The sequence below is a fragment of the Scyliorhinus torazame genome, chromosome 19 (assembly GCF_047496885.1).
Source record: "Scyliorhinus torazame isolate Kashiwa2021f chromosome 19, sScyTor2.1, whole genome shotgun sequence".
Taxonomy (NCBI): domain Eukaryota; kingdom Metazoa; phylum Chordata; class Chondrichthyes; order Carcharhiniformes; family Scyliorhinidae; genus Scyliorhinus; species Scyliorhinus torazame.
In genome coordinates, this window is record NC_092725.1 from 13,567,546 (window position 1) to 13,639,634 (window position 72,089).

At 52.2% G+C, this 72,089-nt stretch overlaps 2 long non-coding RNA genes across 2 annotated transcripts; one reads left to right on the forward strand and one right to left on the reverse strand.

Annotated features, from left to right (window-relative positions):
* Positions 1-2,461: 2,461 nt before the first annotated feature.
* LOC140395856 (uncharacterized) lies at positions 2,462-54,761 on the reverse strand. The gene is made up of 3 exons (XR_011936337.1): positions 54,676-54,761; positions 33,451-33,548; positions 2,462-3,237 (listed from the first exon to the last, which is right to left on the reverse strand). It is a non-coding gene; the product is annotated as an uncharacterized lncRNA (long non-coding RNA).
* On the forward strand, positions 9,677-10,845 carry LOC140395855 (uncharacterized). The gene is made up of 3 exons (XR_011936336.1): positions 9,677-9,749; positions 10,613-10,648; positions 10,757-10,845. It is a non-coding gene; the product is annotated as an uncharacterized lncRNA (long non-coding RNA).
* Positions 54,762-72,089: the final 17,328 nt, after the last annotated feature.

Sequence of the window (72,089 nt, forward strand, 5' to 3'; positions counted from 1 at the left end):
CTTCTCCGGTGGTGATATCTCGCCTGTAGGCAGTGCCTTTTCTGGTGGTGATATTTCACCTGTAGTCAGTGTCTGTTCTAGTGTTGATATCTCACCTGTAGTCAGTCTCTGTTCTATTAGTGATATCTCACCAGTAGTCAGTGTCTGTTCTGGTGGTGATATCTCGCCTGTAGTCAGTGTCTGTTCTCTTGCTGATATCTCACCGTTAGTCAGTGTCTGTTCTGGTGGTGATATCTCACCTGTAGTCAGTGTTTGTTCTGTTGGTGATATCTCGCCTGTAGTCAGTGTCTGTTCTATTTGTGATATCTCACCTGTAGTCAGTCCCTTTTCTGTTGGTAATATCTCGCCTGTAGTCAGCGCCTGTTCTATTGGCGATATCTCGCCTGTAGTCTGTGTCTTTTCTGTTGGTGACATCCCACCTGTAGTCAATGTCTTATCCGGTGGTAATATCTCACCAGTAGTCAGTGCCTTTTCTGTTGGTAATATCTCGCCTGTAGTCAATGTCTTCTCCGATGGTGATATCTTGCCTGTAGTCAGTGCCTTTTCTGGTGGTGATGTTTCACCTGCAGTCAGTGTCTGTTCTACTGTTGATATCTCACCTGTAGTCAGTGCCTGCTCTGTTGGTGATATCTCGCCTATAGTCAGTGCCTGTTCCATTCGTGATATCTCACCTGTAGTCAGTGTCTTTTCTGGTGGTGATATCTCGCCTGTAGTCAGTGTCTGTTCTATTGGCGATACCTTGCCTGTAGTCAGTGTCTGTTCTCTTGGTGATATCTCACCTGTAGTCAGTGCCTGTTCTGGTGGTGATATCTCACCTGTAGTCAATGTCTGTTCTGTTGATATCTCACCAGCAGTCAGTGTCTGTTCTTGTGGTGATATTTCACCTGTAGTCAGTCCCTTTTCTGGTGGTGATATCTCGCCTGTAGTCAGTGTCTGTTCTCTTGGTGATATCTCGCCTGTAGTCAGTGTCTGTTCTCTTGGTGATATCTCGCCTGTAGTCAGTGTCTGGTCTGCTCGGATGTTGAATGCAGTCTCCGCCTCGTGCCTGGCTGGTATTTGTTCCTCTGTGAGCATGGGCGCCGACTTTGAGACCTCGGCCGTCGGTTCCAGCTGCTGTTCCGCCGGCCCGTCCCTCGTCATCAGAAAGAGCTTGGGCAGAGACAGGTCCCGCGGGGCCAGCAGCGCCGTTTCGGAGGAGCTGAACTGCTCGCCCTGGAGGGCCTGGTCTGAGGTGGAGAGCGCCTCGATGGTGAGGGCCTCGTCTGAGGGCGACAGCGCAGCCGGGCTGGAGGGCCCCTCCGAGGCAGCCATGATCATCGCCGCCAGGTCTGCGTCGGAGGCTGTCACCCCCTCTATCGTCAGGGCCTGGTCGGAGGGCGGCAGGATTTCCGTTGGCAGGGTCTTGTCCGAAGCAGCGAGCTCGTCGAGGTGCCAGTTCGGTGTGGGCGATCCGTGCTGAGCCGTGGTGCTCTTGCCCGGGTCCCTTCGCTCACCCGGCTTCTCTTTCCGCAGGTGGGCCGCCACCGGGATGGGCGCGGTCCCCAGCCGCCAGTCGTCCGCGTCACGGATTTCCCAGGCGGGGTTCTCCTCGTCTCGGCGCCGGGCCCAGTCCTCCGGGGCCGAGCGCGGACCGTACAGAAGATGCGCATCCCAGGGGCCGGGTTCGTACTCGTGCTCCTGCGCCCTCGCACCCGGGGGGGCACCGCCAGGCGTCAGGCCGCCCCCCGCCGCCACGTCCCCCCACTCCTTCTCTTCCTTCTCGGGGGGCAGGGGCAGGAGTCCTGCAAATATCGCAGAGCCTCCCCAGCCATCCAGCAATAGGCCCTCGCGCCAGGCGCTCTTCTCCTCCGCCGAGGATGAGCCAGGGGGCCGCCCGAATGGGGGGGTCTCGTCCCAGTTGTCCACGGTCAGCACCCGACCCCAGACAGAGCGTTCGTCCGCCGAGGACTCCATGGGCACCTGACCCGCGGACTTTTCCTCCCGGGTATAGATGGTCAGGATCTCGCCCCAGGCCGACTTCTCATCGGACGAGGCCGGGGCGCTCAGCTCGCCCCCAAAGAATCCTTCCTCCCAGCCGCCGCCGGAGCCTGGCTTCCAAGGGAATTCCCCCTCCACCGAACTGGGCAGCTGCTCGTAGGGGGTGCCGTCCGGGCGGGGCACAATCGCCTTCACCTGCCCCCAGGGCCCGGCCATCTCGTCCTCAGCCGGCAGGGGGGGGGCCGCCGGGGGGGACGCCGCCTCGTCCTGGCTGTAGATGGTCAGGATCTGCTCCCAGGCCGCGCTCTGGTCCTCCGCCGGGTCGGGGGGCCGCCCGGGGGCCGAGGCCGGGCCTGATTCTTCCGGGGCCGGAGGCTCGTCGGGGGTCGGCCGGCCCCTGGACCGCGGCGGCGCCGGCCCGTCGGCGTTGGCAAGGGCTGGGGCCTGGCGGGCGGGCAGCTCGGGCAGGGCGCCGATGGTCAGGCGCCTGGGCCGCGGCGGCGCCGCCTCGGCGGCCCGCAGCGGGGGGCCCTCGCTCGGTCTCGGCTGTTCCGCCAACCAGGCAAGGATTTCGGGAGCCCCCCCATCCGCCGCCCGCGGGCCGTCCAAGGAGAGCGGGTCCTCCGAGTGGGATCTCCCCGCGGCTTCTTTGTCTGCCTCGGTCCGGAAGGGGCGGCGCTCCTTGAGGTCTTCGGGCGCAGGCATGCGCGCTGAGGTGCCCTGTGGTTCGGGGCCTGGGAGCCACCCGGCTTGCGTGGCGTGTTCATCAGTGGCTGGGCTGGGACGGGGACGGGCCATTGTCTCGGGGCCGTACTGGGTAGGTTTGGGTAGATGCGGGGAGGCCAGTTGTGCTCCTCGCCCCGTGGCTGCCGCCGTCTGCTTCTCCGCATCCAACATGGTGGCAGTGGGCCCGTGAGGTGGGGAGGGCAGCGAGGACGGGATGGACGCCCCCTTGGATAAGGCGGAAGGGGCATCACGCATCTCCCTGTCGGGCTCCACGTGTCCAGCTGCATCTTCTCCGCTCAGGGGCTCCGGCGATGCGCCCAAGTCCGGCACCCCCTCGAGGCCAGGAACGGCCAGGTCGTCGGACCCGATGGTCGATTCTTCCTCCGTCCTGGCATCCTTTGACTCCTCGCTGATCGCTATCTGCTTCCGGATGTAATAGTAACTTTCGATGAGCGAATTGGTCCTCAGGGGATCATGAGGGGGCTGGGCGGCGGGCGTCGCACCATCGTCACGTTTAGGACGGTGAGTTGAATCCTGCAAAAGACAGAGAGGGGTTAAGTAGTCTGGCTCTTAGACGTTACTCCGCTCACAAGATATTTGTCCATCACTTTGTTCTGCGTTTCGGGGATTAATTAACTGGAACGCAACATGCCTGGCAGGTGGTGGGGAGATGAATGGGGTTGGGGGAGCATCTCAGCAGTAGTGATCACAGCGCAGCTCCATTTGGAAAGGGATTTGGGTAACGGTAACTCAAAAACAAAGATCAATTTGGGTTAAGGCCAAAGTGAAGAATGTTCAGACGTAGGGACTGGACAGTCAAAGATAAGGGGCTGGAAACTCTGACCCTGAGGCTAGGTGTTGACGCCGTCGTAAACACTGACGACAGGCAAGATATCACCACTAGGACAGACACTGACTACAGGCGCGATATTAGCACCTGAGCAGACACTGGCTACAAGCAAGATATCACCACTAGAACAGACACTGACTACAGGTCAGCTATCAGCACCAGAACAGACACTGGCTACAGGCGAGTTATCACGACTAAAACAGACACTGACTACAGGTGAGATATCACCAATAGAATAGACACTGACTACAGGTGAGATATCATCACCAGAACAGACACTGGCTACAGGTGAGATATCATCACCAGAACAAACACTGACTACAGGTGAGATATCACCACCAGAACAGACACTGACTACAGGTGAGATATCACCAATAGAACAGACACTGACTACAGGTGAGATATCACCATCAGAACCGATACTGACTACAGGTGAGATATTACCACCAGAACAGACACTGACTACAGGTGAGATATCACCATCAGAACAGACACTGACTACAGGTGAGATATCACCACCAGAACAGACACTGACTACAGGTGAGATATCACCAATAGAACAGACGCTGACTACAGGTGAGATATCACCAATAGAACAGACACTGACTACAGGTGAGATATCATCAATAGAACAGACACTGACTACAGGTGAGATATCACCACCAGAACAGACACTGACTACAGGTGAGATATCACCAGAACAGACATTGACTACAGGTGAGATATCACCAATAGAACAGACACTGACTACAGGTGAGATATCACCAGAACAGACATTGACTACAGGTGAGATATCACCAATAGAACAGATACGGACTACAGGTGAGATATCATCACCAGAACAGACACTGACTACAGGTGAGATATCATCACCAGAACAGACACTGACTACAGGTGAGATATCACCATCAGAACCGACACTGACTCCAGGTGAGATATCACCATCAGAACAGACACTGACTACATGTGAGAAATCACCAATAGAACAGACACTGACTACAGGTGAGATATCACCATCAGAACAGACACTGACTACAGGTGAGATATCACCAATAGAACAGATACTGACTACAGGTGAGATATCACCATCAGAACCGATACAGACTACAGGTGAGATATCACCATCAGAACAGACACTGACTACAGGGGAGATATCACCAATAGAACAGACACTGACTCCAGGTGAGATATCACCATCAGAACCGATATTGACTACAGATGAGAAATCACCAATAAACACACACTGACTACAGTCGAGATATCACCAATAGAACAGACACGGACTACAGGTGAGATATCATCACCAGAACAGACACTGACTACAGGTGAGATATCACCATCAGAACAGACACTGGCTACAGATGAGATATCATCAATAGAACAGACACTGACTACAGGTGAGATATCATCAATAGAACAGACACTGACTACAGGTGAGATATCACCGTCAGAACAGACACTAACTACAGGTGAGATATCACCATCAGAACCGACACTGACTACAGGTGAGATATCACCAATAGAACAGACACTGACTACAGGTGAGATATCACCAATAGAACAGACACTGACTACAGGTGAGATATCATCACCAGAACAGACACTGGCTACAGGTGAGATATCACCACCAGAACAGACACTGACTACAGGTGAGATATCACCAATAGAATAGACACTGGCTACAAATGAGATATCATCACCAGAACAGACACTGACTACAGGTGAGATATCACCATCAGAACAGACACTGACTACAGGTGAGATATCACCATCAGAACAGACACTGACTACAGGTGAGATATCATCACCAGAACAGACACTGACTACAGGTGAGATATCACCACCAAAACAGACACTGACTACAGGTGAGATATCACCAGAACAGACATTGACTACAGGTGAGATATCACCAATAGAACAGACACGGACTACAGGTGAGATATCATCACCAGAACAGAAACTGACTACAGGTGAGATATCACCAATAGAACAGACACTGCCTACAGGTGAGATATCACCAATAGAACAGACACTGACTACAGGTGAGAAATCACCAATAGAACAGATACTGACTACAGGTGATAAATCACCAATAGAACAGATACTGACTACAGGTGAGATATCGCCATCAGAACCGATACTGACTACAGGTGAGAAATCACAAATAAACAGACACTGACTACAGGTGAGATATCATCAATAGAACAGACACTGACTACAGGCGAGATATCACCAATAGAACAGATACTGACTACAGGTGAGATTTCGCCATCAGAACCGATACTGACTACAGGTGAGAAATCACCAATAAACAGACACTGACTACAGGTGAGATATCACCATCAGAACAGACACTGGCTACAGATGAGATATCATCAATAGAACAGACACTGACTACAGGTGAGATATCACCATCAGAACAGACACTGACTACAGGTGAGATATCACCAATAGAACAGACACTGACTACAGGTGAGATATCATCACCAGAACAGGCACTGGCTACAGGTGAGATATCACCAATAGAACAGACACTGACTACAGGTGAGATATCATCACCAGAACAGACACTGACTACAGGTGAGATATCTCCAATAGAACAGACACTGACTACAGGTGCGATATCATCAATAGAACAGACACTGACCACAGGTGAGATATCACCACCAGAACAGACACTGACTACAGGTGAGATATCACCAGAACAGACATTGTCTACAGGTGAGATATCACCAGTAGAACAGACACGGACTACAGGTGAGATATCATCACCAGAACAGACACTGACTACAGGTGAGATATCACCAATAGAACAGACACGGACTACAGGTGAGATATCATCACCAGAACAGACACTGACTACAGGTGAGATATCACCAATAGAACAGACACTGACTACAGGTGAGATATCATCAATAGAACAGACACTGACTACAGGTGAGATATCACCATCAGAACCGACATCGACTACATGTGAGAAATCACCAATAGAACAGACACTGACTACAGGCGAGATATCACCAATAGAACAGATACTGACTACAGGTGAGATATCACCATCAGAACCGATACTGACTACAGGTGAGAAATCACCAATAAACAGACACTGACTACAGGTGAGATATCACCATCAGAACAGACACTGGCTACAGGTGAGATATCACCAATAGAACAGACACTGACTACAGGTGAGATATCACCAATAGAACAGACACTGACTACAGGTGAGATATCATCACCAGAACAGACACTGGCTACAGGTGAGATATCACCACCAGAACAGACACTGACTACAGGTGAGATATCACCAATAGAATAGACACTGGCTACAAATGAGATATCATCAATAGAACAGACACTGACTACAGGTGAGATATCACCATCAGAACAGACACTGACTACAGGTGAGATATCATCAACAGAACAGACACTGACTACAGGTGAGATATCATCACCAGAACAGACACTGACTACAGGTGAGATATCACCACCAAAACAGACACTGACTACAGGTGAGATATCACCAGAACAGACATTGACTACAGGTGAGATATCACCAATAGAACAGACACGGACTACAGGTGAGATATCATCACCAGAACAGACACTGACTACAGGTGAGATATCACCAATAGAACAGACACTGCCTACAGGTGAGATATCACCAATAGAACAGACACGGACTACAGGTGAGATATCATCACCAGAACAGACACTGACTACAGGTGAGAAATCACCAATAGAACAGATACTGACTACAGGTGAGATATCGCCATCAGAACCGATACTGACTACAGGTGAGAAATCACCAATAAACAGACACTGACTACAGGTGAGATATCATCAATAGAACAGACACTGACTACAGGCGAGATATCACCAATAGAACAGATACTGACTACAGGTGAGATTTCGCCATCAGAACCGATACTGACTACAGGTGAGAAATCACCAATAAACAGACACTGACTACAGGTGAGATATCACCATCAGAACAGACACTGGCTACAGATGAGATAACATCAATAGAACAGACACTGACTACAGGTGAGATATCACCATCAGAACAGACACTGACTACAGGTGAGATATCACCAATAGAACAGACACTGACTACAGGTGAGATATCATCACCAGAACAGACACTGACTACAGGTGAGATATCTCCAATAGAACAGACACTGACTACAGGTGCGATATCATCAATAGAACAGACACTGACCACAGGTGAGATATCACCACCAGAACAGACACTGACTACAGGTGAGATATCCCCAGAACAGACATTGTCTACAGGTGAGATATCACCAGTAGAACAGACACAGACTACAGGTGAGATATCATCACCAGAACAGACACTGACTACAGGTGAGATATCACCAATAGAACAGACACGGACTACAGGTGAGATATCATCACCAGAACAGACACTGACTACAGGTGAGATATCACCAATAGAACAGACACTGACTACAGGTGAGATATCATCAATAGAACAGACACTGACTACAGGTGAGATATCACCATCAGAACCGACATCGACTACATGTGAGAAATCACAAATAGAACAGACACTGACTACAGGCGAGATATCACCAATAGAACAGATACTGACTACAGGTGAGATATCACCATCAGAACCGATACTGACTACAGGTGAGAAATCACCAATAAACAGACACTGACTACAGGTGAGATATCACCATCAGAACAGACACTGGCTACAGGTGAGATATCATCAATAGAACAGACACTGACTACAGGTGAGATATCATCAATAGAACAGACACGGACTACAGGTCAGATATCACCGAGAGAACAGAAACTGACTACAGGTGAGATATCACCAATAGAATAGACACTGACTACAGGTGAGATTTCATCAATAGAACTGACACTGACTACAGGTGAGATATCATCACCAGAACAGACACTGACTACAGGTGAGATATCATCAATAGAACAGACACTGACTACAGGTGCGATATCATCACCAGAACAGACACTGACTACAGGTGAGATATCATCAACAGAACAGACACTGACTGCAGGTGAGATATCACCATCAGAACAGACACTGGCTACAGGTGAGGAATCACCACCTGAACAGACACTGACTACAGGTGAGATATCACCATCAGAACAGACACTGACTACAGGTGAGATATCACCATCAGAACCGACACTGACTCCAGGTGAGATATCACCAATAGAACAGACACTGACTACAGGTGAGATATCACCATCAGAACAGACACTGACTACAGGTGAGATATCACCAATAGAACAGACACTGACTACAGATGAGATATCATCAATAGAACAGACACTGACTACAGGTGAGATATCACCACCAAAACAGACACTGACTACAGGTGAGATATCACCAGAACAGACATTGACTACAGGTGAGATATCACCAATAGAACAGACACGGACTACAGGTGAGATATCATCACCAGAACAGACACTGACTACAGGTGAGATATCACCAATAGAACAGACACTGCCTACAGGTGAGATATCACCAATAGAACAGACACGGACTACAGGTGAGATATCATCACCAGAACAGACACTGACTACAGGTGAGATATCACCATCAGAACCGACACTGACTACAGGTGAGAAATCACCAATAGAACAGATACTGACTACAGGTGAGATATCGCCATCAGAACCGATACTGACTACAGGTGAGAAATCTCCAATAAACAGACACTGAGTACAGGCGAGATATCACCAATAGAACAGATACTGACTACAGGTGAGATTTCGCCATCAGAACCGATACTGACTACAGGTGAGATATCACCAATAGAACAGACACTGACTACAGGTGAGATATCATCACCAGAACAGGCACTGGCTTAAGGTGAGATATCACCAATAGAACAGACACTGACTACAGGTGAGATATCATCACCAGAACAGACACTGACTACAGGGGAGATATCTCCAATAGAACAGACACTGACAACAGGTGCGATATCATCAATAGAACAGACACTGGCCACAGGTGAGATATCACCACCAGAACAGACACTGACTACAGGTGAGTTATCACCAGAACAGACATTGTCTACAGGTGAGATATCACCAGTAGAACAGACACGGACTACAGGTGAGATATCATCACCAGAACAGACACTGACTACAGGTGAGATATCACCAATAGAACAGACACTGACTACAGGTGAGATATCATCAATAGTACAGACACTGACTACAGGTGAGATATCACCATCAGAACCGACATCGACTACATGTGAGAAATCACCAATAGAACAGACACTGACTACAGGCGAGATATCACCAATAGAACAGATACTGACTACAGGTGAGATATCACCATCAGAACCGATACTGACTACAGGTGAGAAATCACCAATAAACAGACACTGACTACAGGTGAGATATCACCATCAGAACAGACACTGGCTACAGGTGAGATATCATCAATAGAACAGACACTGACTACAGGTGAGATATCATCAATAGAACAGACACGGACTACAGGTCAGATATCACCGAGAGAACAGAAACTGACTACAGGTGAGATTTCATCAATAGAACAGACACTGACTACAGGTGAGATATCATCACCAGAACAGACACTGACTACAGGTGAGATATCATCAATAGAACAGACACTGACTACAGGTGAGATATCATCACCAGAACAGACACTGACTACAGGTGACATATCATCAACAGAACAGACACTGACTACAGGTGAGATATCACCATCAGAACAGACACTGGCTACAGGTGAGGAATCACCACCTGAACAGACACTGACTACAGGGGAGATATCACCATCAGAACAGACACTGACTACAGGTGAGATATCACCATCAGAACCGACACTGACTCCAGGTGAGATATCACCAATAGAACAGACACTGACTACAGCTGAGATATCACCATCAGAACAGACACTGACTACAGGTGAGATATCACCAATAGAACAGACACTGACTACAGATGAGATATCATCAATAGAACAGACACTGACTACAGGTGAGATATCATCACCAGAACAGACACTGGCTACAGGTGAGATATCACCACCAGAACAGACACTGACTACAGGTGAGATATCACCTATAGAACAGACACTGACTACAGATGAGATATCATCAATAGAACAGGCACTGACTACAGGTGAGATATCATCACCAGAACAGACACTGGCTACAGGTGAGATATCACCACCAGAACAGACACTGACTACAGGTGAGATATCACCAATAGTACAGACACTGACTACAGGTGAGATATCACCAATAGAACAGATACTGACTACAGGTGAGATATCGCCATCAGAACCGATACTGACTACAGGTGAGATATCACCAATAGAACAGACACTGACTACAGGTGAGATATCACCACCAGAACAGACACTGACTACAGGTGAGATATCACCAATAGAACAGACACTGACTACAGGTGAGATATCACCAATAGAACAGACACTGACTACAGGTGAGATATCACCAATAGAACAGACACTGGCTACAGGTGAGATATCATCAATAGAACAGACACTGACTACAGGTGAGATATCACCATCAGAACAGACACTGGCTACAGGTGAGAAATCACCAATAGAACAGACACTGACTACAGGTGAGATATCACCATGAGAACAGGCACTAACTACAGGTGAGATATCTCCAACAGAACAGACACTGACTACAGGTGAGATATCACCATCAGAACAGACACTGACTACAGGTGAGATATCACCATCAGAACAGACACTGACTACAGGTGAGATATCACCATCAGAACCGACACTGACTGCAGGTGAGATATTACCACCAGAACAGACACTGACTACAGGTGAGAAATCACCAATAGAATAGACACTGGCTACAGATGAGATATCATCAATAGAACAGACACTGACTACAGGTGAGGTATCACCAATAGAACAGATACTGACTGCAGGTGAGATATCACCATCAGAACCAATACTGACTACAGGTGAGAAATCAACAATAAACAGACACTGACTACAGGTGAGATATCACCATCAGAACAGACACTGACTGCAGGTGAGATATCACCATCAGAACAGACACTGACTACAGGTGAGATATCACCATCAGAACCTACACTGACTGCAGGTGAGATATTACCACCAGAACAGACACTGACTACAGGTGAGAAATCACCAATAGAATAGACACTGGCTACAGATGAGATATCATCAATAGAACAGACACTGACTACAGGTGAGATATCATCAATAGAACAGACACTGACTACAGGTGAGATATCACCATCAGAACAGACACTGGCTACAGGTGAGAAATCACCACCAGAACAGACACTGACTACAGGTGAGATATCACCATCAGAACAGACACTGACTACAGGTGAGATATCACCATCAGAACAGACACTGACTACAGGTGAGATATCACCAGTAAAATAGACACTGTCTCCAGGTGAGATCTCAGCAATAGAACAGACACTGACTACAGGTGAGATATCACCATCAGAACCGATACTGACTACAGGTGAGATATCATCAATAGAACAGACACTGGCTACAGGTGAGATATCATCAATAGAACAGACACTGACTACAGGTGAGATATCACCAATAAAATAGACACTGACTACAGGTGAGATATCACCATCAGAACAGACACTGACTACAGGTGAGATATCACCAATAAAATAGACACTGACTACAGGTGAGATATCACCATCAGAACAGACACTGACTACAGGTGAGATATCACCATCAGAACCGACACTGACTACAGGTGAGATATTACCACCAGAACAGACACTGACTACAGGTGAGAAATCACCAATAGAATAGACACTGGCTACAGATGAGATATCATCAAAAGAACAGACACTGGCTACAGGTGAGAAATCACCACCAGAACAGACACTGACTACAGGTGAGATATCACCATCAGAACAGACACTTACTACAGGTGAGATATCACCATCAGAACAGACACTGACTACAGGTGAGATATCACCATCAGAACAGACACTTGCTACAGATGAGATATCATCAATAGAACAGACACTGACTACAGGTGAGATATCATCAATAGAACAGACACTGACTACAGGTGAGATATCACCATCAGAACAGACACTGGCTACAGGTGAGAAATCACCACCAGAACAGACACTGACTACAGGTGAGATATCACCATCAGAACAGACACTGACTACAGGTGAGATATCACCATCAGAACAGACACTGACTACAGGTGAGATATCACCATCAGAACCGATACTGACTACAGGTGAGAAATCACCAATAGAACAGACACTGACTACAGGTGAGATATCACCTTCAGAACAGACACTGACTACAGGTGAGATATTACCACCAGACCAGACACTGACTACAGGTGAGAAATCACCAATAGAATAGACACTGGATACAGATGAGATATCATCAATAGAACAGACACTGACTACAGATGAGATATCACCAATAGAACAGATACTGACTACAGGTGAGATATCACCATCAGAACCGATACTGACTACAGGTGAGAAATCACCAATAAACAGACACTGACTACAGGTGAGATATCACCATCAGAACAGACACTGGCTACAGGTGAGAAATCACCACCAGAACAGACACTGACTACAGGTGAGATATCACCATCAGAACAGACACTGACTACAGGTGAGAAATCACCAATAGAACAGACACTGACTACAGGTGAGATATCACCTTCAGAACAGACACTGACTACAGGTGAGATATTACCACCAGAACAGACACTGACTACAGGTGAGAAATCACCAATAGAATAGACACTGGATACAGATGAGATATCATCAATAGAACAGACACTGACTACAGGTGAGAAATCACCAAGAGAATAGACACTGGCTACAGATGAGATATCATCAATAGAACAGACACTGGCTACAGGTGAGAAATCACCACCAGAACAGACACTGACTACAGGTGAGATATCACCATCAGAACAGACACTTACTACAGGTGAGATATCACCATCAGAACAGACACTGACTACAGGTGAGATATCACCATCAGAACAGACACTGGCTACAGGTGAGAAATCACCACCAGAACAGACACTGACTACAGGTGAGATATCACCATCAGAACAGACACTGACTACAGGTGAGATATCACCATTGGAACAGACACTGACTACAGGTGAGATATCACCATCAGAACCGATACTGACTACAGGTGAGAAATCACCAATAGAACAGACACTGACTACAGGTGAGATATCACCATCAGAACAGACACTGACTAAAGGTGAGATATCACCATCAGAACAGACACTGACTGCAGGTGAGATATCACCATCAGAACCGATACTGACTACAGGTGAGATATCATCAATAGAACAGACACTGGCTACAGGTGAGATATCATCAATAGAACAGACACTGACTACAGGTGAGATATCACCATCAGAACAGACACTGGCTACAGGTGAGAAATCACCACCAGAACAGACACTGACTACAGGTGAGATATCATCATCAGAACAGACACTGACGACAGATGAGATATCACCATCAGAACAGACACTGACTACAGGTGAGATATCATCAATAGAACAGACACTGACTACAGGTGAGATATCATCAATAGAACAGACACTGACTACCGGTGAGATATCACCATCAGAACAGACACTGGCTACAGGTGAGAAATCACCACCAGAACAGACACTGGCTACAGATGAGATATCATCAATAGAACAGACACTGGCTACAGGTGAGAAATCACCACCAGAACAGACACTGACTACAGGTGAGATATCACCATCAGAACAGACACTGACTACAGGTGAGATATCACCATCAGAACAGACACTTACTACAGGTGAGATATCACCATCAGAACAGACACTGGCTACAGATGAGATATCATCAATAGAACAGACACTAACTACAGGTGAGATATCATCAATAGAACAGACACTGACTACAGGTGAGATATCACCATCAGAACAGACACTGGCTACAGGTGAGAAATCACCACCAGAACAGACACTGACTACAGGTGAGATATCACCATCAGAACAGACACTGACTACAGGTGAGATATCACCATCAGAACAGACACTGAATACAGGTGAGATATCACCATCAGAACCGATACTGACTACAGGTGAGAAATCACCAATAGAATAGACACTGGCTCCAGATGAGATATCATCAATAGAACAGACACTGGCTACAGGTGAGAAATCACCACCAGAACAGACACTGGCTACAGGTGAGAAATCACCATCAGAACAGACACTGACTACAGGTGAGATATCACCATCAGAACAGACACTGACTACAGGTGAGATATCACCATCAGAACAGACACTGGCTACAGATGAGATATCATCAATAGAACAGACACTGACTACAGGTGAGATATCATCAATAGAACAGACACTGACTACAGGTGAGATATCACCATCAGAACAGACACTGGCTACAGGTGAGAAATCACCACCAGAACAGACACTGACTACAGGTGAGATATCACCATCAGAACAGACACTGATTACAGGTGAGATATCACCATCAGAACAGACACTAACTACAAGTGAGATATCACCATCAGAACCGATACTGACTACAGGTGAGAAATCACCAATAGAACAGACACTGACTACAGGTGAGATATCACCATCAGAACAGACACTGACTACAGGTGAGATATCACCATCAGAACAGACACTGACTACAGGTGAGATATCACCATCAGAACCGATACTGACTACAGGTGAGATATCATCAATAGAACAGACACTGGCTACAGGTGAGATATCATCAATAGAACAGACACTGACTACAGGTGAGATATCACCATCAGAACAGACACTGGCTACAGGTGAGAAATCACCACCAGAACAGACACTGACTACAGGTGAGATATCATCATCAGAACAGACACTGACGACAGATGAGATATCACCATCAGAACAGACACTGACTACAGGTGAGATATCATCAATAGAACAGACACTGACTACAGGTGAGATATCATCAATAGAACAGACACTGACTACCGGTGAGATATCACCATCAGAACAGACACTGGCTACAGGTGAGAAATCACCACCAGAACAGACACTGACTACAGGTGAGATATCACCATCAGAACAGACACTGACTACAGGTGAGATATCACCATCAGAACAGACACTGACTACAGGTGAGATATCACCATCAGAACCGACACTGACTACAGGAGAGATATTACCACCAGAACAGACACTGACTACAGGTGAGAAATCACCAATAGAATAGGCACTGGCTACAGATGAGATATCATCAATAGAACAGACACTGGCTACAGGTGAGAAATCACCACCAGAACAGACACTGACTACAGGTGAGATATCACCATCAGAACAGACACTGACTACAGGTGAGATATCACCATCAGAACAGACACTGACTACAGGTGAGATATCACCATCAGAACAGACACTGGCTACAGATGAGATATCATCAATAGAACAGACACTAACTACAGGTGAGATATCATCAATAGAACAGACACTGACTACAGGTGAGATATCACCATCAGAACAGACACTGGCTACAGGTGAGAAATCACCACCAGAACCGACACTGACTACAGGTGAGATATCACCATCAGAACAGACACTGACTACAGGTGAGATATCACCATCAGAACAGACACTGACTACAGGTGAGATATCACCATCAGAACCGATACTGACTACAGGTGAGAAATCACCAATAGAATAGACACTGGCTCCAGATGAGATATCATCAATAGAACAGACACTGGCTACAGGTGAGAAATCACCACCAGAACAGACACTGGCTACAGGTGAGAAATCACCATCAGAACAGACACTGACTACAGGTGAGATATCACCATCAGAACAGACACTGACTACAGGTGAGATATCACCATCAGAACAGACACTGGCTACAGATGAGATATCATCAATAGAACAGACACTGACTACAGGTGAGATATCATCAATAGAACAGACACTGACTACAGGTGAGATATCACCATCAGAACAGACACTGGCTACAGGTGAGAAATCACCACCAGAACAGACACTGACTACAGGTGAGATATCACCATCAGAACAGACACTGATTACAGGTGAGATATCACCATCAGAACAGACACTAACTACAAGTGAGATATCACCATCAGAACCGATACTGACTACAGGTGAGAAATCACCAATTGAACAGACACTGACTACAGGTGAGATATCACCATCAGAACAGACACTGACTACAGGTGAGATATCACCATCAGAACAGACACTGACTACAGGTGAGATATCACCATCAGAACCGATACTGACTACAGGTGAGATATCATCAATAGAACAGACACTGGCTACAGGTGAGATATCATCAATAGAACAGACACTGACTACAGGTGAGATATCACCAGTAAAATAGACACTGTCTCCAGGTGAGATCTCAGCAATAGAACAGACACTGACTACAGGTGAGATATCACCATCAGAACCGATACTGACTACAGGTGAGATATCATCAATAGAACAGACACTGGCTACAGGTGAGATATCATCAATAGAACAGACACTGACTTCAGGTGAGATATCACCAATAAAATAGACACTGACTACAGGTGAGATATCACCATCAGAACAGACACTGACTACAGGTGAGATATCACCAATAAAATAGACACTGACTACAGGTGAGATATCACCATCAGAACAGACACTGACTACAGGTGAAATATCACCATCAGAACAGACACTGACTACAGGTGAGATATCATCAATAGAACAGGCACTGACTACAGGTGAGATATCACCAATAAAATAGACACTGGCTACAGGTGAGATATCATCAATAGAACAGACACTGACTACAGGTGAGAAATCACCATCAGAACAGACACTGACTACAGATGAGATATCATCAATAGAACAGGCACTGACTACAGGTGAGATATCACCATCAGAACAGACACTGACTACAGGTGAAATATCACCATCAGAACAGACACTGACTACAGGTGAGATATCATCAATAGAACAGGCACTGACTACAGGTGAGATATCACCAATAAAATAGACACTGGCTACAGGTGAGATATCACCAATAAAATAGACACTGACTACAGGTGAGATATCACCACCAGAACAGACACTGAATCGCTGGTCTTCTACAGCCGCAGAATTGGCGTTGCACCCAGAGTGGTTCAGTAACCGTTAATGTGCGCCACCGGTGCCTCGTCAGCAAACCATGGCGACGTTGGGCTCCTTCCGCACCCCATCTCTCTCTCTCTCTCTGTCAGCCACTCCAGCGCCTGCTTCCCGATTTTTGAAACTACAAGTCAAACCGGCCGTAGGCTATTCCTCCAGGTGGAGGCGGAGCCACCCGGAGGCCCCAGAGAATATCGGGAAGGACCCATTACTGAAGTGCCAACAGCGTGACCCCTGGTTCCGGACACCCCCACCATCGGGAACATCCTTCCTGCATCTACCCTGTCCAATCCTGTTAGAATTTTATCGGTTTCTATGACATCGACCCACCCTATTCTTCTGAGCCCCAGCGTACACAATCCCTATCCCATTCAATCTCTCCTCATACGTCAGTCCCGCCATCCCAGGAATCAGCCTGGTGAACCTTCGCTGCACTCTCTCCATAGCAAGAACATCCTTCCTCAGAGAAGGAGACCAAAACTGCCCACCATACTCCAGGTGTGGCCTCACCAAGACCCTGTACAATTGCAGCAAGACATCCCTGCTCCTGTACTCGAACCCTCTCGCTATGAAGGCCGAGATACCATTAGCCTTCTTTACCGCCTGCTGTACCTGCACGCTTACTTTCAGTGACTGGTGTACGAGGATACCCAGGTCTCCCCACTTTTTGATCCCCAGATAATTATCTGCCTTCCTGTTTTTGCTTCCAAAGTGGATAACTTCACATTTATCCACATTAAACTGCATCGGCCATTCATTTGCCCACTCGCCCAACTTGTCCAAATCACACTGCATCCTCCTCACAGCTCACCCTCCCACCCAACTTGGTGTCATCGGCAAATTTGGAGATATGATACTTGGATCCCTCATCCAAATCATTGATCAATATTGCGAATAGCTGGGGTCCCAGCACCGATCCCTGCGGTACCCCACTCGTCACTGTCTAGTATGGAAAAAGACCCGTTAATTCTTACTCTTTGTTTGCTGTCTGCCAACCTGTTTTCTATCCATCTTGATACACTGCCACCACCCCCCCCCCCCCCCGCAATCCCATGCGCTTTAATCGTACACACTAATCTCTTATGTGGGACTTTGTCAAAATCCTTCTGAAAGTCTAAATATATCACATCCACTGGCTCCCCCTCATCTACTCTACTCGTTACATGCTCGAAGAATTCCAGTAGATTTGTCAAACATGATTTCCTCTTCATAAACCCACACTCTGTCCGACCCTGCAATTGTTTTCCAAGTGCTCGGCTATTAAGTCTTTGATAATGCATTTCCCCACTCCTGACGTCAGCTGACTGGTCTATGAATCCCTAATTGCCCTCTCCTCCCCTGTTTAAATGGTGGAGTTACATTATAGAATCGCAGAATCGCAGAGTAATACAGTGCAGAAGAGGCCATTCAGTCCATCGACTCTGCACCAGCACAGGGAAAACACCTGACCTCCGAACCTAACCCCATTTGCCATCCCTAGGCCCGGAGCCTTGAATGTTGTGACGTGCCGCGTGCTCACCCAGGTACTTTCTAAAGGATGTGAGGCAACCCACCTCTACCCCCCCCCCCCTCCCAGGCAGTGCGTTCCAGACCCTCACCACCCTCTGGGGAAAAAAGGTTTTTCCCTAGAATCCCTCCTAAACCTCCTGCCCCTGACCTTGAACTTGTGTCCCCCTCGTCACCGACCCTTCAACTAAGGGGAACGTCTGCTCCCTAGCCTCCCTGTCCACGTCCCTCATAAAATTGGGCAGCACGGTGGCACAGTGGTTAGCACAATTGCTTCACAGCTCCAGGGTCCCAGGTTCGATTCCCGGCTTGGGTCACTGTCTGTGTGGAGTCTGCACGTTCTCCCCGTGTGTGCGTGGGTTTCCTCCGGGTGCTCCGGTCCCCCCCCCCCCCTGCAGTCCAAAGATGCGCAGGTTGGGTGGATTGGCCGCGCTAAATTGCCCTTAGTGTCCAAAGTTGCCCTTAGTGTTGGTTGAGTGGGGCGACTGGGTTATGGGGATGGGGTGGTGTGGGCTTGGGTAGGGAGCTCTTTCCAAGAGCCGGTGCAGACTCGGTGGGCCGAATGGCCTCCTTCTGCACTGTAAATTCTATGATTCCATAATCCTGTGCACCTCGATCAGGTCGGCCCTCTGCTCCAGCGTAAACAACCCAAGCCTATCCAGCCTCTCTTCATACCTCAACGCTCCCATCCCAGGCAACATCCTGGTGAATCTCTGTACCCCCTCCAGTACAATCACATCCTTCCTATAATGTGGTGACCAGAATAACACACAGTGCTCCAGCTGTGACCTCACCAACGTTCTATACATCTCCAACATGACCTCCCTGCTGTTGTAATCTATGCCCTGATTGATAAAGACAAGTGTCCCATATGTCATTTTCACCTCCTATTAACCTGCTCTTCTACATTCAGAGATCTATAGACAAACAGGCCAAGGTCCCTTTGACCCTCGGAGCTTCCTGGTGTCAGGCCATTCATTGGATACTTCCTCGTCACATTGCTCCTTCCAAAGTGTCCCACCTCACACTTTCCAGGGTTAAATTCCAACCGCCACTTTCCTGCCCATTTGACCCCCCTACATCAGCAAAATGCTTTCCCCCTAACTGGCCACGCTGACCCTCATGTCAACAGTCTCTCCAAAGTTCTTTACATTACAGAGGTGGCTTGCGCTCCTTCTGGCTGCCATTGCTATGTGCTGTGACGACATCCTGTAATGCAGGTATTTGGTGCAGTGAGGGTTAAAAGCCAGGGTAAGTGTGTTTGACTGCTGAAGTCACGTTTTTTTCCCCCAAATGACTGGTTTGCAAGACTGTTCGTCTTTTTAGGAGCCGGAGGTGTAATTAAAGCGCCGTAAAAGTTTGGGCTCTTGTTTAAAGGAAGAGGATTCCCTGTGGAGTCATCCATTGGAGACATTGGGGTGAATTCTCTGCCCCCCCCCCCCCCAAGCTGAGTGTTCCTCGGTGGCATGCCATTACTGGCAGCAGGGTTCTCCAATTCCCCCCCCCCCTGGCCAATGGGAGTTCCCATTGTAGCCACCCCACTCCGCCAGGATACCTCCGGATGGTGGTACACTGTCAGCGGAACAATGTGGCCTCAATCACTTCCTGTGGTAACGAATTCCACAACCGACCTCTCTCTGGGTGAAGACATTTCTCCTCATCTCTGTCCTAAATGGTCTACCCTGTATCCTCAGACTGTGGACTCCTGGTTCTGGACACACGCACCATTGGGAACATGTGATACACATAAATGATCTGGGCGGTGATTTACATAAATGATCTGGACGAAGGTATAGGTGGTCTGATTAGCAAGTTTGCAGATGATACGAAGATTGGTGGAGTTGCAGATAGCGAGGAGGACCGTCAGAGAATACAGCAAAATATAGATAGATTGGAGAGTTGGGCAGAGAAATGGCAGATGGAGTTCAATCCAGGCAAATGCGAGGTGATGCATTTTGGAAGATCTAATTCAAGAGCCGACTATACGGTCAATGGAAGATTCCTGGGGAAAATTGATGTACAGAGAGATCTGGGAGTTCAGGTCCATTGTACCCTGAAGGTGGCAACGCAGGTGGATAGAGTGGTCAAGAAGGCATACAGCACGCTTGCCTTCATCGGACAGGGTATTGAGTACAAGAGTCGGCAGGTCATGTTACAGTTGTATAGGACTTTGGTTAGGCCACATTTGGAATACTGCGTGCAGTTCTGGTCGCCACATTACCAGAAGGATGTGGATGCTTTAGAGAGGGTGCAGAGGAGGTTCACCAGGATGTTGCCTGGTATGGAGGGTGCTAGCTATGAGAGTAGATTAGGATTGTTTTCGTTGGAAAGACGGAGGTTGAGGGGGGACCTGATTGAGGTCTACAAAATTATGAGAGGTATGGACAGGGTGGATAGCAACAAGCGTTTTCCAAGAGTGGGGGTGTCAATTACAAGGGGTCACGATTTCAAGGTGAAAGGGGGAAAGTTTAAGGGAGATGTGCGTGGAAAGTTTTTTACGCAGAGGGTGGTGGGTGCCTGGAACGCTTTGCCAGCGGAGGTGGTAGAGGCGGGCACGATAGCATCACTTAAGATGCATCTAGACAGATATATGAACGGACAGGGAACAGAGGGAAGTAGATCCTTGGAAAATAGGCGACAGGTTTAGATAAAGGTTCTGGATCGGCGCAGGCTGGGAGGGCCGAAGGGCCTGTTCCTGTGCTGTAATTTTCTTTGTTCTTTGTTCATCCTTCCTGCATCGACCTTGTCCAGTCCTGTCAGAATGTTATAGGTTTCTATGAGGTTCTCTCCCACCCATTCCTCTGAACTCCAGCGAATACAATCCTAACTGATTCAATCTTTCCTCATACGCCAGTCCCGCCATCCCAGGAATCAGCCTGGTAAACTTTCGCTACACTCCCTCGAGAGCAAGAACATCCTTCCTCAGATCAGGAGACCAAAACTGCCCACAATACTCCAGGTGTGGCCTCACCAAGACCCTGTACAATTGCAGCAAGACATCCCTGCTCCGGCACTCGAATCCTCTCGCGATGAAGGCCAACATACCATTAGCCTTCTTGACCGCCTGCAGTACCTGCACGCTTACCTTCAGCGACTGGTGTACGAGTACACCCAGGTCTCGTTGCACACTCCTCTCTCACGGGCACGGGAAAAGACAACTGTCGACCCTGCAAAGTCCTCCTTACCAACATAGTTATCATAGAATTTACAGTGCAGAAGGAGGCCATTCGGCCCTTCGAGTCTGCACCGGCCCTTGGAAAAAGCACCCTACTTAAGCCCACACCTCCACCCTATCCCCGTAACCCAGTAACCCCACCTAACCTTTTTTTGGACACCTAAGGGGCAATTTAGCGTGGCCAATCCACCTAACCCGCACATCTTTGGACTGTGGGAGGAAACCGGAGCACCCGGAGGAAACCCACGCACACACGGGGAGGACGTGCAGACTCCGCACAGACAGTGACCCGAGCCGGGAATCGAACCCGGGACCCTGGAGCTGTGAAGCAACAGTGCTGACCACCGTGCTAACCACTCTGGGGGCTTGTGCCAAAGTTGGGGGAGCTGTCTCACAGATTAGTTAAGCAATAGCCTGACATAGTCGCACTCACAGAATCATACCTTACGGACATTGCCCCAGGCCACTATCACCATTCCTGGGTATGTCGTGTCTCACGGACAGGACAGACCCAGCAGAGCTGGCACAGTGGTATACAGTCGGGGAGGAAGTTGCCCTGGGAGACCTCAACATCGCCTCTGGGCCCCATGAAGTCTCAGGGCTTCGGGTTAAACATGGGCAAGAAAACCTCCTGATTACCACGTACCAGCCACCATCAGCTGGTGAATCAGTATGCCCCCATGTTGAACACCACTCAGAGGAAGCACTGAGGGTGGCAAGGGTGCAGAATATCCTCTGGCTGGGGGGCTTCAATGTACATCACTAGGAGTGGCTCATCGTACCGCCACAGACCGAGCTGGCCACCGCACCGTCCCTGTGGAGACAAAGTCCCTTCTTCACAATGAGGGCACCCTCCCTCGTGGCGTGTGGCACTAACACCGTGCTAAATGGGATAGACTTCGAACACATCTCGCAACTCCAGACTGGGCAGCCAGGAGGCGCTGTGGGCCATCGGCAGCAGAATTGTGTTCAACCACAACCTGTAACCTCATGGCCCGGCCTATCCCCCCCCCCCCCCCCCACTCTACCATTACCGCCAAGCCAGGGGATCAACCCTGGTTCAGTGAAGAGTGCAGGAGAGCGTGCCGGGGGCAACCCCAGGAAGGCCCAAAAATGAGGTGTCGACCTGGTGAAGCTACAACACAGGACTACTTGTGTCAAACTGCATAAACAGCAAGGAACAGGCAGAGCTAAGAGTTAACCACATTGCCATGGGTCTGGAGTCACATGTAGGCCAGACCAGGCAGATTTCCTTCGCTGAAGGACATTGGTGAACCAGATGGGTTTTTACGACAATCGACAATGTCATCATTTTAATATCAGATTTTTATTGAATTGAAATATCACCACCTGCAGTAGCGGGACTTGAACCTAGGTCCCCAGAGCATTTTTCTTAGTTTCTGGTTTTACTAGCCCTGTGACAATTCCACTATGCCACTGCGATGGCAGGTAGACTATCATCTGTATATAATATGAATAGATCATCATCACCTGTATGTGTATTATAAGTTATTTTTTTTACTGTTGTAGTTCCAGCATCTGACCACCAGGTGGCGTCAGTACGCAGGGACGTAACCCAGACGCCCCATGTATTCCAGAACAAGGTGTTAGTGAGGAGTTGATAGCAGTGGCATATTAGAGTAACTCTGTACTACCTGAGTGTAAGTTAGTGTTAGACCATTATTTCCAACTGTGTTAATCTTCACCATGATAGTAATCATTTAGAGTAGCGTTAGTAATAAATAGTTTTGTTGTGGAACAAAGTTGAATGTTCTTTGTTAACATCGGAGAACATTACATGGTACCTAGGAGTGGGTGTCGAACGTGAACAGTTAGGGGAAGTTAGGTACGGCGAGAAGATGCACGAGAACAATCGCAGACTTGGAGAAAATCGGCTGTAAAACGAAATACTGCCAGGATCGTCGAAGCGAGATGGAAGCATTGAAGACTGTCAGCCAACTGCCCACGACTGGTAATGTAGATGCGAACTTCCGTGCTTTAAGCAGCAGTCACTTTTTACCTGCAGTCTCTTGGTCTCCAAGAAGCTTCGGATGTGAGAAAAATAACACTCCTAATGAGATTAGCCGGTCCCCAAGCAATTCTTTTGTACAATACCTTTCAATTCGCTTCGGAGGAAGACTAGAAGAGGCACGTAAAGAAAATCGAGCAATTCGATAACTATTGCTATCCTCAAAAACACGAAACTCGCGCGACTCGGCCAACGTTGTCTACCTCATACGCTGCAGGAAAGGATGTCCCGAAGCGTGGTACATTGGCGAGACCATGCAGACGCTGCGACAACGAATGAACGGACATCGCGCAACAATCACCAGGCAGGAATGTTCCCTTCCAGTCGGGGAACACTTCAGCAATCAAGGGCATTCAGCCTCTGATCTCCGGAGGTAAGCGTTCTCCTAGGCGGCCTTCAGGACGCGCGACAACGCAGAATCGCCGAGCAGAAACTTATAGCCAAGTTCCACGCACATGAGTGCGGCCTCAACCGGGACCTGGGATTCATGTCGCATTACATTCATCCCCCACCATCTGGCCTGCGAAATCCTACCAACTGTCCTGGCTTGAGACAATTCACACCTCTTTAACCTGGGGTTACCCCATCTCTGGATCTGTAAAGACTTAATTACATGAAAATGCTTGCATTCAGAGTATCGTCTTGCCTCTTTCACTTTGTCTATATCTATGTTTCTGGAACATACCTCTTCATTCACCTGAGGAAGGAGCAGCGCTCCGAAAGCTAGTGACATCGAAACAAACCTGTTGGACTTTAACCTGGTGTTGTCAGGCCTCTTACTGTGCCCAGCCCAGTCCAACGCCGGCATCTCCACATCAGGGAAACTAACAATGAGGAGCGGACAGAGATCTCAGAAATATTACAGGGACAGGTCGATCTGGCGGTGGAAACCCTGCGTATCGGACAAGTCCAAATTGATAAAGGCTGAGACAGAGAAAGATGAAACCTTGCAGAAGATATGAGAACCATCAACGCAAGCAAACCCATGACTGAAAGTGAGCTAGTCAAGAAACCATGGATGAAGATTGGGTTGATCTTTTTTATCTGGTTGGCACTGATTACATGCTGCTAATTGATTACTCCTCGAACTACCCGGAGAAAATGAAACTGCCGAGTTCCAGGATTGGCAGCCTGATCCGATGCGCAAAAGAAGTTTTCGGGCGTCATGGCAGACTATGCATTGCCATGAGTGACAACGGCCCCCTGCTTTGACAGTTGGCAGTGGCAAGATTTCGCTAGGAGGTAGGATTTCAATCACATCACCTCCAGTCCGCACTGTCTCTCAATCCAAGGGGCCAGCAGAAAAAGGGGTCCACATCACGAAGACTCTGCTCGAGAAGGCCATTGCTTCACACAGAGAGCCGTGTCAAGCGCTGTTGGCGCACCGTACCGCACCACTGAGCGACGGGTGAGCTCCAGCCCAACTGCTGAGCCGCGGACAGCGCTGCACAGCATTCCTGAAAAAATATTTGATCAGCCCACAATGCAAAGACAATCACTGCCCAGAGGCAGAGACAAACGCACAAACTACAACCGCTCCAGCTCCATGTTGGACAGTTTGGTCCCAGATGATACCAGCAGGGCTGAGACACTGCAAAGAATGGCCCATGACTGCCGAAGTCATCAGGCAGGCACATCCCCAGCTCCTTCGTTGTTCTCCTGGATCAAGGCTCAATATTGAGACGCAATCGCTAAAGCCCAAGGTGAATCAACCGATTACTCTTCAATCAAGACTGGACGATGGGATTCCTCCTCCTCGTACGCCTGAGCCGAAGCTCTCGGCTGGGAGGAACGCTGAATATTGAATGGGAAGTTAGCTTACCTTATAATAACCAGACTACCCCGTCTTCATCTCAAGCACTACGACGGTCCACCGGGGTTCGAAGACAACCTGATAAACTCAACTCATGAACACCAATCGCCTGATCGATTGACCCAATAAACAGGCACGTTTGCATGCAGTTTTACCTGACTAAAATCACTGTATATTTGAATAGTTTGAATGTACATGATTATGATTCAAAATCATTTTGAAAGAAAGGAGGATGTGATGATAGGTAGACAATCATCTGTATATAATGTTAGTAGATCATCATCATCTGTATGTGTATTATAAGTTATATGTTTTGCTGTTATAGTTCCAACATCCGACCACCAGGGGGTGTGAGTATGCGGGCACATAGAACATACAAAAGGAGGCCATTCGGCCCATCGAGTCTGCCCCGACCCACTTAAGCCCTCACTTCCACCCTATCCCCGTAACCCCTCCTAACCTTTTATTGCACACTGAAGGCAATTTAGCACGGCCAATCCACCTAACCTGCACATCTTTGGACTGTGGGAGGAAACCGGAGCACCCGGAGGAAACCCACGCGGACACACGGGGAGAGCGCGCAGACTCCGCACAGACAGTGACCCAAGCCGGGAATCGAACCTGGGACCCTGGCGCTGTGAAGGCACAGCGCTAACCACTGTGCTACCCTGCTGCCCAGGGCGCACCTTGTGTCCCACAGAAGGTGTAAGTGAGGAGTTGATAGCAGTTGCATATTAGAGTAACTCTGTGCTATCGTCGTGTAAATTAGTGTCGGACCATTATTTCCAACTGTGTTAATCTTAGACATTATAGTAGTCATTCAGAGTCGTGTTAGTAATAAATAGTTTTGTTGTAAACTCATGTTTTTTGTTGACACTGCCACATCAGGATTCAACGTCAGCATAATCAAAGAACATTACATCAACCCCTCCACATGTCAGCCTTCAGCCAATAGGATTCACTCCACGTGACCTCAAGAAATGGCTGAAGGCACAGGATACTGCAAAGGCTCTGGGCCCTGACAATATCCCGGCAATAGTACTGAAGACTTGTGCTCCAGACCTTGCCGCACCCCTAGCCACGCTGTTCCAGTGCAGCGACAACACTGGCATCCACCCGGCAATGTGGAAAATTGCCCAGGTGTGTCCTGTACACAAGAAACAGGACAAATCCAACCCAGCCAATTCCCGCCCTGTCAGTCTGCTCTCCATCATCAGCAAAGTGATGGAAGGAGACATAAACAGAGCTGTCAAGCGGCACTTACTCAGCAATACCCTGCTCTCGGACGCTCAGTGTGGGTTCTGTCAGGGTCGCTCAGCTCCTGACCTCATTACAGCCTTGGCTCAAACATGGACAAAAGAGCTGAATGCCAGAGGTGAGAGTGACAGCCCTGGACATCAAGGCAGCATTCGACCGGGTGTGGCATCAAGGAGCCCGAGCTAAACTGGAGTCAGTGGGAATCAGGGGGAAAACTCTCCGCTGGTTGGAGTCGTAACCGGCACAGAGGAAGGTGGTTGTGGTGGTTGGAGGTCAATCATCTCAGCTCCAGGACATCACTGCGGGAGTTCCTCAGGGTCGTGTCCCCGGTCCCCAACCACCTTCAGCTGCCTCATCAATGACCTTCCCTCCATCATATGGTCAGAAGTGGGGATGTTTGCGGGTGACTGCACCATGTTCAGCACCATTCGCCACTCCTCAGATAATGAACCGTCCATGTCCAAATGCAGCAAGACCTGGACAATATCCAGGCTCGGGGCTGACAAGGGGCAAGTAACGTTCGTGCCACACAAGTGCCCGGCAATGACCATCTCCTCCAAGAGAGGATCTAACCACCGCCCCTTATTCAATGGCATTCCCATCGCTGAATCGCCCACAATCAACATCCTGGGGGTTCCCATTGACCAGAAACTGGGCCCAGCCACATAAACACTGTGGCTCCCAGAGCAGGTCAGAGGCTGGGAATACTGTGGAGAGTAACTCACCTCCTGACCCCCCCAAAGCCTGTCCACCATCTACAAGGACACAAGTCAGGAGTGTGATGGGACCCTCTCCAGTTGCCTGGATGAGTGCGGCTCCCAACAACACTCGAGAAGCTCGACACCATCCAGGACAGAGCAGCTCTCGCTCGATCGGCACGCTGACCCCCACCTTCCACACCCGCTCCCCCCCCCCCCCCACCGACGCACCGCGGCAGCCGTGTGCACCGTCTACAAGATGCACGGCAGCCGCTCGCCGAGGCTCCTTCGACAGCACCTTCCAAACCCACGACCACCACCATCTAGAAGGACAAGAGCAGCAGATACCTGGGAACCCCACCGCCTGGAGGTTCCCCTCCGAGCCACTCACCATCCTGACTTGGAAATATATCGGCCGTTCCTTCACCGTCGCCGGGGCAACATCGTGGAACTCCCTCCCTAACAGCACAATGGGTGTACCTACATGTCGGGGACTGCAGCGGGTTCAAGAAGGCAGCTCACCCACCACCTTCTGAAGGGCAACTAGGGATGGGTAATAAATGCTGGCCGGACCAGCGACCCACATCCCGTAAATTATTTTTTATTTTAAATCGAATCACCCAATCTATATGTTATTCGGGGCTGTTTAGCACAGGGCTAAATTGCTGGATTTTAAAGCAGACCAAGGCAGGTCAGCAGCACGGCTCAATTCCCGTACCAGCCTCCCCGAACAGGCGCCGGAATGTGGCGACTAGGGGCTTTTCACAGTAACTTCATTTGACGCCTACTTGTGACAATAAGCGATTTTGCAGATTAGAATCACCCATGATTACAGATGTCCCTTTATCACACGTCTCTAATTTCCTGTTTAATGCCAGTCCCAACCTCACCACTGCAGTTTGGGGGTCTTTATAGAACCCTCGCTAACGGTTTTTGTCCCTTGGTGTTTTTCAACTCTACCCATAAAGATTCCACATTGTCGGCACTAATACCCTTCCTCTTTATTGCGTTAATGTCCTCTTTATCCAGCATTGCCACACCACCACCTTTTCCTTTTAATCTGTCCTTCCGAAATACTTAATATCCCTAGACAGTCAGTTCCCATCCCTGGTCACCTTGCAACCATGTCTCTGTAATCCCGATTATATCATACCCATTTGCATCTATTTGCACAATTAGTTCATCTGCTTGATTATGAATGCTCCACGTGTTAAGGCACAAAGCCTTTCAGCTTGTCTTTGTAACATGACTTGTCCTGTGGCCCTGTTTGAGCCTGGCCCTTGCTTTCTCTGCCGATCACTTTTCTTATTCCCCTTCCGGTCTTTTGTTTTTGTCCTTCTTTCCTCCGCCGCCTCTGACTCCCTGCGTAGGTTCCCATCTCCCCGCCATTTTAGTTTAAGCCCTCCCCAACCGCTCGAGCAAATATTCCCCCTCGGACATCAGGCCTGGACCTGCCCAGGTGTAAGCCATCCGGTTTGTACAGGTCCCACCTCCCCCAGAACTGGCCCCAATGCCGGAGGAAGTCGCAAACCCTCCCCCTCGCACCACCTCTTCAGCCACGTATTGATCCAATATATCCTGCTATTCCTACTCTGACTAGCACCTGGCACTGGTAGTAATCCTGAGATCACTACCTTTGAGGTCCGGCTTCTCAACTTCCTTCCTAACTCCCAATATTCTGCTTTCAGGACATCATCCCTTTTTTTTTAAACCTATGTCGTTGATATAAATGTTGGGAGGGGCTAGAGTAATGGGCACGTTAACAGGTTGTCCAATGGGTTCCTGGAAGTCAAACCGTGAAGATAGCTTCTGAAGACTTCAGTTGGAGTTCCTGCATTGTTCTGCCAGGATTCAGGTCTGTCTCTGAAAACAGGTCTCAAAGAACATCTCTGAAGCAAGTTTGCTTGAGTGCTCACTGTATTTAAAAGTGGATTGAGAGCTGAGATGGTTCTGTTGTTTGAGTGGGAGTAAAGATAGCAGTTAAGGGTTGTTGCGTCACGGTATTATTAGCATTGTTTAAGGGGGTAATTGTCAGCTATTTTCCTGTGTGATGTTAAAGATATTTTAATGCTGTGTTAGTAATAAAATGTTAATCTCCCACATCCCTATTTCTTTGCGAAATCCTGGGGAACTGCCTCCTACACGATTCTATCCCTGCCTTGGTACATGCGCTCGAGACGTTAATTCTGTCTCTCTCTCTCGGCAGCCTTGCTATATGGTCCCAGCTCTTTCTATTTGCCCGAAATGTTAAACCCCATCTACAAATCTGTTGCTGAGAATGTGTTGGAGGGTAAGATCATAGAATTTGACCATTGAATTTACAGTGCAGAAGGAGGCCATTCGGCCCATCGAGTCTGCACCGGCTCTTGGAAAGAGCACCCTACCCAAGGTCAACACCTCCATCCTATCCCCATAACCCAGTAACCCCACCCAACACTAAAGGCAATTTTGGACACCAAGGGCAATTTATCACGGCCAATCCACCTAACCTGCACATCTTTGGACTGTGGGAGGAAACCGGAGCACCCGGAGGAAACCCACGCAGACACGGGGAGGACGTGCAGACTCCGCACAGACAGTGACCCAGCGGGGAATCGAACCTGGGACCCTGGAGCTGTGAAGCAATTGTGCTATCCACAATGATACCGTGCTGCCCCTAATGGATGATGTAACGCGGCGAAGTAGACCATTCAGCCCATCGAGTCTGCTCTGCCAGTCAATGAGATTGCGACCACTCTGATCATCCTCCCCAGTTCCCGCCTTGCCCCCATCACCCTCGATCCCCGCACTGATTATAAATCTGTCTCTCTCTTTCAGCCTTGAACATACTTAACACCCCAGCCTCTACAGCTCTCTGCGGTGACGAATTCCACAGATTCACTGCTCTCTGAGGGAAGAAATTCCTCCTCATCCCCGTGTGAAATGGGCGGCCCCCTGACTCTGAGACTCTGCCCTCTGGTCCTCGAGTCTCCCACAGGAGGAAACATCCTCTCAGCATCGACCCTGTCAAAGCCCCCCTGAGAATCCGATAGGTCTCAATACGGTCACCTCTCATTCTGCTAAACTCCCAATGTACAGGCCCCGGCCCACTCAAACCTCCCCTCATGAGGAACTCCCTCCCTACCCAGGATCAACCGAGTGAACCTTCTCTGGACTCCCTCCAATGTACAGGCTCCGGCCCACTCAAACCTCCCCTCGTGAGGAACTCCCTCCCTACCCAGGGTCAACCGAGAGAACCTTCTCTGGACTCCATCCAATGTACAGGCCCCGGCCCACTCAAACCTCCCCTCATGAGAAACTCCCTCCCTACCCGGGGTCACCGAGTGAATCTTCTCTGGACTCCCTCCAATGTACAGGCTCCGGCCTACTCAAACCTCCCCTCATGAGAAACTCCCTCCCTACCCAGGGTCAACCGAGTGAACCACATTAAGACATAGGAGCAAAATTAGGCCACTCGGCCCATCGAGTCTGCTCCACCATTCAGTCATGGCTGATATTTTCTTATCCCCGTTCTCCTGCCTTCTCCCCATAACCCCCTATCCCCTTATTAATCAAGAACCTATCTATCTCTGTCTTAAAGACACTCAGTGATTTGGCCTCCACAGCCTTCTACGGCAAAGAGTTCCATAGATTCACCACCCTCTGGCTGAAGAAATTCCTCCTCATCTCTGTTTTAACGGATCATCCCTTTAGTCTGAGATGGTGTCCTCTGCTTCTAGTTTTTCCTGCAAGTGGAAATACCCTCTCCACCTCCACTCTATCCGGGCCTCGCAGTATCCTGTAAGTTTCAATAAGATCCACCCTCATCCTTCTAAACTCCAACGAGTACAGACCCAGAGTCCTCAACCGTTCCTCATACGACAAGCTCTTCATTCCAGGGATCATTCTTGTGAACCTCCTCTGGACCCTTTCCAAGGCCAGCACATCCTTCCTTAGATACGGGGCCCAAAACTGCTCACAATACTCCAAATGGGGTCTGACCAGAGCCTTATACAGCCTCCGAAGTACATCCCTGGTCTTGTATTCTAGACCTCTCGACATGAATTCTAACATTGCATTTGCCTTCCTAACTGCCGACTGAACCTACACATTAACCTTAAGAGAATCGTGAGCAAGGACTCCCAAGTCTCTTTGTGCTCTGATTTCCGAAGCATTTCCCCATTTGGAAAATAGTCGATGCCTAAATTCCTCCTTCCAAAGTGCATAACCTCACACCTTTCCACATTGTATTTCATCTGCCACTTCTTTACCCACTCTCCTAGCTTGTCCAAATCCTTCTGCAGCCCTCTCGCTTCCTCAATACTACCTGTTCCTCTACAGATCTTTGTATCATCTGCAAACTCAGCAACAGAGCCTTCAGTACCTTCTTCCAGATCATTAATGTATATTGTGAAAAGCTATGGTCCCAGCAGAGACCCCTGAGGCACACCACTAGTCACCGGCTGCCACCCTGAAAAAGACCCCTTTATCCCCACTCTCTGCCTTCTGCCAGTCAGCCAATCCTCTATCCATGCCAGGATTTTACCCTGAACACCAGGGATTCTTAACTTATTTAACAGTCTCTCATGCGGCACCTTGTCAAAGGCCTTCTGGAAATCTAAATAAATCACGTCCACTGGTTCTCCTTTGTCTAACTTACTCATTACCTGCTCAAAGGACTATAACAGATTTGTCAGACATGCCCTCCCCTTGACAAAGCAGTGCTGACTCAGTCCTATTTTATCATGCACTTTCATGAACCTACTCTGGACTGCCTCCAATGTACAGGCCCCGGCCTACTCAAACCTCCCCTCATGAGAAACTCCCTCCCTACCCGGGGTCAACCGAGTGAACCTCCTCTGGACTCCCTCCAATGTACAGGCCCCGGCCTACTCAAACCTCCCCTCATGAGAAACTCCCTCCCTACCCGGGGTCAACCGAGTGAACCTCCTCTGGACTCCCTCCAATGTACAGGCCCCGGCCTACTCAAACCTCCCCTCATGAGGAACTCCCTCCCTACCCGGGATCGACCGAGTGAATCTTCTCTGGATTCCCTCCAATGTACAGGCTCCGGCCTACTCAAACCTCCCCTCATGAGAAACTCCCTCCCTACCCGGGATCGACCGAGTGAACCTCCTCTGGACTGCCTCCAATGCCTGAATATGTTTGCTGAGGTGAAAGTGGGAGGAGGGGGGGAGGGTTTACTTACTCTAGAGGTCCCAGAACAGCACAGTAGCTTTCTCACGGACATGGTTGTGAGGTAACAAGGCGCATAGTCAGCGAAGTATCTCCCAGTCCCATTCTAATCTAGAGAAAACAGGGCAGAAAAACAGGCCGATTAGCAGGTGTGAGAAACGGTGGGTGCAGAGGTGTGAGAGGTACATCTCTCCTGTGCCGACCGTCCGCCCTGTCTCTGTACCTCCTCCAGCCCCTACACCCTCCTGTCTCTGTACCTCCTCCAGCCTCGACACCCTCCCTATCTCTGTAACCTCCTCCAGCCCCGACACCCTCCCTATCTCTGTACCTCCTCCAGCCCCTACACCCCTCCCTGTCTCTGTAACCTCCTCCAGCCCCGACACCCTCCCTATCTCGTAATCTCCTCCAGCCCCGACAACCCTCCCTATCTCTGTAACCTCCTCCAGCCCCTCCCTATCTCTGTAATGTCCTCCAGCCCCGACAACCCTCCCTGTCTCTGTTCCGCCTCCAGCCCCTATAACCCTCCCTGTTTCTGTACCTCCTCCAGCCCCTCCCTGTCTCTGTAACCTCCTCCAGCCCCTCCCTGTCTCTGCACCTCCTCCAGCCCCTACACCCTCCCCATCTCTGTAACCTCCTCCAGCCCCGACAACCCACCCTATCTCTGTAACCTCCTCCAGCCCCTCCCTATCTCTGTAACGTCCTCCAGCCCCGACAACCCTCCCTATCTCAGTAACCTCCTCCAGCCCCTACACCCTCCCAATCTCTGTAACCTCCTCCAGTCCCTACACCCCTCCCAATCTCTGTAACCTCCCCCAGCCCCTATAACCCTCCCTATCTCTGTAACCTCCTCCAGCCCTTACACCCCTCCCTATATCTGTAACCTCCTCCAGTCCCTACACCCCTCCCAATCTCTGTAACCTCCCCCAGCCCCTATAACCCTCCCTATCTCTGTAACCTCCTCCAGCCCCTACACCCCTCCCTATCTCTGTATCCTCCTCCAGTCCCTACACCCCTCCCAATCTCTGTAACCTCCCCCAGCCCCTATAACCCTCCCTATCTCTGTAACCTCCTCCAGCCCCTACACCCTCCTGTCTCTGTAACCTCCTCCAGCCCCTACAATCCTCCCTATCTCTGTAACCTCCTACAGCCCCTACACCCTCCCTATCTCTGTAACCTCCTCCAGCCCCTACACCCTCCCTATCTCTGTAACCTCCTCCAGTCCCTACATCCCTCCCAATCTCTGTAACCTCCTCCAGCCGCTACACCCCTCCCTGTCTCTGTAACCTCCTCCAGTCCCTACAACACTCCCTATCTCAGTAACCTCCTACAGCCCCTACACCCTCCCAATCTCTGTAACCTCCTCCAGCCCCTACACCCCTCACTATCTCTGTAACCTCCTCCCGCCCCTACAACACTCCCTATCTCTGTAACCTCCCCCAGCCCCTATAACCTTCCCTATCTCTGTAACCTCCTCCAGCCCCTACACCCTCCTGTCTCTGTAACCTCCTCCAGCCCCTACAACCCTCCCTATCTCTGTAACCTCCTCCAGTCCCTACACCCCTCCCAATCTCTGGAACCTCCCCCAGCCCCTACACCCCTGCCTATCTCTGTAACCTCCTCCAGCCCCTACACCCCTCCCTATCTCTGTCACCTCCGCCAGACCCTACCACCCTCCCTATCTGTGTAACTTCCTCCAGTCCCTACAACCCTCCCTATCTCTGTAAACTCCTCCAGCACCTACAACCCTCCCTATCTCTGTAACCTCCTCCAGCCCCTACAACTCTCCCTATCTTTGTAACCTCCTCCATTCCCTACACCCTTGCCTATCTCTGTAACCTCCTCCAGCCCCTACAATCCTCCCTATCTCTGTAACCTCCTCCACTCCCTACACCGCTCCCTATCTCTGTAAGCTCCTCCTGCCCCTACAACCCTCCCTATCTCTGTAACCTCCTCGTGCCCCTACTACACTCCCTATCTCTGTAACCTCCTCCACTCCATACACCCCTCCCTATCTCTGTAACCTCCTCCAGCCCCTACACCCCTCCCTATCTCTGTAACCTCCTACACTGACCTACACCCCTCCCTATCTCTGTAAACTCCTCCAGCACCCACACCCCTCCCTATCTCTGTAACCTCCTCCACTCCCTACACCCCACCCTATCTCTGTAACCTCCTCCTGCCCCTACAACCCTCTCTATCTCTGTAACCGCCTCCAGCCCCTACAACCCCCCTATCTCTGTAACCTCCTCCACTTCCTACACCCCTCCCTATCTCTGTAACCTCCTCCAGCCCCTACGTCCCTCCCTATCTCTGTAACCTCCTCCAGCACCTACACCCCTCCCTATCTCTGTAACCTCCTCCACTCCCGCCAACCCTCCCTATCTCTGTAACCTCTCTCAGCCCCTACTACCCTCCCTATCTCTGTAACCTCCTCCTGCCCCTACAACTCTCCCTATCTGTGTAACTTCCTCCTGCCCCTACAACCCTCCCTATCTCTGTAACCTCCTCCACTCCCTACACCCCTCCCTATCTCTGTAACCTCCTCCACTCCCTACACCCCTCCCTATCTCTGTAACCTCCTCCAGCCCCTACAACCCTTCCTATCTCTGTAACCTCCTCCAGTCCCTACACCGCTCCCAATCTCTGTAACCTCCCCCAGCCCCTATAACCCTGTCTATCTCTGTAACCTGCTCCAGCCCCTCCACCCTCCTGTCTCTGTAACCTCTTCCAGCCCCTACAACCCTCCTTATCTCTGTAACCTCCTCCAGCCCCTACAACCCTCCCTATCTCTGTAACCTCCTCCAGCCCCGACAACCCTCCCTATCACTGTAACGTCCGCCAGCCTCTACAACTCTCCCAATATCTGTAACCTCCTCCAATCCCCTACACCCTCCCTATCTCTGTAACCTCCTCCAGCCGCTACACCCCTCCCTATCTCTGTAACCTCCTCCAGCCCTACACCCCTCCCTATCTCTGAAACCTCCTACAGCACCTACACCCCTCCCTATCTCTGTACCTCCTCCAGCGACTAAACCCCTCCCTATCTCTGTACCCTCCTCCAGCCCTACACCCCTCCCTATCTCTGAAACCTCCTACAGCACCTACACCCCTCCCTATCTCTGTAACCTCCTCCAGCACCTACACCCCTCCATGTCTCTGTAACCTCCTCCAGCACCTGCACCCTCCCTGTCTCTGTAACCTCCTCCAGCACCTACACCCCTCCCTGCCTCTGTAACCTCCTCCAGCACCTAACCCTCCCTATCTCTGTAACCTCCTCCAGTCCCTACAACCCTCCCTATCTCTGTAACCTCCTCCAGTCCCTACAACCCTCCCTATCTCTGTAACCTCCTCCAGCACCTACACACCTCCCTATCTCTGTAACCTCCTCCAGCCCCTACAACTCTCCCTATCTCTGTAACCTCCTCCAGCCCCTACACCCTTGCCTATCTCTGTAACCTCCTCTAGCACCTACAACCCTCCATATCTCTGTAACCTCCTCCAGTCCCTACAACCCTCCCTATCTCTGTAACCTCCTCCAGTCCCTACAACCCTCCCTATCTCTGTAACCTTCTCCAGCACCTACACCCCTCCCTATCTCTGTAACCTCCTCCAGCCCCTACAACTCTCCCTATCTCTGTAACCTCCTCCAGCCCCTACACCCTTGCCTATCTCTGTAACCTCCTCCAGCACCTACACCCCTCCCTGTCTCTGTACCTCCTCCAGCAACTAAACCCCTCCCTATCTCTGTACCCTCCTCCAGCACCTACACCCCTCCCTATCTCTGTAACCTCCTCCAGCCCCTACAACTCTCCCTATCTCTGTAACCTCCTCCAGCCCCTACACCCTTGCCTATCTCTGTAACCTCCTCCAGCACCTACAACCCTCCATATCTCTGTAACCTCCTCCAGTCCCTACAACCCTCCCTATCTCTGTAACCTCCTCCAGTCCCTACAACCCTCCCTATCTCTGTAACCTTCTCCAGCACCTACACCCCTCCCTATCTCTGTAACCTCCTCCAGCCCCTACAACTCTCCCTACCTCTGTAACCTCCTCCAGCCCCTACACACTTGCCTATCTCTGTAACCTCCTCCAGCACCTACACACCTCCCTGTCTCTGTACCTCCTCCAGCAACTAAACCCCTCCCTATCTCTGTACCCTCCTCCAGCACCTACACCCCTCCCTGTCTCTGTAACCTCCTCCAGCACCTACACCCTCCCTGTCTCTGTAACCTCCTCCAGCACCTACACCCTCCCTATCTCTGTAAGCTCCTCCAGTCCCTACAACCCTCCCTATCTCTGTCACCTCCGCCAGACCCTACAACCATCCCTATCTCTGTAACCTCCTCCAGCCCCTACAACTCTCCCTATCTCTGTAACCTCCTCCAGTCCCTACACCCCTGCCTATCTCTGTAACCTCCTTCAGCCCCTACACCCCTCCCGATCTCTGTCACCTCCGCCAGACCCTACAACCCTCCCTATCTCTGTAACCTCCTCCAGTCCCTACACCCCTGCCTATCTCTGTAACCTCCTTCAGCCCCTACACCCCTCCCGATCTCTGTCACCTCCGCCAGACCCTACAACCCTCCCTATCTCTGTAACCTCCTCCAGTCCCTACACCCCTCCCTATCTCTGTAACCTCCTCCAGTCCCTACAACCCTCCCTATCTCTGTAACCTCCTACAGGCCCGACAACTCTCCCTATCTCTGTAACCTCCTCCAGCCCTTACAACTCTCCCTATCTCTATAACCACCTCCAGCACCTACAACACTCCCTATCTCTGTAACCTCCTCCAGCACCGACAACAATCCCTGTCTCTGTAAGCTCCTCCAGTCCCTACAACCCTCCCTATCTCTGTAACCTCCTCCAGCAACTACACCCCTCCCTGTCTCTGTAACCTCCTCCAGCCCCTACACCCCTCCCTGTCTCTGTAACCTCCTCCAGCACCTACACCCCTCCCTATCTCTGTAACCTCCTCCTGCCCTTACAACCCTCCGTATCTCTGTAACCTCCTCCAGCCCCGACATCCCTAGCTATCTCTGTAACCTCCTCCTGCCCTTACAACCCTCCCTCTCTCTGGAAACTCCTCCAGCCCCTACACCCCTCCCTATCTCTGTAACCTCCTCCAGCCCCTACAATCCTCCCTGTCTCTGTAACCTCCTCCAGCCCCTACAACCCTCCCTATCTCTGTAACCTCCTCCAGCACCTACACCCCTCCCTAACTCTGTAACCTCCTCCAGCACCTACTCCCCTCCCTGTCTCTGTAACCTCCTCCAGCCCCAACACCCCTGCTATCTCTGTAACCTCCTCCAGCCGCTACAACCCTCCCTATCTCTGTAACCTCCTCCACTCCCTACACCCCTCCCTATCTCTGTAACCTCCTCCTGCCCCTACAAACCTCCCCATCTCTGTAACCTCCTCCTGCCCCTACAACCCTCCCTATCTCTGTAACCTCCTCCAGCCCCTACACCCATCCCTATCTCTGTAACCTCCTCCAGCCCTACACCCCTCCCTATCTCTGAAACCTCCTCCAGCACCTACACCCCTCCCTATCTCTGTAACCTCATCCAGCACCTACACCCCTCCCTGTCTCTGTACCTCCTCCAGCAACTAAACCCCTCCCTATCTCTGTACCCTCCTCCAGCCCCTACAACTCTCCCTATCTCTGTAACCTCCTCCAGTCCCTACACACCTGCCTATCTCTGTAACCTCCTTCAGCCCCTACACCCCTCCCGATCTCTGTCACCACCGCCAGACCCTACAACCCTCCCTATCTCTGTATCCTCCTCCAGCCCCACAACTCTCCCTATCTCTGTAACCTCCTCCAGACCCAACAACCCTCCCAATCTCTGTAACCTCCTCCAGTCCTACACCCCTCCCTATCTCTGTAACCTCCTCCAGCACCTACAACCCTGCCTGTCTCTGTAACCTCCTCCAGCCCCTACACCCCTCCCTGTCTCTGTAACCTCCTCCAGCACCTACACCCCTCCCTATCTCTGTAACCTCCTCCTGCCCTTACAACCCTCCGTATCTCTGTAACCTCCTCCAGCCCCGACATCCCTCCCTATCTCTGTAACCTCCTCCTGCCCTTACAACCCTCCCTATCTCTGGAAACTCCTCCAGCCCCTACACCCCTCCCTATCTCTGTAACCTCCTCCAGCCCCTACAACCCTCCCTGTCTCTGTAACCTCCTCCAGCCCCTACAATCCTCCCTATCTCTGTAACCTCCTCCAGCCCCTACACCCCTCCCTAACTCTATAACCTCCTCCAGCACCTACTCCCCTCCCTGTCTCTGTAACCTCCTCCAGCCCCAACACCCCTGCTATCTCTGTAACCTCCTCCAGCCCCTACACCCCTCCCTTTCTCTGTAAACTCCTCCAGTCCCGGCAACCCACCCTATCTCTGTAACCTCCTCCACCCTTACAACTCTCCCTATCTCTATAACCACCTCCAGCACCTACAACACTCCCTATCTCTGTAACCTCCTCCAGCACCTACAACCCTCCCTGTCTCTAAAACCTCCTCCAGCAGCTACTCCCCTCCCTGTCTCTGTAACCTCCTCCAGCCCCAACACCCCTGCTATCTCTGTAACCTCCTCCAGCCCCTACACCCCTCCCTTTCTCTGTAAACTCCTCCAGTCCCGGCAACCCACCCTATCTCTGTAACCTCCCCCAGCACCTACAACAATCCCTGTCTCTGTAAGTTCCTCCAGTCCCTCCAACCCTCCCTATCTCTGTAACCTCCTCCAGCACCTACAACCCTCCCTGTCTCTGTAACCTCCTCCAGCCCCTACACCCCTCCCTGTCTCTGTAACCTCCTCCAGCACCTACACCCCTATCTCTGTAACCTCCTCCTGCCCTTACAACCCTCCGTATCTCTGTAACCTCCTCCAGCCCCTACATCCCTCCCTATCTCTGTAACCTCCTCCTGCCCTTACAACCCTCACTATCTCTGTAACCTCCACCAGCACCTACACCCCTCCCTATCTCTGTAACCTCTTCCAGCACCTACTCCCTCCCTGTCTCTGTAACCTCCTCCAGCCCCTTCACCCCTGCTATCTCTGTAACCTCCTCCAGCCCCTACACCACTCCCCATCTGTGTAAACTCCTCCACTCCCGGCAACCCACCCTATCTCTGTAACCTCCACCAGCCCCTACAACCCTCCCTATCTCTGTAACCTGCTCCACTCCCTACACCCCTCCCTATCTCTTTAATCTCCTCCTGCCCTTACAAACCTCCCTATCTCTGTAACCTCCTCCTGCACCTACAACCCTCCCTATCTCTGTAACCTCCTCCAGTCACTACAACCCTCCCAATCTCTGTAACCTCCTCCAGTCCCTACACCCCTCCCTATCTCTGTAACCTCCTCCAGCCCCATCACCCCACCCTATCTCTGTAACCTCCTCCAGCCCCTACAAACCTCTCTATCTCTGTAACCGCCTCCAGCCCCTACAACCCTCCCTATCTCTGTAACCTCCTCCAGCCCCTACAACCCACCCTATCTCTGTAACCTCCTCCAGCACCTACAAACCTCTCTATCTCTGTAACCGCCTCCAGCCCCTACAACCCTCCCTATCTCTGTAACCTCCTCCAGCCCCTACAAACCTCTCTATCTCTGTAACCGCCTCCAGCCCCTACAACCCTCCCTATCTCTGTAACCTCCTCCAGCCCCTACAACCCACCCTATCTCTGTAACCTCCTCCAGCACCTACACCCCTCCCTATCTCTGTAACCTCCTCCACTTCCTACACCCCTCCCTATCTCTGTAACCTCCTCCAGCCCCTACAACCCACCCTATCTCTGTAACCTCCTCCAGCACCTACAACCCTCCCTATCGCTGTAACCTCCTCCACTCCCGCCAACCCTCCCTATCTCTGTAACCTCCTCCAGCCCCTACTACCCTCCCTATCTCTGTAATCTCCTCCTGCCCCTAAAACCCTCCCTATCTCTGTAACCTCCTCCTGCCCCTATAACCCTCCCTATGCCTGTAACCTCCTCCACTCCCTACACCCCTCCCTATCTCTGTAACCTCCTCTAGCCCCTATTACCCTCCCTAGCTCCGTAACGTCCTCCAGCCCCGACAACCCTACCTATCTCTGTAACCTCCTCCAGCCCCTACACCCCTCCCTATCTCTGTAACCTCCCCAAGCCCCTGCAACCCTCCCTATCTCTGTAACCTCCTCCACTCCCTACACCCCTCCCTATCTCTGTAACCTCCTCCAGCCCCTACAACCCTCCCTATCTCTGTAACCTCCTCCTGCCCCTATAACCCTCCCTATGCCTGTAACCTCCTCCACTCCCTACACCCTCCCTATCTCTGTAACCTCCTCCACTCCCTACACCCCTCCCTATCTCTGTAACCTCCTCCTGCCCCTACAATCCTCCCTATCTCTGTAACCTCCACCACTCCCGACACCCCTCCCTATCTCTGTAACCTCCTCCTGTCCCGACAACCCTCCCTATCTCTGTACCCTCCTCCAGCCCCTACAACACTCCGTATCTCTGTAACCTCCTCCACTCCCTACACCCCTCCCTATCTCTGTAACCTCCGCCTGCCCCTTCAACCCTCCCTATCTCTGTAACCTCCTCCTGCACCTACAATCCTCCGTATCTCTGTAACCTCCTCCTGCCCCTACAACACTCCCTATCTTTGTAACCTCCTCCAGCCCCTAAACCCCTCCCTATCTCTGTAACCTCCTCCAGAGACTACAACCCTCCCTATCTCTGTAACGTCCTCCAGCCCCTACACCCCTCCCTGTCTCTGTAACCTCTAACCAGCCCCTACACCCCTCCCTGTCTCTGTAACCTCCTCCAGCCCCTACAACCCTCCCTATCTCTGTAACCTCCTCCAGACACTACAACCCTCCGTATATCTGTAACCTCCTCCAGCACCTACACCCCACCCTATCTCTGTAACCTCCTCCAGTACCTACACCCCTAAATATCTCTGTAACCTCCTCAAGCCCCTACACCCCTCCCTATCTCTGTAACCTCCTCCAGCCCCTACAACCATCCCTATCTCTGTAACCTCCTCCAGCACATACATCTCTCCCTATCACTGTAACCTCCTCCAGCCCCTACTCCCCTCCCTATCTCTGTAACCTCCTCTAGCCCCTATAACCCTCCCTAGCTCTGTAACGTCCTCCAGCCCCGACAACCCTACCTATCTCTGTAACCTCCTCCAGCCCCTACAACCCTCCCTATCTCTGTAACCTCCTCCAGCCCCTACAAACCTCCCTATCTCTGTAACCTCCTCCAGCCCCTACATCTCTCCCTATCTCTCTAACCTCCTCCAGCCCCTACACCCCTCTGTAACCTCCTCCAGCCCCTATAACCCTCCCTAGCTCTGTAACGTCCTCCAGCCCCTACAACCCTCCCTATCTCTGTAACCTCCTCCATCCCCTACAACCCTCCCTATCTCTGTAACCTCCTCCAGCCCCTACATATCTCCCTATCACTGTAACCTCCTCCAGCCCCTTCACCCCTCCCTATCTCTGTAACCTCCTCCAGCCCTACATCTCTCCCTATCTCTGTAACCTCCTCCAGCCCCTACACCCCTCCCTATCTCTGTAACCTCCTCAAGCCCCTGCAACCCTCCCTATCTCTGTAACCTCCTCCAGCCACTACACCCCTCCCTATCTCTGTAACCTCCTCCTGCCCCTACAGCCCTCCCTATCTCTGTAACCTCCTCCAGCCCCTACACCCCTCCCTATCTCTGTAACCTCCTCCAGCCCCTACATCTCTCCCTATCTCTGTAACCTCCTCCTGCCCCTACAACCCTCTCTATCTCTGTAACCTCCTCCAGCCCCTACAACCCTCCCTATCTCTGTAACCTCCTCCTGCCCCTACAACCCTCCCTATCTCTCTAACCTCCTCCACTCCCTACACCCCTGCCTATCTCTGTAACCTCCTCCTGCCCCTACTACCCTCCCGATCTCTGTAACCTCCTCCTGCCCCTACAACCCTCGACTATCTCTGTAACCTCCTCCACTCCCTACACCCCTCCCTATCTCTGTAACCTCCTCCTGCCCCTACAGCCCTCCCTCTCACTGTAACCTCCTCCAGCCCCTACACCCCTCCCTATCTCTGTAACCTCCTCCTGTCCCTACACCCCTCCCTTTCTCTGTAACCTCCTCCAGCCCCGACAACCCTCCCTATCTCTGTAACCTCCTCCAGCCCCTACAACCCTCCCTATCTCTGTAACATCCTCCAGCCCCTACAATCGTCCCTATCTCTGTAACCTCCTCCAGCCCCGACAACCCTCCCTATCTCTGTAACCGCCTCCAGCCCATACAACCCTACCTATCTCTGTAACCTCCTCCAGCCCCTACACCCCTCCCTATCTCTGTAACCTCCTCCAGCCCCTTCAATCCTCCCTATCTCTGTAACCTCCTCCAGCCCCTACAACCCTCCCTATCTCTGTAACCTCCTCCAGAAGCTACAACCCTCCCTATCTCTGTAACCTCCTCCAGAGGCTACAACCCTCCCTATCTCTGAACCTCCGGTTCGATTCCCTGCTGGGTCACTGTCAGTGCGGAGTCTGCACGTTCTCCCCGTATCTGCGTGGGTTTCCTCAGGGTGCTCCAGTTTCCTCCCACAGACGTGCTGTTAGGTGAATTGGACATTCTAAATTATTATTATTTTCTCCCTAAACAGTTCCAGTGCTGAGAAACTCCCTATCTCTGTAACCGCCACCAGACCAATAAAGCTCCCTCTACACTGTCCACATCAAACACTCCCAGGGCAGGTACAGCACGGGGTTAGATACAGAGTAAAGCTCCCTCGACACTGTCCCCATCAAACACTCCCAGGACAGGAACAGCATGGGGTTAGATACAGAGTAAAGCTCCCTCTACACTGTCCACATCAAACACTCCCAGGACAGGTACAGCACGGGGTTAGATACAGAGTAAAGCTCCCTCTACACTGTCCCCATCAAACACTCCCAGGACAGGAACAGCATGGGGTTAGATACAGAGTAAAGCTCCCTCTACACTGTCCCCATCAAACATTCCCAGGACAGTTACAGCATGGGGTTAGATGCAGAGTAAAGCTCCCTCTACACTGTCCCCATCAAACACTCCCAGGACAGGTACAGCAAGGGGTTAGATACAGAGTAAAGCTCCCTCGACACTGTCCCCATCAAACACTCCCAGGACAGGTACAGCACGGGGTTAGATACAGAGTAAAGCTCCCTCTACACTGTCCCCATCAAACACTCCCAGGACAGGTACAGCATGGGGTTAGATACAGAGTAATTCTCCCTCTACACTGTCCCCATCAAACACTCCCAGGACAGGTACAGCATGGGGTTAGATACAGAGTAAAGCTCCCTCTACACTGTCCCCATCAAACACTCCCAGGACAGGTACAGCACGGGGTTAGATACAGAGTAAACACTCCCTCTACACTGACCCCATCAAACACTCTCAGGACAGGTACAGCACGGGGTTAGATACAGTGTAAAGCTCCCTCTACACTGTCCCCATCAAACACTCCCAGGACAGGTACAGCACGGGGTTAGATACAGAGTAAACACTCCCTCTACACTGACCCCATCAAACACTCCCAGGACAGGTACAGCACGGGGTTAGATACAGAGTAAAGCTCCCTCTACACTGTCCCCATCAAACACTCCCAGGACAGGTACAGCACGGGGTTAGATACAGAGTAAAGCTCCCTCTACACTGTCCCCATCAAACACTCCCAGGACAGGTACAGCACGGGGTTAGATACAGAGTAAAGCTCCCTCTACACTGTCCCCATCAAACACTCACAGGACAGGTACAGCACGGGGTTAGATACAGAGTAAAGCTCCCTCTACACTGTCCCCATCAAACACTCCCAGGACAGGTACAGCACGGGGTTAGATACAGAGTAAACACTCCCTCTACACTGACCCCATCAAACACTCCCAGGACAGGTACAGCACGGGGTTAGATACAGAGTAAAGCTCCCTCTACACTGTCCCCATCAAACACTCCCAGGACAGGTACAGCACGGGGTTAGATACAGAGTAAAGCTCCCTCTACACTGTCCCCATCAAACACTCACAGGACAGGTACAGCACGGGGTTAGATACAGAGTAAAGCTCCCTCTACACTGTCCCCATCAAACACTCCCAGGACAGGTACAGCACGGGGTTAGATACAGAGTAAAGCTCCCTCTACACTGTCCCCATCAAACACTCCCAGGACAGGTGCAGCACGGGGTTAGATACAGAGTAAAGCTCCCTCTACACTGTCCCCATCAAACACTCCCAGGACAGGTACAGCACGGGGTTAGAGAGAGAGTAAAGCTCCCTCTACACTGTCCCCATCAAACACTCCCAGGACAGGTACAGCATGGGGTTAGATACAGAGTAAAGCTCACTCTACACTGTCCCCATCAAACACTCCCAGGACAGGTACAGCACGGGGTTAGAGAGAGAGTAAAGCTCCCTCTACACTGTCCCCATCAAACACTCCCAGGACAGGTACAGCACGGGGTTAGATACAGAGTAAAGCTCCCTCTACACTTTCCCCATTGTCAAGTTCTGTAGACTGGCCGAAGTGAATGATGAACTACAGAACGTATAGTTTAAATAATTTATTATGAATCAGTTGCGTGATAAGATAACTAGGGTAAATAAAATAAAAACTACGGACACTAATTAACTATTGTAGAGGTATTCCAAAACACGCCTAGCCTCCAGTACGACCTCCTCCCAACTCCCCTGCCACAGGGTCACTTTGTGGGTTTACACTGCCACCTAGTGGCCGGAGGTTGTGCATAATATTACGTGCAATTTTGCTTGATACAGACTATCACATCCCCTTTACTCTGGAAAAAGAAATTATTTACATGCATTAAATTACTTTTTTACATTTCACCATGATATGTGTAACTATTTACTTGTTCAGAATTTGTACAATCTTCATAGAATTCATAGAAATTACAGTGCAGAAGGAGGCCATTCGGCCCATCGAGTCTGCAATTGCTCTTGGAAAGAGCACCCCACCCAAGGTCAACTGCTCCACCCTATCCCCATAACCCAGTAACCCCACCCAACACTAAGGGCAATTTTGGACACTAAGGGCAATTTAGCACGGCCAATCCACCCAAACTGCACATCTTTGGACTGTGGGAGGAAACCGGAGCACCCGGAGGCAACCCACGCACACACGGGGAGGGTGTGCAGACTCCGCACAGACAGTGACCCAAGCCGGGAATCGAACCTGGGACCCTGGAGCTGTGAAGCAATTGTGCTAACCACCATGCTACCGTGCTGCCCGGAAGTTCAGTTTTCCTGGCTTGCCCCTTATCCTTGTCGACCTCCTGAATGTCTGCTGGACGTACAAAGGTTCTTCACCTTCTTTAGTGTTTGTTGCATGAGTTTGATTTACTTTGTGTAGTTTTGTTTTTAAATTTAGAGTACCCAATCCATTTTTCCCAATTAAGGGGCAATTTAGCGCGGCCGATCCACCGAGCCTGCACATCTTTGGGTTGTGGGGGTGAATGTGCAAACTCCACACGGACAGTGACCCAGAGCCGGGATCGAACCTGCGACCTCGGCACCGCTGCGCCACCGTGCTGCCCAGTCCTTTGTGTATCGATGCATGTTCCTCTTCTGCTGGTTCCATATATTCTCGGCCTGTCACATCCTTCTTCGGTTGCTGTACTTTGAGCAAAGCTCTTCTATTTCATCTCCGGACCGCACCTTCATCCGTAACAATGAGATACGAGTTTGGACCTGCTGGCTGCCTGTGTGGATCATCCATCGCCTTTGGTGGCTTCCAATCTCACTGCAGAGGTTGGGGTCTTTTGGCGGACCCATCACAGAATCCCTTCTGCCTCCTTTCCCGAGAGGTCAGTTGTCTCGTTAACGAGTGGTTCACGGGCTCATGAGGAAAGTTAGGTCGAGTCGTCCTCAGTTGCCTGTTCGTCAACGTTTGGGCAGACGAGAGGCCATTGATGAGCGGAGCCGAGCACTAGCTGAGGAGCGTGAGGTAGGTATCATTGCCACTGGCCGGTGCTTTCTTTCGGATCTGCTCGACGATATGCACTCCCTTTCCAGCCTTGCCGTTCGACTGAGGGTAGTGAGGACTGGAGGTGGCATGTTGGAAATCATACTAGGATGCGGGCAGGTTGTTTCCACTGGTGGGTGAAAGCAGAACTAGGGGGCATAGCCTCAAAATAAGGGGAAGTAGATTTAGGACTGAGTTTAGGAGGAACTTCTTCACCCAAAGGGTTGTGAATCTATGGAATTCCTTGCCCAGTGAAGCAGTTGAGGCTCCTTCATTAAATGTTTTTCAGATAAAGATAGATAGTTTTTTGAAGAATAAAGGGATTAAGGGTTATGGTGTTCGGGCCGGAAAGTGGAGCTGAGTCCACAAAAGATCAGCCATGATCTCATTGGCCTACTCCTGCTCCCGGTTCTAATACTTAACTTATGTATTGCCGCCCAAACTCTGCCCACTCATCGCAGTCAAAACAAGGACCATTATCGCTCATGACTACATTCGGAATGCCGCGTCGCGCAAACATTTCTTTGACACACTTAATACCACACTTTGCCGTAGAATTCGAGAACTGCGCTATCTCCGGGGCGTTGGAGAAATAGTCGAGGACCAGAAAGTGCTCCTTTCTGTGACGATATGCAGAAGGCAAGTTTGTACACAATGTTAGAGGCACGATCTCCGACCACCAGGTGGCATTGTCAACCCATCAAGCGACTCTGTGGTCGGGGAGTGGGGAGTAGGTCGTCCTAGAGGAGAGACGTGTTTTTGCACTCGTTCCATAATAGTTGATTAGTCTTAGTTGTTTATTATTTTGTTTATCCAAATTATCTTACCACGTATTTGTTCTACAATATATTATTTAAACTCCAAGTTCTGAAATTTGTCATTCACTTGAAAATGAGGCGGCCAGCATAAAGAAGTGCTCAAACAATTCGATCGGCTTTGCTCCCCAAGAGGAAACGAAACCTTTGAGCGATAGACGTAACGTACGCGCGCCCAGAACGCGGAGAGGCATTCGACAGCTTGCTCACTTCCGAGTGAAGGCGCAGTCGTGCAACTTCCGCACCCGCCGGGCGTCGATGATGCGCGATCAGATAGTTTCCGGAATCTCCAGCGATAAAGTGCGCGAGCGGCTACTCCGGGAAACAGACCTGCAACTTGAAAAACGCCGTTCAAAGATGTCACGCGAGGGAGCTTGCTGCGAAGCAGCTCGACACGCTGAATCGCCGTAGTTTTGGCGCGAAGGCAGGAGAGGCAGCGGACGCCATTGCTGTGGTGAGGCAGCTGAATAAGAAACGCGCTCCCAGTGCGGGCGGCCATTTTGGGCGGCCGATCCGATCCTCCATTTTGTGTCCGCGGTGTGGCAAACGGCATTCGCCACGGCAATGCCCTGCTTATGGAAAAACATGTGCCATCTGTAATAGCAGGAATCACTTTGAAACCCAATGTTATTCCAGGAGAAGGCCCAAACAGACTAAGAATATGAGCGCCATTGATGAGGTGTGTGTAGAGGACACGTTCTCTGTAGACGTGATCTCCAGCGAAGACAAGGAGACTCAATTGAGACCAAATAACAATGTATTTGTACCAATCTGCAGCAATAGTGAATTGAAGGCAGATAATCATAAGGATAAATGGGCAGTGCCATTAAAGATAAATGGCAAAGTGATAATAGTCAAGCTCGACACTGGAGCGAGAACCAACCTCATCAATCTGTCTGATATAAAAAAGCTGCAAATTCAGCCAAAAATAGTTCCCTGAACGGTACCGATAAGAGATTATAGTGGTAACAAAATCTCATCATTAGGAGCATGTGGGTTTGATGTCGATGTCAAAACCAAAATGTACAAGTTGAAATTGTCTGTGGTGGCGATGGTCGGCGAGTCTTTAATTGGAGCTGAGGCGTGTGAGGAGCGGCAGCTCGTCCGACGGGTCGACAGTGCGGACAATGCTGCAACAGGCCGTCATCCCTCAGGAGGCTCCGTACTGAACGATTTCCCTGAAATCTCCCAAGGCTTTGGTACGTTACCATACGCGGACAAGATTCGATTGAAGGAAGATGCGAAGCCTGTGATTCCTGCACCGAGACGTGTTCTGGCGGCATTGAGGGATAAACTAAAGGCAGAGTTAGAGAGAATGACTGCCTTGGGTATCATTAAACCTATCGGAGCCCCGACAGACTGGATTAATTCCCTGGTCTGTGTATGAAGAAGAGTAATGAAGAAACTCCACAATGGAAGACCTGTATCGACGGCGTCACCAAAACAGAAGTAGGACGGACTCAATTTTGTAGACAGCGAGAAGATATCTTCGCGAAGGATGGCCCAGAGAATCCTGTTCCGGTTTCACCAACGTGCGAGTGGAGTTGAGTGTGTACAATGGAAACATTGGCTGGGCACTCTTTGGGATATCGATTGTACATTTTGGTTTTGACATCGACATCAAACCCACATGCTCCTAATGATGAGATTTTGTTGCCACTATAATCTCTTATCGGTACCGTTCAGGGAACTATTTTTGGCTGAATTTGCATCAGACAGATTGATGAGGTTGGTTCTCGCTCCAGTGTCGAGCTTGACTATTATCACTTTGCCATTTATCTTTAATGGCACTGTCCATTTATCCTTATGATTATCTGCCTTCAATTCACTATTGCTGCAGATTGGTACAAATACATTGTTATTTGGTCTCAATTGAGTCTCCTTGTCTTCGCTGGAGATCACGTCTACAGAGAACGTGTCCTCTACACACACCTCATCAATGGCGCTCATATTCTTAGTTTGTTTGGGCCTTCTCCTGGAATAACACTGGGTTTCAAAGTGATTCCTGCTATTACAGATGGCACATGGTTTTCCATAAGCAGGGCATTGCCGTGGCGAATGCCGTTTGCCACACCGCGGACACAAAATGGAGGATCGGGTCGGCCGCTCAAAATGGCCGCCCGCACTGGGAGCGCGTTTCTTATTCAGCTGCCTCACCACAGCAATGGCGTCCGCTGCCTCTCCTGCCTTCGCCCCAAAACTACGGAGATTCAGCGTGTCGAGCTGCTTCGCAGCAAGCTCCCTCGCGTGACATCTTTGAACGGCGTTTTTCAAGTTGCAGGTCTGTTTCCCGGAGTAGCCGCTCGCGCACTTTGTCGCTGGAGATTCCGGAAACTATCTGATCGCGCATCATCGACGCCCGGCGGGTGCGGAATTTGCACGACTGCGCCTTCACTCGGAAGTGAGCAAGCTGTCGAATGCCTCACCGCGTTCTGGGCGCACGTGCGTTACGTCTATCGCTCGAAGGTTTCGTTTATTCGTGCGGAGCAATGCCGATTGAATTGTTTAAGGACTTTGTTGAAACTTATGCTGTCAGCCCCATTTTCAAATGTAAAAGTATTGACGATCTCAGTTGCTTGGGGACCTGCTACGGTGAGCAGCACGCAATACGCCTCGCGTCGGGCTGTGCCTGCACTCCAAGGACTGCGAGATAGAGTTTAAACTGTTGCTTAAACACCCGCTCATTCTCGTCTACATTATCGGTCAACCGAAGCTGCGGAGGTGCCTTGATATCTTCCATTCCAGACTTCGAAGTTTGGCCAGGTGTTGAGCACCAGGTACAAGTATCTAACAAGGTTAACAGCATTTTCTTCAATCCTGGTATCATGTTCTGTCAAATGGCAGAAGTAAACCGTGCACGAGAGAACATCTAGTTTAATTAATTTATGATGGAACAACTGCCTGATTAAGACAACTAGGATAAATTAAATAATAAACTACGAACACGAAATCACTATCGTAGAGCTACTGTAAATTACATCTATCATAAAGCACAACCTACTGCCACCTAGTGGTCGGTGGTTGTTCATACCATCATGCACAAACTTGCTTTAAGCTTATCATCACACCCACCAATCATTGCGAGGGCAGGTACAGCACGGGGTTAGATACAGAGTAAAGCTCCCTCTACACTGTCCCCATCAAACACTCCCAGGACAGGTACAGCACGGGGTTAGGTACAGAGTAAAGCTCCCTCTACACTGTCCCCATCAAACCATCAAACACTCCCAGGACAGGTACAGCTCTGGGTTAGATACAGAGTAAAGCTCCCTCTACACTGTCCCCATCAAACACTCCTAGGACAGGTACAGCTCTGGGTTAGATACAGAGTAAAGCTCCCTCTACACTGTCCCCGTCAAACACTTCTGGACAGGAAAAGCACGCATTTAGAAACAGAGTAAAGCTCCCTCTACACTGCCACCATCAAACACTCCCAGGACAGGCACAGCACGGGGTTAGATACAGAGTAAAGCTCCCGCTACACTGTCCCCATCAAACGCTCCCAGGACAGGCACAGCACGGGGTTAGATACAGAGTAAAGCTCCCTCTACACTGTCCCCATCAAACACTCCCAGGACAGGTACAGCACGGGGTTAGATACAGAATAAAACTCTCTCTACACTGTCCGCATCAAACACTCCCAGGACAGGTACAGCACGGGTTCAGTACAGAGATAAGCTCCCTCTAAACTGTCCCGATCAAACGCTCCCAGGACAGGTACAGCAATATGTTAGATACAGAGTAAAGCTCCCGCTACACTGTCCCCATCAAACACTCCCAGGACAGATACAGCACGGGGTTAGATACAGAATAAAGCTCTCTCAACACTGTCCCTATCAAACACTCCCGGGACAGGTACAGCACGTGGTTAGATACAGAGGAAGGCTCCCTCTACACTGTCCCCATCAAACACTCCCAGGACAGGTACAGCACGGGGATAGATACAGAGTAAACCTCCCTCTTCACTGTCCCCATTAAAAACACTCCCAGGACAGGTACAGCACGGGGTTAGATAGAGAGTAAAGCTCCCACTCCACTGTCCCCATCAAACACTCCCAGGACAAGTACAGCACGTGGTTAGATACAGAGTAAAGCTCCCACTCCACTGTCCCCATCAAACACTCCCAGGACTGGTACAGCACGTGGTTAGATACAGAGTAAAGCTCACTCTACACTGTCCCCATCAAACACTCCCAGGACAGGTACAGCACGGGATTAGATACAGAGTAAAGCTCACTCTACACTGTCCCCATCAAGCACTACCAGGACAGATACAGCACGTGGTTACATACAGAGTAAAGCTCACTCTACACTGTCCCCATCAAACACTCCCAGGACAGGTACAGCACGGGGTTAGGTACAGAGTAAAGCACCCTCTACACTGTCCTCATCAAACACTCCCAGTACAGCATGGGGTTAGATACAGAGTAAAGCTCCCTCTACACTGTCCCCATCAAACACTCCCAGGATAGGTACAGCACGGGGTTAGATACAGACACAGAGTAAAGCTCCCTATTCACTGTCCCCATCAAATACTCCCAGGACAGGTGCAGCATGGGGTTAGATACAGAGTAAAGCTCCCTCTACACTGTCCCTATCAAACACTCCCAGGACAGGTACAGCACGGGATTAGATACAGAGTAAAGCTCCCTCTACACTGTCCCCATCAAACACTCCCAGGACAGGTGCAGCATGGGGTTAGATAAAGAGTAAAGCTCCCTATTCACTGTCCCCATCAAACACTCCCAGGACAGGTACAGCTTGGGGTTAGATACAGAGTAAAGCTCACTCTACACTGTCCCCATCACACACCCCCAGGACAGTTACAGCACGGTGTTAGATACAGAGTAAAGCTCCCTCTATACGTCCCCATCAAAACACTCCCAGGACAGGTCCAGCACGGGGTTAGATACAGAGTAAAGCTCCCTCTACACTGTCCCCATCAAACATTCCAAGGACAGGTACAGCACGGGGTTAGACACAGAGTAAACTCTCTCTGCACAGCCCCCATCAAACACTCCCAGGACAGGTACAGCACGGGTTAGATACAGAGTAAAGCTCCCTCTACACTGTCGCCATCAAACACTCCCAGGACAGGTACAGCACGGGGTTAGATACAGAGTAAAGCTCCCTCTACACTGTCCCCATCAAACACTCCCAGGGCAGGTGCAGCACGGGGTTAGATACAGAGTCAAGCTCCCTCTACACTGTCCCCATCAAACACTCCCAGGACAGGTGCAGCACGGGGTTAGATACAGAATAAAGCTCCCTCTACACTGTCCCCATCAAACACTCCCAGGACAGGTACAGCACGGGGTTAGATACAGAGTAAAGCTCCCTCTACACTGTCGCCATCAAACACTCCCAGGACAGGTACAGCACGGGGTTAGATACAGAGTAAAGCTCCCTCTACACTGTCCCCATCAAACACTCCCAGGACAGGTACAGCACGGGGTTAGATACAGAGTAAAGCTCCCTCTACACTGTCCCCATCAAACACTCCCAGGACAAGTACAGCATGGGGTTCGGTACAGAATTAAGCTCCCTCTACACTGTCCCCATCAAACACTCCCAGGACAGGTACAGCACGGGGTTAGATACAGAGTAAAGCTCCCTCTACACTGTCCCCATCAAACACTCCCAGGACAGGTACAACACGGGGTTAGATACAGAATAAAGCTCCCTCAACACTGTCCCCAACAAACACTCCCAGGCAGGTACAGCCCAGGGTTAGATACAGAGTAAAGCTCCCTCTACACTGTCCGCATGAAACACTCCCAGGATAGGTACAGCACGGGGTTAGATACAGAGTAAAGCTCCCTCTACACTGTCCCCATCAAACACTGCCAGGACAGGTACAGCACGGGGTTAGATACAGAGTAAAGCTCCCTCTACACTGTCCCCATCAAACACTGCCAGGACAGGTACAGCACGGGGTTAGATACAGAGTAAAGCTCCCTCTACACTGTCCCCGTCAAACACTCCCAGGACAGGTACAGCACGGGGTTAGATACAGAGTAAAGCTCCCTCTACACTGTCCCCATCAAACACTGCCAGGACAGGTACAGCACGGGGTTAGATACAGAGTAAAGCTCCCTCTACACTGTCCCCGTCAAACACTCCCAGGACAGGTACAACACGGGGTTAGATACAGAATAAAGCTCCCTCAACACTGTCCCCAACAAACACTCCCAGGCAGGTACAGCCCAGGGTTAGATACAGAGTAAAGCTCCCTCTACACTGTCCCCATCAAACACTCCCAGGAGAGGTACAGCACGGGGTTAGATACAGAGTAAAGCTCCCTCTACACTGTCCCCATCAAACACTCCCAGGACAGGTACAGCACGGGGTTAGATACAGAGTAAATCTCCCTCTACATTCTCGGGACAGGCACTCTTTATCCACGGCACCATTGCAAACCTCCATCGTTCTCCGTCATGTTTGCTGTCTGGCAGCGTCTGTGTTGATTGGAGTTTGGGGTGTCCTGTGCTGGGCGTGTTGGTGGTGGGGTGGGGCGGGTGTCTCGTCTGTCCGTGTGTGGACAAGTGCAGGGGTGAATGGGTTGGATTGTGGGAACTAGCCCCGCCCTCCTCCCTCTTCACAGCCTCCAGGGTAACCTGGGTGTCATTGTGACATCCCAGCTGCTAAACCTATTGTGAGGTGGGGGTGTACAGCCCAGTTTCACCCCCCCCCCCACCCCCCCCCCCCCCCCCCAGCTCCCGCTGCTGAACTCGCCACTGAGGGTTTGTCAGCCTTCAGGACCCCCTCCGTCCTGCCACCTGCCTGTCCTGGGCCCTGCCAGAGCTCCTGTCCCCTCCCTCAATCACCCTCTCTTGCACACTCACACTCTCTCTCTTCACCCATCCCTCTCTCAACCTCTCTCTCCTCTCCCTCCCTCCCTTTCTCTCTCACTGCCAGTACCTATCTGCCTCTCTCTCTCTCCCTCTGTCTTGCACTCTCCCCCTCCAGACCTGTCTCAGTTTCTCTCTCTCTCTCTCTCTCTCTGTGCCAGTCCCTTTCTCTCTGTCTCTCTTTCTCTCACTGTGTCTCCCTTCTCTTTCAATCTCTGTATTTCTCCCTCTGTACCTCTCTCCCACACTCGCTATCTCTCTCACAATGTGTCTACATTTCTATCTATCTCTCTGTAGCACCGTCAATATGACGCGAGACAGGTTGAGGTAATGTCAATTGAAGGCTTTATTAAGCAGAACTTTATCCCCAGCAGCGTGGTTACAGAATGCAGCTGCTGAGGGAAATGGAGGGAAAAACTGGGTTCTATTACCGGCATTTCTGGGTGGAGTCCAGTAGGTGGCAGTTCCTATCAGGACCTGGCATCCCTCCACCAATAGCCTGTTGACACGTGGTGTACCGTATTACCCCTAATACATACCACCACATTCACCCCTTGTTGAAAAAGATCCCGGCGGGATGGTGGTTCGCATGGTGGTAGGGGTTTACTGTGCCGCAACTTTGAACAAAACACAAAATTATCACTTCAACTGGGCCAACGGGCCAAACAGGGTCGGCATGGTGCCATAACTAGAACAAGACACAATAACTGAAAACGTTGAGAGTTAAAGTGATTCGATGAGCCGGATGGGCGCCCTGGTCGTCCTTTCCGATCGTCTCGGGCGTGGTGGTGATGGCGCTGGCTCGAGTCCCGTCGACTCTGGGAGCGTAGCGCTGTCCCCTGTGTCCTTACTCCGGGGCGGGTCTGGGAGGAGAACCGAACCCCCCGGGAAGGGGGTGGCTGCGGGATGAACCGGCGGGAGTGAGGAGGTGGTGATTGGCGTTGGGGGGGTGTGGGTAGCTCCGGCGGGCGCCAGATCTCGCAGGGAGACCGTGTCCTGTCGCCCATCGGGGTACTCCACATAGGCGTATTGCGGGTTGGCGTGAAGGAGATGCACCCGTTCCACCAACGGATCTGACTTGTGCGCCCGCACATGTTTCCGGAGCAGGATGGGTCCCGGAGCTGCTAGCCAGGTCGGAAGTGGCGTTCCAGAGGAGGACTTCCTAGGAAAGAGGAGGAGGCGCTCGTGAGGCGTTTGATTCGTGGTGGTGCACAGCAGGGACCGGATAGAGTGAAGGGCATCCGGGAGGACTTCCTGCCAGCGGGAAATTGGGAGGCTCCTAGACCGGAGGGCCAGCAGGACGGCCTTCCAGACCGTTCCATTCTCCCTTTCTACCTGCCCGTTCCCCCGAGGGTTGTAACTGGTCGTCCTGCTCAAGGCTATGCCCCTGCTGAGCAGGAATTGACACAGCTCGTCACTCATGAAGGAGGACCCCCTATCGCTATGGTTATAGTCGGGGAAACCAAACAGTGTAAAAATGGTACCGAGGGCTTTAATGACCGTGGACGCTGTCATGTTGGGGCAGGGGATGGCGAAAGGGAAACGGGAGTATTCGTCAACGACGTTCAGGAACTACGCGTTGCGATCGGTGGAGGGGAGGGGGCCTTTGAAATCCAAACTGAGGCGTTCAAAGGGTCGAGAGGCCTTAACCAGGTGCGCTCTATCTGGCCTGAAAAAGTGCGGTTTGCACTCAGCGCAGATCTGGCAGTTTCTGGTGACTGTTCGGACGTCCTCGACGGAGTAAGGGAGGTTGCGGGCCTTAAGGAAGTGGTAGAAACGAGTGGCCCCCGGGTGGCAGAGGTCCTCGTGGAGGGCTTGTAGATGGTCCACTTGTACATTGGCACATGTGCTGCGAGATAGGGCATCGGACGGCTCGTTCAGCTTTCAGGGACGATACAAGAGCTCATAATTGAAGGTGGAGAGTTCGATCCTCCACCGCAAGATCTTGTCGTTCTTGATCTTGCCCCGCTGTGCATTATCGAACATAAAGGCAACCGACTGTTGGTCAGTGAGGAGAGTGAATCTCCTGCCGGCCAGGTAATGCCTCCAATGTCGCACCGCTTCCACTATTGCTTGTGCCTCCTTTTCCACTGAGGAGTGGCGGATTTCTGAAGCGTGGAGGGTACGGGAGAAGAAGGCCACGGGTCTGCCCGCTTGGTTGAGGGTGGCCGCCAGAGCTACATCCGATGCGTCGCACTCGACCTGGAAGGGGAGGGACTCGTCGATTGCGCGCATCGTGGCCTTTGCGATATCCGCTTTGATGCGGCTTAAGGCCTGGCAAGCCTCTGTCGACAGGGGGAAGGTAGTGGTCTGTATTAGCGGGCGGGCCTTGTCTGCGTACTGGGGGACCCACTGGGCGTAGTACGAAAAGAACCCCAGGCAGCGTTTCAGGGCTTTGGCACAGTGGGGGAGAGGGAACTCCTTGAGGGGGCGCATGCGTTCGGGGTCGGGGCCTATCACTCCATTACGCACTACGTAGCCCAGGATGGCTAGACGATCGGTGCGGAACACGCAGTTTTCTTTGTTGTAAGTGAGGTTCAGGGCGTGAGCGGTCTGGAGGAATTTTTGGAGATTGGCGTCGTGGTCCTGCTGGTCGTGGCCGCAGATGGTGACGTTGTCGAGATACGGGAACGTGGCCCGTAAACCGTGCTGGTCAACCATTCGGTCCATCTCTCGTTGGAAGACCGAGACTCCGTTCGTGACGCCAAATGGAACCCTTAAAAAGTGGTATAACCGCCCGTCTGCTTCGAAGGCAGTATAGTTGCTGTCACCGGGACGGATGGGGAGCTGGTGGTAGGCGGACTTGAGGTCCACGGTGGAAAAGACCTTGTACTGTGCAATCCGATTGACCATGTTGGATATGCGGGGGAGAGGGTACGCATCGAGCTGAGTGTACCTGTTGATGGTCTGACTATAGTCGATGACCATCCTCTGTTTCTCCCCGGTCTTAACAACTACCACCTGGGCTCTCCAGGGACTGTTGCTAGCCTGGATGATGCCTTCCTTCAGCAGCCTCTGGACTTCGGACCGGATAAATGCTCGGTCCTGGGCGCTGTACCGTCTGCTCCTAGTGGCGACGGGTTTGCAATCCGGGGTGAGGTTCGCAAACAAGGAAGGTGGTTCAACCTTGAGGGTCGCGAGGCCGCAGACCGTCAGTGGGGGTATAGGACCGCCAAATTTAAATGCTAAACTCTGGAGGTTGCATTGGAAGTCCAACCCTAGGAGTGTGGGCGCACAGAGATGGGGGAGGACATACAGCCGGTAATTTCGGAACTCCCTCCCCTGCACCGTTAGGTTAGCGATGCAGAACCCCGTGATCTGAACAGAGTGGGATCCCGCCGCCAGGAACATTTTCTGGGTGCTTGGCCGAATTACGAGGGAACAGCGCCTTACCGTGTCCGGATGAATGAAGCTCTCCGTGCTCCCAGAGTCGATAAGACACGGCGTCTCGTAGCCATTCACTAGGACTGTAGTGGTTGCAGTCTGGAGCATCCGGGGTCGCGGCTGGTCGAGGGTCGTCGAATGCCAGACGTGGTTGTTGAAGTTGAGCATCGTAATCAGGCAGTATGTGGCCGTCTGTGTCGGGGTCCTTCAGCCAAGATGACGGCGTCCACGGATCGAGCGCGGTCGGGGGTGGACAAAATGGCGGCACCCATCTCTCCCTCGTGGCGTCCGGGGTCCAAAATGGCGGCGTCCGTTGGTCGCACGTGGATCGCTGGGGGGGCTGGGTCTGTGGTCCCGTTTCTTCCCCGGAGATAGCGGCGACCCCGCGGGACTTGCACACCGTCGCGTAGTGGCCTTTCTTCCCGCAGCTTTTGCAGGTAGCCGCGCGGGCCGGGCAGCGCTGCCGAGGGTGTTTCGACTGGCCGCAAAAATAGCAGCGGGGCCCCCCCGGTTGGTCTGGTGTTTTGGCCGTGCAGGTTTGCGGGGGTGGGGGGGGTGTCGGAGAGTCGACCGCAGCGGGGGTCTACGGAGCCCAAGGGGCTGTAGTGCGGTCGGGGGAGTAGGCGCGGGCATAACGCGAGGCCACATCGAGGGATGCCGCCAGGGCCCGAGTTTCTGGGAGACCCAGAGATTCTTTCTCCAGAAGCCTCTGGCGGATCTGGGAAGAGGCCAAACCTGCCACATACGCATCGCGGACCAGGAGCTCTGTGTGTTCACTCGCTGTTACCGCTGGGCAGTTGCAGTTTCGACCCAGGATCTGCAGGGCATTATAAAACTCGTCCAGCGATTCCCCCGGAAATTGCCGTCATGTGGCGAGCTGGTAGCGAGCAAAAACCTGGTTGGCGGGCCGGATGTAGATATCCTTCAGCGCGGCGAGGGCACCGGTGAAACCGTCCTCGTCCTCGATAAGGGAGTAGACGTCAGGACTCACCCTGGAATAGAGGACCTGCATCTTTTGTTCGTCTGTCGGTGTGCCAGGGGCCGTTCGCAGGTAGCCCTCAAAGCAAGCCATCCAGTGTTTGAAGATAGAGGCCGAGTTAGCTGCTTGGGGTGCGATGCGCAGGCACTCCGGGGTGATTCGGAGCTCCATGTTCCCACGTCGTTTTCTTCAATTTAAATTCTGTTTAATAAATTGTTGCACCGTCAATATGACGCGAGGCAGGTTGAGGTAATGTCAATTGAAGGCTTTATTAAGCAGAACTTTATCCCCAGCAGCGTGGTTACAGAATGCAGCTGCTGAGGGAAATGGAGGGAAAAACTGGGTTCTTATACCGGCATTTCTGGGTGGAGTCCAGTAGGTGGCAGATCCTATCAGGACCTGGCATCCCTCCACCAATAGCCTGTCGCCACGTGGTGTACCGTATTACCCCTAATACATACCACCACACTCTCTCTCCCCCTTTCTCGTACCCTCTCTCTCGCTCTGTCTCTCCCACTCTGTCTCTCGCTCTCTGTCTCTCTCTGTCTCTCCTACTCTGTCTCTCGCTCTCTGTCTCTCTCTCTGTTTCTCTCTCTCTTTCTGTTTCTCTCTCTCTGTTTCTCTCACTCTGTCTCTCTCTCTCTGCCTCTGTCTCTCTCTGTGTCTCTCTCTCTGTCTCTCCCACTCTGTCTCTCACTCTCTGTTTCTCTCTCTCTGTTTCTCTCACTCTGTCTCTCTCTCTCTGTCTCTCTCACTCTGTCTCTCTCTCTCTGTCTCTCTCTCTCTGTCTCTCTCTCTCTGTCTCTCTCTCTCTCTCTCACTCTTTCTGTCTCTCTCTCTGTTTCTCTCTCTCTGTCTCTCTCTCTCTCTCTCTGTTTATCCCTCTCTCTCTCAGTCCCTCTCTCTCACACTCTGTCTCTCTCTCTCTCAGTCCCTCTCTCTCTTTCTCTCTCCCTGTCTCTCTCTGTCTGTCTGTCTGTTTCTCCCTGTCTCTCTATCTTTTTGTCTCTCTATCTCTCTCCCTCTCTCATTCTCTCGGTGTCTCACTGTCTGCTCCTGTCTCTTCTCTCTGTCTCTCTGTTGCTCTCTCACGCTCTCTCCATCCCCTCCGTCTCTCTCTCTCTCTTTCTGATGTACCATTAATTCACTGCTAGACGATGAGAGCGAGAGAACATAGGCTTTATTACGCAAGAACTTGCCTGCCTGAGATCGCTGGAACAACAGAGTGCCGCCCACAGGTGGCCAGTCAATATACCGTCCGGGGGGGGGGGGGGGGGGTGCAGAGGCGGAGCCCATTAGAGTTCCAGTACATGACATGGAAAAGGGATCATATTACAGTGCTCTACAGACAACTTATTCTGGTGAATACATTCACCACATTCACCCCCTGTTAAAAAAATGAAGTCCAGCGGGGGTGAAGTGGGGTCATCAAATGTTCAGTCTGTCTGGAGGCCGGACTGTTCTATTAGACCTCCTCAGCCCTGGCGGTGCGGCGGGTGCTGCCGACGTGGTCGTTGACTCCGGGAGCGTGTCATCGGGAGCTTCGGGCCGGCGTGTCGGCGACGGTTAAGGAGTGGGGGTAGGCAGGGGGGTGGTGGTTGGCGGTAAGGGGGAGGTGGATGGCGGCAGCGTGGGCTCGGGGCAGTACAGGAGCCCCGGGGGGGGGGGGGGCGTGAAGGGTTGGGGGGGTGGCGGTAGGTAGGGGGGGAGGGGCGTGTTGGCATGGGATCCAGCAGGGGCCAGGTCCCGGAGGGAGACCGTATCTTGCCGTCTGTCTTGGCGCGCGACGTAGGCGTACTGGGGGTTGGCGTGCAGCAGCTGGACCCTCTTGACCAGGGGGGTCGGCCTTATGGCTCCTCATGTGCCTCCGGGGAAGGACAGGTCCCGGAGCTGTCAGCCAGGATGGGAGCGAGACCCCGGAGATGGACTTCCTCGGGAAGACAAAGAAACGGTCGTGAGGGGTCTGGTTCGTGGCTGTGCAGAGGAGCGACCTAATGGAGTGGAGGGCGTCGGGGAGGACCTCCTGCCAGCGGAGGATCGGGAGACTTCTAGACCGGAGGGCAAGAAGGGCGGCCTTCCATACCGCCGTGTTCTCCCTCTCCACCTGCCCGTTTCCTTGCGGGTTGTAGCTGGTCGTCCTGCTCGAGGCGATGCCCTTACTGAGCAGGGACTGACGCAGCTCATCGCTCATGAACGATGTACCCCGGTCGCTGTGGATATAAGCAGGGAAACCGAACAGGGTGAAGATGCTGTGCAGTGCCTTAATCACCGTGGCTGAGGTCATGTCGGGGCAAGGGACAGCGAAGGGGAAGCGGGAGGACTCGTCAATGACGGCCAGGAAGTATATATTGCGGTTGGTGGAACGGAGGGGCCCTTTGAAGTCCATGCTGAGGCGCTCAAAGGGCCGGGAGGCCTTTACCAGGTGGGCCTTGTCTTGGAGTAGGGCAGGTTGCTAAGCCGAGTGACCCCCGGGTGACAGAGGTCAACGTGGATAGCCCAAAGTCGGTCCTCCTGCGCGCTGGCGCACGTGCCGCGGGACAGGGCATCTGGGGGCTCGTTGAGCTTCCCAGGACGATACTTAATGTCGTAAGTATGGGTGGAGATTTTGTCATTTTTTATTTTGCCCCCGCTGTGTGTTATCGAACATAAAGGCAGCCGCCCGTTGGTCGGTGACGAGGGTGAGCCTCCTACTGGCTCGGTAGTGCCCCCAATGCCGAACAGCTTCCACAATGGCTTGAGCTTCCTTCTCGACGGAGGAGTGTCGAATCTCGGAGGCGTGGAGGGTTCTAGAAAAGAAGGCTACTGGCCTGCCCGCCTGGTTGAGGGTGGCGGCCAGGGTGACGTCTGGCGCATCGCTCTCTGCCTGGAAGGGGGGGGGACCCGTCCACCGCGGCTTTGTCAATATCGGCCTTGAGGCGGCTGAAGGCCCAGCGGGCCTCCCCCATTGGGGAATATCGTGGCTTTGATAAGTGGGCGGGCTCTGTCCGCATAGTTGGGGACCCACTGGTCGTAGTAGGAAAAGAGCCCCAGGCAGCGTTTTAGGGCCTTGAGGCGGGGGGGAGCGGGATGTTCCGTGGGGGGGGCGCATGCGGTCGGGGACGGGCCCCAGACCCCGTTTTCCACGACATAGCCGAGGATGGCCAGTCGGGTTGTCCGGAAAACGCACTTCTCCTCGTTGTACGTGAGGTTGAGGGATTGGGCGGCCTGGAGGAACCTCTGGAGGTTGGCGTCGTGGTCCTGCTGATCGTGGCCGCAGATGGTAACATTGTCCAAGTACGGGTATGTCTCATGAGAAACTCCCTCCCTACCCGGGATCGACCGAGTGAACCTACTCTGGACTCCCTCCAATGTACAGGCCCCGGCCCACTCAAACCTCCCCTCATGAGGAACTCCCTCCCTACCCGGGATCGACCGAGTGAACCTTCTCTGGACTCCCTCCAATGTACAGGCCCCGGCCTACTCAAACCTCCCCTCATGAGGAACTCCCTCCCTACCCGGGATCGACCGAGTGAACCTTCTCTGGACTCCCTCCAATGTACAGGCCCCGGCCTACTCAAACCTCCCCTCATGAGAAACTCCCTCCCTACCCGGGATCGACCGAGTGAACCTTCTCTGGACTCCCTCCAATGTACAGGCCCCGGCCTACTCAAACCTCCCCTCATGAGGAACTCCCTCCCTACCCGGGATCGACCGAGTGAACCTTCTCTGGACTCCCTCCGCTGTCAGTATCTCTTCCTTAGATAAGGGGGTCGAGGTTGATCACAGTTTTGCCGCTGTGGTCTAACTGGGAACCTGTCGAGTTTTGGAGAGGCACACCAACATCCCAGCACACCTGGCACGTGACGCTTACACGAGCCACGTCAACGTAGGACCAATCGGATAATATCCACCCTGCCAGAGATCGCAGCATTGGGTTCGATACAAAGTAAAGGTCCCTCTCGCACTGAGGGAGTGTCAGTGCTGAGGGAGTGCCGCACTGTCAGAGGGCAGTACTGAGGGAGTGCTGCACTGTCAGAGCGTCAGTACTGAGGGAGTGCCGCACTGTCAGAGGGTCAGTACTGAGGGAGTGCTGCACTGTCAGAGGGTCAGTACTGAGAGAGTGCCGCAATGTCAGAGGGTCAGTACTGAGGGAGTGCCGCACTGTGAGAGGGTCAGTGCTGAGGGAGTCCCGCACTGTCAGAGGGTCAGTGCTGAGGGAGCGCCGCACTGTCAGAGGGTCAGTACTGAGGGAGTGCCGCACTGTCAGAGGGTCAGTACTGAGGGAGTGCCGCACTGTCGGAGGGTCAGTACTGAGGCAGTGCCGCACTGTCAGAGGGTCAGTACTGAGGGAGTGCTGCACTGTCAGAGGGTCAGTGCTGAGGGAGTGCCGCACTGTCACAGGGTCAGTGCTGAGGGAGTGCCGCACTGTCAGAGGGTCAGTACTGAGGGAGTGCGGCACTGTCAGGGGGTCAGTACTGCGGGAGTGCCGCACTGTCAGAGGGTCAATACTGAGGGAGTGCCGCACTGTCAGAGGGTCAGAACTGAGGGAGCACCGCACTGTCAGAGGGTCAGTACTGAGGGAGTGCCGCACTGTCAGAGGGTCAGTGCTGAGGGAGTGCCGCACTGTCAGAGGGTCAGTACTGAGGGAGTGCCGCACTGTCAGAGGATCAGTACTGAGGGAGCGCCGCACTGTCAGAGGGTCAGTACTGAGGGAGCGCCGCACTGTCAGAGGATCAGTACTGAGGGAGTGCCGCACTGTCAGAGGGTCAGTATTGAGGGAGTGCCGCACTGTCAGAGGGTCAGTTCTGAGGGAGCGCCGCACTGTCAGAGGGTCAGTACTGAGGGAGTGCCGCACTGTCAGAGGGTCAGTACTGAGGGAGTGCCGCACTGTCAGAGGGTCAGTACTGAGGGAGTGCCGCATTGTCGGAGGGTCAGTACTGAGTGAGTGCCGCACTGTCAGAGGGTCAGTACTGATGGAGTGCCGCACTGTCAGAGGGTCAGTACTGAGGGGGTGCGGCACTGTCAGGGGGTCAGTACTGCGGGAGTGCCGCACTGTCAGAGGGTCAGTACTGAGGGAGTGCCGCACTGTCAGAGGGTCAGCACTGAGGGAGCACCGCACTGTCAGAGGGTCAGTACTGAGGGAGTGCCGCACTGTGAGAGGGTCAGTACTGAGGGAGTGCCGCACTGTCAGAGGGTCATTACTGAGGAAGTGCCGCACTGTCAGAGGGTCAGTGCTGAGGGAGTGCCGCACTGTCAGAGGGTCAGTGCTGAGGGAGCGCCGCACTGTCAGAGGGTCAGTACTGAGGGAGTGCCGCACTGTCAGAGGGTTAGTACCGAGGGAGCGCTGCACTGTCAGAGGGTCAGTACTGAGGTAGCGCCGCACTGTCAGAGGGTCAGTACTGAGGGAGTGCTGCACTGTCAGAGGGTCAGTACTGAGGGAGTGCCGCACTGTCAGAGGGCCAGTACTGAGGGAGTGCCGCACTGTCGGAGGGTCAGTACTGAGGTAGCGCTGCACTGTCAGAGCGTCAGTACTGAGGGAGCATTGCACTGTCAGAGGGTCAGTACTGAGGGAGTGCCGCACTGTCAGAGGGTCAGTACTGAGGGAGCGCCGCAATGTCAGAGGGTCAGTCCTGAGGGAGTGCTGCACTGTCAGAGTGTCAGCACTGAGGGAGCATTGCACTGTCAGAGGGTCAGTACTGAGGGAGTCCGCACTGTCAGAGGGTCAGTACCGAGGGAGCGCCGCACTGTCAGAGGGTCAGTACTGAGGGAGTGCCGCACTGTCAGAGGATCAGTACTGAGGGAGCGCCGCACTGTCAGAGGGTCAGTACTGAGGGAGCACCGCACTGTCAGTGGGACAGTACTGAGGGAGTGCCGCACTATCAGAGGGTCAGCACTGAGGGAGTGCTGCACTGTCAGAGGGTCAGTACTGAGGGAGCGCCGCACTGTCAGTGGGACAGTACTGAGGGAGTGCCGCACTATCAGAGGGTCAGTACTGAGGGAGTGCCGCACTGTCAGTGGGTCAGTACTGAGGGAGCGCCGCACTATCAGAGGGTCAGTACTGAAGGAGTGCCGCACTGTCAGTGGGTCAGTACTGAGGGAGCGCCGCACTATCAGAGGGTCAGTACTGAAGGAGTGCCGCACTGTCAGAGATTAAACCTGTCAGATGAAGGTCTAACCCCAAGTACTCCATATCCTATCTGGGGCCGGTATCTGAATCCAAGACACTATTGATGGGGGTCTCTGATCTGGTTTCTGATGGGGTCTCTGATGGGCCTCTGATGGGGGTGTCTGATGGGGCGTCTGATGGGGTCTCTGATGGGGTCTCTGATGGGGTTTCAGATGGGGTCTCTGATGGGGTGTCTGATGGGGTGTCTGATGGGGTTTCTGATGGGGTCTCTGATGGGGTCTCTGATGGGGTGTCTGATGGGGTGTCTGATGGGGTGTCTGATGGGGTGTCTGATGGGGTCTCTGATGGGGTCTCTGATGGGGTTTCAGATGGGGTCTCTGATGGGGTGTCTGATGGGGTGTCTGATGGGGTTTCTGATGGGGTCTCTGATGGGGTCTCTGATGGGGTGTCTGAAGGGGTGTCTGATGGGGTCTCTGATGTGGTTTCTGATGGGGTCTCTGCTGGGGTGTCTGATGTGGTCTCCGATGGGGGTCTCTGATGGGGGTCTCTGATGGGGTGTCTGATGGAATCTCTGATGGGGTCTCTGATGGGGACTCTGCTGGGGTGTCTGATGTGGTCTCCGATGGGGGTCTCTGATGGGGGTCTCTGATGGGGTGTCTGATGGGGTCTCTGATGGGGTTTCTGATGGGGTTTCTGATGGGTGTCTGATTGGGTCTCTGATGGGGTGTCTGCTGGGGTCTCTGATGGGGTCTCTGATGGGGTTTCTGATGGGGTGTCTGATGGGGTCTCTGATGGGGTCTCTGATGGTGTTTCTGATGGGGTGTCTGCTGGGGTCTCTGATGGGCTCTCAGATGGGCTCTCAGATGGGGTTTCTGATGAGGTCTCTGCTGGGGTCTCTGCTGGGGTCTCTGATGGGGTGTCTGATGGGGGTCTCTGATGGGGTTTCTGATGGGGTATCTGATGGGGTCTCTGATGGGGTCTCTGATGGAGTCTCTAATGGGGGTCTCCGATGGGGTTTCTGATGGGGCCTCTGAAGGGGTGTCTGATGGGGTATCTAATGGGGTCTCGGATGGGGTCTCGGATGGGGTCTCTGATTGGGGTCTCTGATTGGGGTGTCTGATGGGGTCTCTGATGGGGTCTCTGATGGGGTCTCCGATGGGATCTCCGATGGGATCTCCGATGGGATCTCCGATGGGGTCTCCGATGGGGGTCTCCAATGGGGTCTCTGATGGGGTCTCCGATGGGGTCTCTGATGGGGTCTCTGATGGGATCTCCGATGGGGTTTCTGATGGGGTTTCTGATGTGGTTTCTGATGGGGTCTCTGATGGGGTCTCTGATGGAGTGTCTGATGGGGTTTCTGATGGGGTTTCTGATGGGGTTTCTGATGGGGTTTCTGATGGGGTCTCTGATGGGGTGTCTGATGGGGTCTCTGATGGGGTCTCTGATGGAGTGTCTGATGGGGTTTCTGATGGGGTTTCTGATGGGGTCTCTGATGGGGTGTATGATGGGGTCTCTATTGGGGTGTCCGATGGGGGTCTCTGATGTGGTTTCCGATGGGGTGTGTAATGGGGTGCCTGTGGGGTGTCTGATGGGGTCTCTGATGGGGGTCTCTGATGGGGGTCTCTGATGGGGTGTCTGTTGGGGCCTCTGATGGGATCTCCGATGGGATCTCTGATGGGGTGTCTGTTGGGAGCTCTGATGGGATGTCTGATGTGGTCTATGATGGGGCCTCTGATGGGGTCTCCGATGGGATCGCTGATGGGGTGTCTGCTGGGGCCTCTGATGGGGTATCTGATGGGCTCTCAGATGGGGTTTCTGATGAGGTCTCTGCTGGGGTCTCTGCTGGGGTCTCTGCTCGGGTCTCTGCTCGGGTCTCTGCTCGGGTCTCTGATGGGGTCTCTGATGGGGTGTCTGATGGGGTCTCTGATGGGGTCTCTGATGGAGTCTCTGATGGGGTCTCTGATGGGATTTCTGCTGGGGTGTCTGATGCGGTGTCTGCTGGGGTCTCGGATGGGGTCTCTGATAGGGTCTCTGATTGGGGTCTCTGATTGGGGTCTCTGATGGGGTGTCTGATGGGGTGTCTGATGGGGTGTCTGATGGGGTCTCTGATGGGGTCTCTGATGGGGTCTCCGATGGGGTCTCCGATGGGGTCTCTGATGGGATTTCTGCTGGGGTGTCTGATGGGGTGTCTGCTGGGGTCTCGGATGGGGTCTCTGATGGGGTCTCTGATTGGGGTCTCTGATGGGGTGTCTGATGGGGTGTCTGATGGGGTCTCTGATGGGGTCTCTGATGGGGTCTCCGATGGGGTCTCCGATGGGATCTCCGATGGGATCTCCGATGGGGTTTCTGATGGGGTCTCTGATGGGGTTTCTGATGGGGTCTCTGATGGGGCCTCTGATGGGGTCTCCGATGGGATCTCCGATGGGGTCTCTGATGGGGTCTCTGATGGGATCTCCGATGGGGTTTCTGATGGGGTTTCTGATGGGGTCTCTGATGGGGTCTCTGATGGGGTTTCTGATGGGGTTTCTGATGGAGTCTATGATGGGGTCTCTGATGGGGTCTCTGATGGAGTGTCTGATGGGGTTTCTGATGGGGTCTCTGATGGGGTGTCTGATGGGGTCTCTAATGGGGTCTCCGATGGGGGTCTCTGATGTGGTTTCCGATGGGGTGTGTAATGGGGTGCCTGTGGGGTGTCTGTTGGGGCCTCTGATGGGGTGTCTGATGGGGTCTCTGATGGGGTCTCTGATGGGGTCTCTTACGGGCTTTCTGATGGGTGTCAGTTGGGGTGTCTGATGGGGTCTCTGATGGGGGTGTTTGATGGGGGTGTCTGATGGGGGTGTCTGATGGGGTGTCTGATGGGGTGTCTGATGGGGTGCCTGATGGTGTCTCTGATGGGGTGTCAGATGGGGTCTCTGATGGGGTCTCTGATGGGGTCTCTGATGGGGTCTCTGATGGGGTCTCTGATGGGGGTTTCTGATGGGGTCTCTGATGGGGTCTCTGATGGGGTGTCTGATGGGGTGTCTGATGGTGTCTCTGATGGGGTGTCAGATGGGGTCTCTGATGGGGTCTCTGATGGGGTCTCCGATGGGATCTCTGATGGGGTGTCTGTTGGGGCCTCTGATGGGGTGTCTGATGGGGTCTCTGATGGGGGTGTCTGATGGGGGGTCTGATGGGGGTCTCTGATGGGGTCTCTGATGGGGTCTGATGGGATCTCTGATGGGGTCTCTGATGGGGGTCTCTGATGGGGACTCTGATGGGGTCTATGATGGGGTTTCTGATGGGGTTTCTGATGGGGTGTCTGATGGGGTCTCGGATGGGGTCTCTGATGGGGTCTCTGATGGGGTCTCTGATGGGGTATCAGATGGGTTTTCTGATGAGTTCTCTGCTGGGGTGTCTGATGGGGTCTCGGATGGGGTCTCTGATGGGATCTCCGATGGGATCTCCGATGGGGTGTCTGATGGGGTCTCTGATGGGGTATCAGATGGGTTTTCTGATGAGTTCTCTGATGGGGGTGTCTGATGGGGCGTCTGATGGGGTCTCTGATGGGGGTCTCTGATGGGGTGTCTGATGGGGCCTCTGATGGGGGGGTCTGATGGGGGTCTCTGATGGGGTCTCTGATGGGGTCTGATGGGATCTCTGATGGGGTTTCTGATGGGGTCTCTGATGGGGGTGTCTGATGGGGGTCTCTGATGGGGGTCTCTGATGGGGGTCTCTGATGGGGTGTCTGATGGGGCCTCTGATGGGGTGTCTGATGGGGGTCTCTGATGGGGTCTCTGATGGGGTCTCTGATGTGGGTATCTGATGGGGTCTCTGATGGGCTCTATGATGGGGTTTCTGATGGGGTCTCTGATGGGGTTTCTGATGGGGTCTCTGATGGGGTCTATGATGGGGTTTCTGATGGGGTGTCTGATGGGGCGTCTGATGGGGTGCCTGATGGGGTCTCTGATGGGGTCTCTGATGGGGTATCAGATGGGTTTTCTGATGAGTTCTCTGATGGGGTGTCTGATGGAGTGTCTGATGGGGTCTCTGATGGGGTCTCCGATAGGGTCCCCGATGGGATCTCCGATAGGATCTCCGATGGGGTCTCTGATGGGGTCTCTGATGGGGTTTCTGATGGGGTCTCCGATGGGGTCTCCGATGGGGTCTCTGATGGGGTCTCTGATGGGATCTTCGATGGGGTTTCTGATGGGGTTTCTGATGGGGTCTCTGATGGGGTCTCTGATGGGGTCTCTGATGGGGCCTCTGATGGGGTCTCCGATGGGATCTCCGATGGGGTCTCTGATGGGGTCTCTGATGGGGTCTCTGATGGGATCTCCGATGGGGTTTCTGGTGGGGTTTCTGATGGGTCTCTGATGGGGTCTCTGATGGGGTCTCTGATGGAGTGTCTGATGGGGATTCTGATGGGGTTTCTGATGGGGTCTCTGATGGGGTGTCTGATGGGGTCTCTAATGGGGTCTCCGATGGGGTCTCCGATGGGGGTCTCTGATGTGGTTTCCGATGGGGTGTGTAATGGGGTGCCTGTGGGGTGTCTGATGGGGTCTCTGATGGGGGTCTCTGATGGGGGTCTCTGATGGGGTGTCTGTTGGGGCCTCTGATGGGGTCTCCGATGGGATCTCTGATGGGGTGTCTGTTGGGGCCTCTGATGGGGTGTCTGATGGGGTCTCTGATGGGGCCTCTGATGGGGTCTCCGATGGGATCGCTGATGGGGTGTCTGATGGGGTGTCTGCTGGGGCCTCTGATGGGGTATCTGATGGGCTCTCAGATGGGGTTTCTGATGGGGTTTCTGATGGGGTTTCTGATGGGGTCTCTGATGGGGTCTCTGATGGGTTCTCTGATGGGATCTCCGATGGGATCTCCGATGGGGTCTCTGATGGGGTCTCTGATGGGGTTTCTGATGGGGTCTCTGATGGGGCCTCTGATGGGGTCTCCGATGGGATCTCCGATGGGGTCTCTGATGGGGTCTCTGATGGGATCTCCGATGGGGTTTCTGATGGGGTTTCTGATGGGGTCCCTGATGGGGTCTCTGATGGGGTCGCTGATGGAGTGGCTGATGGGGTTTCTGATGGGGTTTCTGATGGGGTCTCTGATGGGGTCTCTAATGGGGTCTCCGATGGGGGTCTCTGCTGTGGTTTCTGATGGGGTGTGTAATGGGGTGCCTGTGGGGTGTCTGTTGGGGCCTCTGATGGGGTCTCTCATGGGGTCTCTTACGGGCTTTCTGATTGGTGTCAGTTGGGGTGTCTGATGGGGTCTCTGATGGGGGTGTTTGATGGGGGTGTCTGATGGGGGTGTCTGATGGGGGTCTCTGATGGGGTCTCTGATGGGGTGTCTGATGGGGTGTCTGATGGTGTCTCTGATGGGGTCTCTGATGGGGTCTCTGATGGGGTCTCCGATGGGATCTCTGATGGGGTATCTGTTGGGGCCTCTGATGGGGTGTCTGATGGGGTCTCTCTTAGGGTGTCTGATGGGGTGTCTGATGGGGTGTCTGATGGGGTCTCTGATGGGGGTGTCTGATGGGGGTGTCTGATGGTGGTGTCTGATGGGGGTCTCTGATGGGGTCTCTGATGGGATCTCTGATGGGATCTCTGATGGGATCTCTGATGGGGCCTCTGATGGGGTCTCTGATGGGGTGTCTGATGGGGTTTCTGATGGGGTTTCTGATGGGGTCTCTGGGGTCTCTGATGGGGGTGTCTGATGGGAGTCTCTGATGGGGGTCTCTGATGGGGGTCTCTGATGGGGTCTCTGATGGGGCCTCTGATGGGGGTCTCTGATGGGGGTCTCTGATGGGGGTGTCTGATGGGGGTCTCTGATGGGGTCTCTGATGGGGTGTCTGATGGGGTGTCTGATGGGGTGTCTAATGGGGTCTCTGATGGGGTCTCTGATGAGGTCTCTGATTGGGTCTCCGATGGGATCTCTGATGGGGTATCTGTTGGGGCCTCTGATGGGGTGTCTGATGGGGTCTCTCTTAGGGTGTCTGATGGGGTCTCTGATGGGGTGTCTGATGGGGTCTCTGATGGGGGTGTCTGATGGGGGTGTCTTATGGGGGTGTCTGTTGGGGGTCTCTGATGGGGTCTCCGATGGGGTCTCTGATGGGATCTCTGATGGGGCCTCTGATGGGGTCTCTGATGGGGTGTCTGATGGGGTTTCTGATGGGGTTTCTGATGGGGTCTCTGGGGTCTCTGATGGGGGTGTCTGATGGGAGTCTCTGATGGGGGTCTCTGATGGGAGTCTCTGATGGGGTCTCTGATGGGGCCTCTGATGGGTCTCTGATGGGGGTCTCTGATGGGGTCTCTGATGGGGTCTATGATGGGGTTTCTGATGGGGTCTCTGATGGGGTATCAGATGGGTTTTCTGATGAGGTCTCTGCTGGGGTGTCTGATGTGGTCTCTGATGGGGTCTCTGATGGGGTCTCTGATGGGGTTTCTGATGGGGTTTCTGATGGGGTGTCTGCTGGGGTCTCTGACGGGGTCTCTGCTGGGGTGTCTGATGGGGTTGCTGATGGGGTTTCTGATGGGGT